The sequence below is a fragment of the Photinus pyralis genome, unplaced genomic scaffold (genome assembly GCF_008802855.1).
Source record: "Photinus pyralis isolate 1611_PpyrPB1 unplaced genomic scaffold, Ppyr1.3 Ppyr1.4_LG6, whole genome shotgun sequence".
Lineage (NCBI taxonomy): Eukaryota > Metazoa > Arthropoda > Insecta > Coleoptera > Lampyridae > Photinus > Photinus pyralis.
This window is the reverse complement of record NW_022170663.1, coordinates 25,874,507-25,946,595: the sequence shown is the minus strand read 5'-3', so window position 1 is coordinate 25,946,595 and position 72,089 is coordinate 25,874,507. Positions and strand designations below refer to the sequence as shown.

Below are 72,089 nucleotides of genomic sequence, written 5' to 3'. Positions count from 1 at the left end.
TATAGCTTCGGTCATATTGTACTTTGAACGTCGAGAAACCTTTGGAGTATGAACGGCGAGCAAACCTTGGACTTCGAACGTCGGCCAACCTTTGAACTTTGTGAACGGTGAGTAACCTTTCAACTTTACGCCAACCTTTGAACTTTGAACGACGAGCAAACTTTTGACTTTGACGAGGTCAACCTTTGAACTTTACTCTTTTGGACTTTGAACGACGACAAACCTTTGGACTTTGAACAGCGAGCAATTTTTGAACTTTACACTGTTTTAGTTTTGGATATGATCACATTGTTAACCTGTAGAGACCTACTTTTAGTTTTGAAGGAGCAGGAGGAGATAATTTGAACGGCATCCGAAATTAGGTTATGGAATTACACATGGAGTTGATTTAGGATATCCCTATATGGCCATCGCTTGCTTTGGTAAAAAGTGCTCAGCATACGCTATTTATGACAATATTATTCGATACGTTCGTTGGTAACTTTCCAAGGTCATTATTTGTAGAGAAAATATCGCACACATTTTTCGGGGTGAACGGTATTGGTCTACTTCTCACTTTCACATTTTTTTGTAGAAATGGTTTAGGGGTCTACGGTTAATCGAACAAGGCTTTGACTCATTTTCCGAAATCCCCAAGTGGCTGACCTTCAAAATAAAATATGACACCGTAAAAATTGAGGTCAACCTTAATCAGCTTGGAAATAAAATATGACACCAAAAAAAATAGGGCTTATCTCTGATGCGACCTTCAAAATGAAACAGGGCAACACAAAAAAGGGGTCATAGACCTCTGATGAGTTTGAAAGTAGAATATGATACTGAAATAGAGGTAATGGAACTTGGATAACCTTGAAAAATAAATATTTCTCCACAAAAAATGGAACCTAGCATTGACCTTGAAAATGAAATAAGATGCGACAAAACTGAGGTCTTTGAGTTTATGATCTTGAAAGCGAGTAGCTTTGAGCATCACCTTGATGCCAAGATCACAGTCACGTATCACGCAACGTTTACCTTGAGCTACTTTCCAAGGTCACAGCAAGGTGGACAGCGACCTTGAACTGGTTCAGATTCGTTATTGTATACTTACTCTAGACATTGCTCGACAACGATTTTGTCACATGCGATCCTAATTCGGTCCTGCAATTCATATCTCCAAAACGAAACAAGAGCGGAACTAAGTCCAAACACAGAGAATCCTATGAAAATTATTATTATTATTATTAAAAAAAAAGATAAAATACAGTGAAAAGGATGGGGGGTTCCAAATCAGGATGTGACAATAATAATTCAGATTTTCGATATATCGCACTCGGATATCCCCATTACTATACAGTACAAGTGGAATGAGTCATACATACGCTCAAGGGGTGCATGGAATCATCCTTTGTCCTACTTCCTGTCATTTGACACAATATTCTGTCTCAATATCGTGCCGAGGAGAGCACTGGGTTGTCCAAACGAAAGTTGTTGCAAATTATCAAACGCCTTAAATCGCTGCATTATGTTTTTTCTCTCGGTCATGATTGTGTGACCAAAAATACACGCCAATCAGGTCTTCGAATTAGTACACTTCCAAGAAGTTCTGTGATGACTATCACTCAGGGGAAAAAGATACTTATTAAATGATAGTGTTGTCAAAAATTAACAATCCGTAGAAATAACTCATGAATTTGAATAATTTACATCTGACTTTATATAATCTAATACAAAAGATATGTCCAAAAGTAGCGAGCTCAAATAGATTTAAAAGTAACTCCACTCCTTTCCCATTTGTGAAAAATAGCAACTCCGGTATTTACCTCTGCACGGACGAAGACAGTCAAAAAAGGCAGATTCATACACAAATAATTGACGTCGGTAATCAAACTAAATGAATTTCAACATAGAAGCATCATTAGGAACTGGTCAGTCTTAAACAAATCAAAATAAAGATAAAATTTAAAGTGAAACAAACAAATTCAAGAGTTACCTACCGCTAGTTACAAGTAGCTGAAGTACATAATAAAAGAAAGGATTACAATTAAAATTAAGTACATGACCTTTTGTTATTATTGTACAAAACTTGACAATTAAAGTTCGAACAAAATCAAATGCACTCTGACTGAACGCAGAAAGCAAACTGACGCTAAATTTTACTATGGATCTGTATGAACTTCAAAATGCAAAATCAGCAAAGCTACATCAAGACACTATACCTTACATATACCTACAGACTAACATTGTTTAAAAATTGCTGATATAACAATTGTGACGTTTGAAATTTTGAAATCAGATATCACAGAGTGGACGAAAATTATAAAGAGAAAAGAAAAAAAAAACGCTGAACAGCTAAGACATAAATTGGCTGAAATTGATCAATTCCCGAAGCCTTCACAAAGAATTAAACTTGAATGTAGCGGTATACTTATAATTGTTATGTTTTCTTTAGGTAATCGATTTCGGCCCTAGGCCATCGTCAGACCTAGCGTCATAAAATACATGTAAATACGCTTCACAAAGAGTTTTTGCAGCTAGCCCTGTCTAGTATAGTCGAATAACGTCAGAAGATCGAATGAGGGTGTAATCTTTGTTAAAGAATCCGAATCTTCTGGGGTGTATTTCTATTGAACTTTCATTAATATTTGTAAGATCGATGTCATTAGAAATCCAAGTGGTTAAATTAAGCGTAAGGGAAAGGGCCCCCAAATTTTGTTGAAGACGGTCCCCTAAAATTAAATTACGCCCCTGTGTACCAGTACAATTGTTCTGGGAAAGGAGTCAGGAGATCAGTCGTTCTAAACCGGACTAGGGTACATTATTGCGATCTTTGCATCATACAGTCACCCAATTGGTCTTGATGGAAGAATTTAACCTTATTGTCGATAGTATTTTAAGTACACAATTAGACAGGTTTGTGCCGTTAGGGGCGAGGGTGTTTATGACCGCGGCTACTGTATTATAATGAGACGAGGTCGGTGCCGGTTGCGGATATCGCACTGTCGTGCATCGTAGCACTCTTTCACGGAAAGTCACATGAATTATTTGGGAAAAATGTAAATGAAAGAGACGGGGGAACTTTTAACACGCGCTCCAAGTTATGACTCTGTTATTTGCATGATAAATAGTGTGCTATTTACCAAACGGAAATTTGTTACTGTCTTATATTTATTTTACAATTTCTTCGTTGAAGTTTCAAAATGGAGTTTCTACTGACTCTCTACCATTAATTAATTTGAGAAGCATATTTCGCGGATGCATGTCGTATTTACATTTTAGGTTGTCTTTTTAAATTTAATTAATTTCTGTGGATGTGTATATTTACATCTTTTAATTAGTACCGACTTGTTACCACCTTCCATAAGGTTAGGTACATTTTGTTATGCCGAAAATTTCTTTATTATCTTTCCAAATATATTCATTTCCCTCCATAGTTGGTTTTAGTAAATAGTTTATACACCAAGTTTTGTCCTGATTATTATTTTATTATTAGTTTATGGATTAAAGCTAGTAGTAAAGGGTAAAAGTTGTACTCAAACTGTTCAGAATTATTTTTTGTCTGATTTTGTTCAGTAGCACAGCAATTATTTTTATTATGTTTAATAAAATTTTGTTGCACAGCCATTTCCTGTTAACACAAATTCCACCCCGTATGAAAGGACGTTTACCATGTAGTTCTGAACTGCTGTTTATTGATCCCCTTTATCTGAAATTATGACCATTTTACAGTTAATATTTCATCACGAAATATTTCTAAAATGAACCACCGATCCCTACTCCCCCACCCCCATGACATCCATTCTTTGTGTCATCTTGATACTGTTACAATTGTTAAAAAAACTGTTACCTCTTGTGGAGATGTCTTACGTGAAATCCACTTAAATACTGCTTGATGACTCAATGAGTCCTTCACTGTTGCTTATCACCATCACTGTACATTAGATGAACATGACCTTTTTCATTGTTTAAATACTTTAAACAATGCCTTTTTTTATCTGTGCTTTCATTTGCTCGTCTTCTATTAGCATCCATGGTTTTGTTGATGCACCTTCATCCAAGGTGGCCCAGGTAATATTAAATTTCACATATGTGTCCAAAGTTACAGAACGGGCATTTTTTCAAAAGAATTGAATTTTGGGACCACTTGACTACTAGATAAACTTGCAACTTGTAACTGGTGCTCGTTAGCATGTTTTAATTTTTTTATTTTTTTATTATTTTTATGGATATTTTGATAATATAGTCTAGTGTATACCCTACGTTATATCCAAAAAAAGGTACTCTTTAATTATATGTGACGAAAACTAGCAGTTGCCATAAAAAATAGGCCCACCTTGACCATGCAGAAGTACGCCACTGACCACAATTTAAAGTATGTAGATTGATAGTAAACTTTTTGTAATTTTGACGCTTGTTCTAAAAAAATAATATTTTTAAGGTGTATTCAGTGCTCCAGACCAAATTTTATCCTGTGTACTTCACCGTGTAGGGACGGCTAGCACAATGAACCCATCGCAGAGGATTCTGCGTATCGTGCAAGGTGACTAAACAACGGGCAGGTCAGTGTTATGGGTGGTTCTATTAGATAGCTGGTATTCCAAAATTAGGGTTTAAATTCTTTAAGCCAATTTCCTAATGACTTAAGCGTTGTTTTATTTCTGTAAGTCGAAAGTTGCAGTAGGCATCTTGAAATTGCGTGATAGAAATTTACCTTTGCCAACTTGGCGTGCTATAAGCTTAGGTTCCTAGTGAATTCGGTACAGTACAGCTAAATCATATCCGGTCGTAGCTTGGAAAAATTGCAAATTTTGCTGAAGTGTAGAGGGGACTAGTTGGTTCAAAGAGAGCGGAAAATTAATTAATTCGGTGGGAGCCGTTGAAGAGAGTAATATTTTATTTATTTATTTATTTATTTATTTATTTATTTATTTATTTATTTATTTATTTATTTATTTATTTATTTATTTATTTAATTATTTATTTATTTATTTATTTATTTATTTATTTATTTATTTATTTATTTATTTATTTATTTATTTATTTATTTATTTATTTATTTATTTGTTTAACCAGACACCATACAGAATAAAAATTCCAATTACATGGCACTGGGGCTCTGAGCATACCTTACGGCTTAAGATCTATTTGATTACAGATATTACAACTTTACGAATTAGGAAAACTGCAGGAAAACCTAGTTCGGAATAGCCGGCAGAATGCTCGAAACTGATCTAAGGAAATTGTCATCTCTGCCACAGATAAAAAATTCTTACCTCAGCCCAGGTTCGAACACCCGACCTTGCGGCTATGTAGCCCAACGCTTTACCATTGCGACACATAGCCGGTTATAACAATGAATAAGTTGGCTTTAATCTGCGGTAGCCGCTCATTGCGTTCAAATCAAAGGAACCGTCCGTCAGTCCAATTTCGAAGGGCTGAAGCTAATCGAAAGTCGAAAAACCGCACGAAAATCATTAAAACGGATTTAATTACGAGAGGAGTATCTAACTCGGCAATCATATCGTGAAAACAAAACTTAGCAGCTGAATTACTCGCGTGTTTTAGGACCTAGTTCATAAGAGACTATCCTAAAATACATTCTATGTCATGAATACAGGGTGTTTTTTTGGGAGCTTTAGTTAAAAGTTTCTGGGAAAGTAAAATAGGTAGGATTTTGAAAATTTGTACTTAGGAGTTACTCTGAAGGCCGAATCGATGTAAAATATTTTCAAAATGGCCGCACTTCCGGAAACACCGGAAGTAGATAGTAACTTCGTTATTTTAAATGGCAACCCCTATTTTTTATTGCATTTTTGGATTCTACGTGAAATTTCAGTTCTTTTGATACCCATATGTCGATATCTGCCATTTATGGTTTTTAAGTTATTTTGACTTTAAGAAAAAAAAATGGCGGATGCAGATGGTACCTTGATAATTGATTACTTGAAAAAGGTTATAGTCATGGCAACCCATTTTTATCAGTGCATAGAGAATGAATAGGGCTTTCTTTTACTGTACTTAAAACAAAGTTAAGTTGCGTACAACCGCACCTATGGAGATCCAAATTTAAGAAACTTCAAAGTCTATAAACTCAGTTTTTTTAAATGGAATGACCATGTTCTTAATATTGCATGAGATAGAGAATCGAAATTGGCATATTTTGATATTACATGTTCCTATAGCTATCTTTAACAGTTTCTGATTTATTCCCATTTCATTGAATTGATCTCGGAATTGATGCCATTTTTTTTCGCATTTTCTTTTTAGTAGTTGGCCATGATTTTATAACAATCGAATTTTAAACAAATCAAGGAATGGATTCTTTAATACCACTGATTCTAGTTCTAGTCTAAATAATTCATTAATAAATAACTCATTTAATAAGGATATAGGACAGAAAATTTTTGAAAAATCTAAACAGAGTCGTTCAACTGAATTTCTTAAACAACGTATAAGTCTGGAAATTAAGAGAGGTAATGCGATATCTGTTCTAGCAACAATTCCATACCAAAAATGTTTCAACGAAGTTTTTTATATTTTGCATTGAATTTATTTTGTTAATCTTGCATTTGCAATTCAATTCATTTTCTTAAATATTCTCTTGTAGAGCTTTGTATCACTTGTGCTTCAACGGTTTGTAGTGCATTTAGGGGTACAAAATTTCAAAAATTCATACAATTTCGTTCTAGTTTTCGAATGAATGTACGGAAAGCACGCGCCGCGATTCTGCCCATTTCACCATAAATAACAATTAAATTCCAAAATAGGTGAAACCACTGCGAGTCATTTTTCGATTTTTGAAAAACTTATGTTAACCTATAACAGTGGGTGATGGATTAGTGTCACTAGATTTGTTTAAAATTCAATTGTTATAGAATCATGGCCGACTACTAAAAAGAAAATCCGAAAAAAATAGTGTCAATTCAATAAAATGGGAATAAGTCAGAAACTGTTAAAGATAGCTATAGGAACATGTATTGTCAAAATATGCCCATTTCGATTCTCTATCTCATGGAATAGTAAGAACATGGTCATTCCATTAAAAAAAACTGAGTTTTTAGTCTTTGAAGTTTCATAAATTTGGATATCCATAGGGGCGGTCGTACGCAACTTAACTTTTTTTTAAGTGCACTAAAAGAAAGCCCTATTCATTCTCTATGCACTGATAAAAATAGGTTGCCATGACTACAACCGTTTTCAAGTAATCAATTATCAAGGTACCATCTGCATCCGCCATTTTTTTTCTTAAAGTCAAAATAACTTAAAAACCATAAATGGCAGATATCGACATATGGGTATCAAAAGAACTGAAATTTCACGTAGAATCCAAAAAAGCAATAAAAAATAGGGGTTGCCATTTAAAATAACGAAGTTACTATCTACTTCCGGTGTTTCCGGAAGTGCGGCCATTTTGAAAATATTTTACATCGATTCGGCCTTCAGAGTAACTCCTAAGTACAAATTTTCAAAAACCTACCTATTTTACTTTCCCAGAAACTTTTAACTAAAGCTCCCAAAAAAACACCCTGTATATCACATGTCATGAATGAAAAGTGAAAAGGGTTCTTAACCCCTCTATTGTAACGCTGTTACCAACTGTAAAATGTGTGAGATGCTATCTGAAAAATAGCAAAATTAGTAATTTTTTTAAATTAAAAGATCAAAAACATTAGGAAATTAAAAAAAATTAAGACTTAGATTTGAAAAATTACTAAAAAAAATAAGGAATCCTGGTAATGACGAAATTACAATTTTGTCTAGGCTAGCCTAAAAGGCCCTGCAAAAGGTCACAGAATGTTTTGGGAAAATAACTGTCAAGCGTTGTGAAGAGACTAATGCTTTTTAGAGCCCAAAAATTTGTCAGCGCTCAAACAATGCTTAAAAACGACTTGAGTTAGAGATAAAAATGCTCTAGAATAGCGCAACAAGGTTCTTCAAAGCGCAAGTGAAGCTCCAATGACCTAAGCTGCTCTGAAATCCGCGTAAGAGGGACTTTTATTCCTTCTAGGGCATAGAGCTAGGCATAGAGATTCTATAGAGGCCTTAATATTCACATTCCAAGGAATCAAGAGCTGCGATAGTTTTCTGAGTTCTGGGAAGGGCTGCACTGAAAATGTATTAGAAGGCTTTTGAAAGCCAACGTAAACTTTTGATTTTTAGAGCTTTCGATTGGTGTAGAAGACCTATATGAGGTAAGAGGAAAATATAATACGCATTTCAAAGGCTAAAAGTATGGAAGCTATGGCGGGGGATGGGGATTTAGAAGGAGCCCAGAGGGATTTTTTACGAGATTTGGGAAACCTTTTATAGGTTCACTCGCTCGGCTATATAGCGAGGGGTGTGTGAGAATCCCTTCCATCAAGGTAAGGTATACCCACTAAAACCCATTTCTCTCACTACCCGAGCTGTGACACGACCGGGTATCCCCTCAAGGCACTTTTCTTCCGCCGTCGACTTCCCGGTGGCTGGTGTTCGCCACTTAGTTGTAAGCCTTTTGCAGTGACTTTTGAGTTATTCTCCCTCTCATCTAGGACAGTTGAAGAACGCATGCCATTTGTTCTTTCTTCCAGGTTCTATGTAGTGTAGGTGTTAACTATCACTGCGTAGAGGACCATGTTAGATCACTGATAATCTAGATAATGTCTTTGTCTTCCACACATGCGAGATGAGGGTTAAGCTTCTGTTCAATTCTACTCCGAGTATATGGATGTTCCGCCTTGTGTTGGCCCATTACCGTGATTTCCTTAAGCTTCAACCTTCTTCCAGTCATTAGTGATGGCTTAGTTTCCTTAGGCTCCATTGTCAGTAGCCTATACTCCATCCAAGTTTGAATCTTCGTGCATGCTTCTTCGATGTATCTTTGAGTACCTTCCTCAACCCATCCCGTTGCCACCAATGTAATGTCGTCGGCACTGACCCCCTGCGGTACACCAGCTGTGACTTTAAATTCATGTACTTCTCCGGTTTCAGTGTGAATGCCGTTCTATCCTGTAGATATCTATACATTATCGCTTTAAGGTACTGTGTTATATGCACACTGTCCATTACCTCCACTGTTGCCATGCTGCTGATTTAGTTGAAAGCATTTCGCACGTATAGACCAAGACTAGCACGCAAATCTTCCGATTCCTCTATTGGCGTCTTTTATTTGCCCGACTATTTCCCTCAATGCTCCTATTGTAGATCTACCCTTTCTGAAGTCATGTTGGTTATTACTCAGTTTATCAACTATACATTCATTGAATCTTTTTTTAATTATTTGTTCTAGCACTTTTCCAAATGCATCTATCACAAAAATTGGCCTGAACGCCATTTCAGCCGCTTTTGGCAGTAGGGCCACTCTTTCTTCCACAGTCGTGGGAAGATGCCCCAGTTCAGGTAGGAGTAGCTTCGTCTGTTATTTCTTCTATCGAAACGCTTTCCATCAATTCCCTTAGCTCTTGACTACGACAATTTAAACACCTTGCACTCCGGTCCATTCCTCTACACTGTACCCCCATATGGTTAGTAGCATTTGTAGCATTTTCTGGGTTTCGTGCCCGCACTCTGCACTCCACCCATCCGGGTCACATAGCGTCCCTGCGTTACCACCTGTGCGATTTGTTGGACAAAGTTTCCCCCTCAGGGTATCTTGACCTGATTGCATTCTCCATTTCTTTGCTTGTGGTTATCCCACCCAGATAATAATAATAATAATAACGTTTATTGACCTCATAAACACAAATACACTATGATCTTTTATATACTGTAGCGCAGGAATTAAAAGGTCAATAGGAGCAGGTTCAGTTATGGTGATAACACCAAACTGTTCTACCACCTGTTCCAACTCATAAAAACTTAATAGGAAGAAGGAGCCCTCACCTCGATCTGCATTGTGTCCTGGAGCACAATAACCTGTCTGTCTTTCATCGTTTCGGCTATTTTTTCCTTATTAATTCCACCTTTCCTTCCTCGTTCTCTGCTTTGATCATGATATCGTCGTTTCTTGTTTTAGTTACACCCTTAACTTTTACATCTGTGCTTTCCATGCTTAGTTCCCAGGGACACCTGGAAAAGCCCAACGAACCTTGCCTAAGAGGTTGGTGAAGGATCTTAGGCGCTCTGTAAGGGCCTCCTAGTGTGTTCCGAAGCCCCGTAATTGTTCAAGAGAGTTCTGGAAAGCACTGAAAAGGTCTGTACCACTACCATTGTTGTGTAGGTTTTTCATTATTGAGTTCCTACCGCTCCCTGAGAATTCCAGGTAGGATGCCTACAGATTTCTAACTTTTTCAGGGAGACTGATATGAATTTTACTCTTTCCAGAGCAAGGTAAATGCGACCGAGAGTCATGAAGAGCACCCAAAGTTTCTAAAGAACCCCTTTACCATTAGAATGAACATGATGGTACAGAGACTATCGTTTCGGGGGCATACACCGAGATGGAATGAAGCATACTAGCTTGTCTTAATATTAAAGCAAATTCAAAGTAAAGAAGGCTACGAAATGTCTGATAAACACTTAAATTTTCAAATAGACCTGTGAATTGCGAGCAAGACCTCTAAATGGGCGCAAAAATCTATAAACCGAAAATTGTTTCCAATGCCCAGATAAATTTTTTACACTTAAATCAGTAAATTACAAGAAAAATTCGTATGGCTCTTCTATGCTTCCGGAAAATCGTTGTGATTTGACATTCCATTGTTTTCACACATTCTTTGGAGGGGAGGGGGGGGTCGTGATATTTTCACTTCATTTGCCTCTAACATATAATTGTTCAATACATTACATTTAGTGTAGTTATCTTACAATAAGGTATTCAATAGAACCTATGTTCAGTAGTTACCTAAAGGTGTCAATTGTAGTAATTGATACGTACTTACCTATGTCACCGTCTGCCCGAATATTGATAAATCCCTAAGGGGATTGTATACGTATAGCCTAGCTATCCCTTCACAAATAGGTAAACCCGCTTGTCCAACATGTGTTATTAATGAATCCCTTTAATAAATAATAATGATTATCCAGCGACAAAGATGACAATGGGAGGCGAGCGCGGTTATTTTTTATTCCTCCACAAAACTTGGTAATTGTTGAAGTTTTGCGGGACTTTGATGATCCAATTACTAAATGGGCGTTTAAAGGTACTTGACAAGCAAAAAAAACTTTATTCAAACTTATAAACGACCAAATATAACTCTCCATTCAAGCGTACTTCCGCAAACAAACTTTTCACGACCTTTTTTTTCCTCTTCCCCCAGTCATTTTGATATGGCGTTGTGTTCACAAATACAGCGATTTACTAATATAGATGAGAATGTCAAAAGCGGGTAATGATGACTTATTATTACTTCGAAAAGTTCAATAAATTCGACATTTAAATGCTTTTTATACGGCGGAACTATTAGGAAACTTCTCGAACTTAACTTACCGCGGAACTTTTTCGAGAAAAAGCAAACTATCGATTCCCAATCAGTGTAACTTTATAAAGACTTTAAAATGGAAAGAGTTTTTCGCCATAAATAAGTGCTTCGGGATAATTTTAAAAGCGTAAAATTGGTTTTAATTGAATTAACATTCATTTCTGGTATTCCCGCTTTAATTCATAAGGTCTTTTCCACTTCGCTTTGCTAATTCGATTGTTCCTTCATTCTTTCTTGCACGATAATTATAAACCAACCCCCAATTGTAAATAAATAAAATACTACCGGATCGTTTGGAAGTAAGCCGGTTTTGATTTTGGTTAACTTTATTCAATTTTATTCATTCCAAGCAGGCGACTTTTGTAATGTTCGCCGTTCCCAATTTTCTTTGTTTTAAACAACTTCAAAAGCAGTGCGTGCAGAATTCTTGTCATTCTTCTCGTTAAAAACATTTTTAATTACAGCAGTAGGAGTGTCGTAAAGCTGTCACAAAGCTGTGTTTAGAGGACATGCTATCCATTTTAATGCAAAATACAAATACCGCTTTGCGTTTTTACGATCCAACTTCGCTTTAAACAAATTCCCCTTCGCCCCCAATCGATAGTATTTAACTTTTCCTCCCTTGGCGTTTATTTCAACGGAATAAATTTGAAAACGCGACTAACGAACGTTACGTCGGTCGCGACGCATTTGATAGTCAAGTAATAGGACGACGTAGTTCCTACTCTATACGAATCGAACTTTCGAAATTAAATTCAGTGCCGGTGCTCAAATGGAGCACCCTCTTGTGGTTTAGAGCTCTTATAAACTATAAAATTTAAGTTTAACGGCATAAACGTTTAAAATATCCCACACCTACAGCCGTAAAAGTATTGCAGCGACTTACGTGATGGATATTAAAGCTCATACATTTCCCAAAACAACGTTTCAATGATGCATGGCATTTTGTTGCAAGATTGTTCCTATTACATTGAACTTTTCATCGATGTTATACGAATACTAATAATAAACGAAATTTATACAGGGTGACTCACTCGGTTCTCTATATCTCCAAAAGTAGGCTTCGAAATGTGTTATCAATTTGACAGTATATACTAATCAATAAGAAGAATTCATCTAAAATACTTTCAATTTGGTTATAGCTGGATATACAAGAAGTTTATGTCACCTTGCTTCTTTTGAATAGAACACCCTATATATTATTATTTATTGTTTTTAAATTATACTCCTTTATATTATAAGTTCTGTATACATTTCGTGTATAATAATGTCTTATACCCAAGTTTTCATTTTTTAAGTTGACCTTTGCAGCCTTTGCGATTATGATCTATAATTGCTAATTTTTTCTATGTGAGAACAGATGGTTTCGTTCTTGATTATAATTTATGTAGATCAGATGGCACGCGAAGAGATTATTTTACTTAACTTGATAAGCGGTTTAAATTGTATAAAATGTTCAGGTGTGTCTTTGAGTTAAATTTTTGTTTATAATTTTGTGTTATGTTGTTGTATTCAATTCAAGAACACCTGATAACATTGTATTGACATTATAATACACATGCTTACTGACTGCTGACCACCATGTTCCGGAGGGCATTAAATCTGGCGGTCCCGGTAGTCATACCACTATTGTCATTAGGCACAAAGCCGGCTGTTGATGCGACCTGAAAACGTCTGTACCTAGGGAGTGCCACCCATACGATACATACACATATATACCTTTAAATCTTTAAAACGTCAATTATTTTAGGTTGAACCATTAAACTTATACACATGGTCTTTCATAATATATACGCAGGACTTCAGGGTGTGACAGCTCCAACAATTTGAAAAATAGTTTCTATAACCTAGGTACCCTCTAAAATGCAAAATTTTCGATACAGGGTGTTGAAATTGAAAAAAATTCTGCGAATATCTCCGGAACCGTTTATCGTACAGAAGACAGTTTTTGTATGCATTTTCTACTCATAAGAAGCTGTGTTTTGAGCGAAAAAATTAGTTTAAGGTCATAATTGGTGAAGATTTTGAAGGGGTAGTGAATACTGCCTTATTGTGCGAAATATAATACTAAACAACTTTATTATCGAAAAATGTTGTATGCAGTTGTTATTTACCGAGATAATACTATATTTCATACATAATGGACACCCTGTATATTGTTATGTTATGGTTTTCTAGATGTTCAAGTATTAAAGATCTTAGAATCCTTTCGTACCTCAATTTTGTGCTTATTTCTTACCACTCACCCATATTTTGTTCTATTAAAGTTGTTGAATTATGAGTCTGTTTGGTGTACGATCCCTTTTTTAAGCGTAAACCCGGTGTTCCTTAGTTTTGTGCGTTTTATCTGCTAATTTTTGTCTCAGAAATTACATTTGTGGTCTTATATACTCGTAAATATAGAAATATTTTGTGCATCACTGTTGGGTCGTCATTTCTTGCAGTACAATACATTTTTTTGCAATTGTATTCTACTTTTCCGCAAGGAAGGGGTTGGTTTACCACAAAAAATTTCATTTTCTTAGGATTTCTAGTAAAAAAAATGCACAAAAACTGGTTTAACAAAACACTGTTTCGTTGTCGTTCTCGTTTCCGTTCCTGTCGTTGCCGTTGCCGGTTCCCGTTCGCGTTGGCGTTGGATTTGTCGTTGTCGTTGTGGTTGTCGTTGTCGTTGTCGTTGCCGTTGTTGTTGTTGTTGCCGTTGTCGTTGTCTTTGTCGTTGTCGTTGCATGACTTCCTTGTTAGCACGATAGAGCGTCTGGTAAACGTATACGCTTAATTAAAAAATGAAAAAATTATTTTCTTATTTGTAAAGTGTTTTATTTTTAATTTCAGCAGTGACTCCTATTAAAGGTCGGTTCCTTACGAAAAACCGATCAAAAATCGAGTGGTTTACGCGCATGTGCTTTCTAATAAAAAGAAACTAATCGCTTTCAAACGTGGGGGGGGGGGGCAGAATTTCAAATGTGAATGTCTCGAAGGTAAGGGAACTTACACAGGGATAGATGTCCACGAGACGTATCTGTCGATGGGTCTAAAACTTCAATCTGAAAAATCTCCGGTGAGTCAGCAGTCCTTGAAGAATCATTTTGAAAACCTTTAGTACATATCTCTCAGTGATTTTTAAAGATAAACAAACACTCAATACATTTTATGAGATTTTTCTGATAGTTGTAGCTGAAAAATGTCCGGGTTCTTACAGAATTTTTAGAGAATCTCTGAAATGAACCTAAAAATCTTTCTTTCTTAAAAAAATATGTGTAGAACCCTAAGAAGTCTTTAAAAGGATTATGCAGGGTTTTCAATAAACTTAAAAAAAAAACTTCTGAACAGTCTCCCGAGAACTTCTCAAGTGTCTCCGAACGACCCACTAAAGCTCTTTGGAAGATTCTAGGCAATTTTTCTAACTTAAGAGGTTATGGGAAACCTGTACTGGAACTCGACGATAAAAAGGGAACTTTGTATCTCCATTAGGTTCAATGCTTAGTCCTTAATATTGAGGTTCTATCTCTAAGCTTATGTTAAAATTCCATTCCAAAAATTGAAATAAAGTATTTGACTTTATTTTTTGAGTGGGCGGTGTTTAACCAAGGCTGCTCTACCAACCCAAACCAACTATAAATTTACAAATATCCATGCCCGAACCCGGATTCGAACCAGGGACCCTTAGCACCAGAGTACAGTTTCAACTGAACTGCTTCACACGCGCCGGCCGGTAATCATCAGTGTCTTCCTATTTTGATAGCTGATTTCGATACGAAGTTACTGTGCTTTATCCAGAATCTAGCGCCTTCAGTTCCATAACGTGGCACCCTTCTTGTTGGTGAAAGGCGTTTTGTGGGAAAAGAACTGAGGATGTCCGTAACGGAACGATGGAGTAGCCACATACTCCTTTTTCAGTTTTTCATGTTCAGTTTTTTCGTGCCAATACGTTCTACTATTACTAAAATTGGTACCCTTGAAATAAAGTCGTTATAAACTTTGAAAAAGGTTTTTGGCTGATCAGACAAATGTGTTAAAGACCTTTGAAATGTTAAATGAACGATTCCTTTACGTACTTCTTCTGCTCATGGCAGGGGTTTGTCAGTCTATTTCTTCACCTATCTGTGCGAGGGACCAGACCTAATTCCTGGAGGGCCGTAGGAAGTGTGACTGGAGTCCTTGAATGGTTTTTTTCATCAAATTACAGTTAGGGTAACTCAGTTATTTAAGTGCTACTGCTAACTGTTAGGAAGGGTGTTTTTGTTCCAAAGTTTTTATTTTTTATTTGGTTACCGAATAAGCCGTGGCCGATTAATTGCATGCATGGTACTTTTAAACGTTGCAGGATTAGTTAAAGTGTATTTTACTCTTGTATTCAGTACGGGCCGTTTTCATTTAAGGATTTTGACCCGTTGAAATTTTGACGTTGCAACAGTAGAAATAACAATATTCGTGTATGAACTCAATTAGGAGAAGGCAATACGTTTTTCATTGAAATTTAATATTAAGTACCAGAAAACTTCTAAATGAGTCAAATATATAACTTTCTGGGTTTCAAGTTGTATGTATATGTATAAACAAGGCATATTTTTTGTTAATTAAGGGGGTTGTTTAACGTACTATAATCTAACCCCCCCTCCCTAAAATGTAAACCCCGTTGTTACAAAAGTTCGTTGTCGTGTGGTTTGGTGGCTATAATTTCCACATTAATGTAGACAAAAAGAATTTATGTAGGAAAAACGCGCGCCAGATACATGTCTGTTACCAATAAGAATTGGCATACACATTTATTTCCTTTGAAATTACCCGCTCAGAGATTTTATTGCCGTTTTGTCAAAAGGAATCGTCATCTCAAACTAATCAAATTCTTTTCGAATATTCCTTGAAAATTTATGTGTATTTCAATTAACATTTAATAAATATTATCATTTCGGTGTCGATTTCCGACGGTAATAAAATTAATCCTGTCACACTCGGAATGCTTTTGAAGTAGATTTTGTCATCATAATGCACGATTTCAGCACCTACTATGTTAAATTTAATATCCCAATCATAATAAATTTTTAATGACAAGTTTTGCTCGTTATTGCACAATTGAAACCGATTACGTGCGGAGTTACTGCTAAATTGAATAATGGATATTCGATTATGTATGTATTTACATTGCATTTTCAAACCCGAAATGGCAAACACTGTTTTGCGTAGGCTGTGCTCTTTTTTTGTTAATTTGTGTACACTAACATCATTACTGTGCAAGTTTAGCTTTATTTCGCGTGAAGTGGACAAAATTAGAATGGCAAAGGTGAGGCCTCACTATAACTTTAGACAACAATTGAATAAGTCAAACTTCGCTAGATATAGCTAAAGAACGCTTCTGCATGTATAATTAGCAAATTCAATCTAGCCTCCTTGAGATTTGCAGCTCGTTGCGTATGCAAAATAATTTCAAACCGAAACAGAAGACACATTGGGTGCCCCTGAAATTTGCAAGGTTAACAGAACTCTTTCCTCGTGTCTACTGTTACAATACAAAACTTTTCCTTTCTCTCACGGATCATAAACTTGTCGATTTAAATTTACAAAAATCATAAGTACAACAATTTTTTATAACAAACATTTCCTGGTCAATTTTTTCTTGATGTGGAAACCTGGACTTCTTACTGGTACCGTGGCTGGCTCAATACTCTGGGGTGGTTAACAGGTGACTTCTTGGACGAATTCTTAAACCCTACGATATGAAACACTCTCTAACAACAGCTCTTTTAAAATGACGTCTTTGATGACGATCGATTTTGAAATACAAATATCGGTTATTAATTTTCCTGGCCAGTACAAATTTGGGGTTGGCACTGGCATAAACAGAATTTTTAAGGGTTTTTTCTTGAAATTTAGATTAATGTTTTGGAAATCCCCCTAATAAACTTTTTTACTGATTTGCCCTGGCAGTCCAAAATGAACATGATATTTATTTAAAGTTACGAACAGTTTTCCTTATCGCAAATTCGCTTTACTCGGAAGATTAACTTTTTTTCTAAAATAAAATGTTTGTGGAATTTGCTGAATAGCACTCTGTTTACAAATACGGACATTGATTTTTATAACTGAATTACGATTGCGAATTTTTAAACTCCTACACGTTAATGTGTAAATGTTCCTTGAAGTAATTGTATATCACGTTAATCCTTTTTGAAAATGGTACCTCTTTTAACAAACTAATGTGCGCGATGACTACACACGGATTCCGCTAAGGGTAGCGAAATCTAAAACTCTCTTTTTTTATTATAATTCCAAATTGGAACTAACTTGAATTTTAAACACAACTTTTCCACTGGGGCAAAATGAGAAATTCCAAAATACTACTGGATATTATGGACACTAATTGTTGCTCTGAACTAGATTACTTCTTCTCTTTTAACTCGGTTATCCCCAACGCGAAATTTAAATACTTGGATCGCTATATGAAAACCCTCACTGACTAATCGCAAACATTCCTGGTTGAAACACCAGAATCTGTTGCTAGCGCTACGGCTGAAATGCGAATCTCTACTGGTTGACTCCCCAAACCAAAAAGAATAATTTCGTGCAAAGCTTATCTCCTCTCTCTATACTAAGCTGACTTAAAGCGCCGATTTCATGTTGGAAAGCAATGGCTGCGATACTGCTTAATCTCAATTGGTTTGTCAACTCTAGGGCTGATTTAACAGAATTTTACTTATCTCTTCCCAAGAAAGCTTAATTTGCAGTGTAGGAAATGTAACCTTATATGACATCTTTTTGGCGTGTAAAACGATACAATTTTCTGTCATTCGGCCTCCAAATACGATTTAAAATAAAGGCGTGATTGATAACAGATGACAGATAAGGCTCCCTGAACTACAATTCGCGAAATAAAAACTTGAATGTGACATAATGAATATGATAATGATATTCGTTTGGTGGAATGTTGCTGAAACCTTGACCGTCTTTAAACTTAAAAGCTCCTTCCGCATTTTTCAATGAAAAAGATCGAAAAAAATCCATAACAGCTTTCCACAAATTAATTGATACTCCGGACAAGAGGGGCCACATACAAGTAAAACATAACGTTCATGACCCGTTAACTCATTTCATAGCAAATGAACGCTCGTTATCAGCACGTGGAAGATATGTCGGGCGGTGAATTTAACCCAAGGTTACAAACTTGTACGTCGAACCAGTTTCGTATGTAATGTAACGTACCCCGAATTTAAACTGGTACTACAATATTAAAACTAAAATTAAAACTAAAACCCTAAAAGAAATCAAAGGTAACGCTCTTCATTGATGTCATAAAACGTACATACCTCTTAAATAAGAGGGCTATTTGTAGATGAAGCAACAATTGTCGATGGAAAATTGTAGTACCCAAATATCAGCGGAACCTAAAGAAAGGTACACTTTAATTACGCGAAATACAGATGGCGGTACATACAATAAGAAAGAAAAAAGCCATTAAAATCCTCATTATAGGAGTTATATAGGCGAATCCGTGCTGAATCCCTACTTAAAAATCCAGTCGCCAAGATGACAATATATTGATGGTGGCAATTAAAATTCCATGCGTTCTAACTAACGCTTCCAACTGTCTGAGTAAAACAAAGTGTAACTGGATACGGTTCTCGAGAGAAAGGAAGTGAAAATCGGCACGCACTGCGTGGTAAAATTACGTTGTTAAATTCCAACAATAGAGGGCGCCATCTATTCAAAAGTTACGAGGATCTTTCAACAAGTAATGATACCGTGCACAATAATAATACTTTATAATGGAGAAAATAAATCGTTACAGCACCCGCTCCGCACAATATCGGTCACTTACGCGTAGATTCTGTTAACTATACCCAAACGCATTTACTTTGTGATACTGGCCCCAATTGAAAATTAAAAATGGTGTAATTTATTTCCCATTAATTAAGTTATACTTTTGATTTATCATTAACTTCTGTAACAATAGTTAAACGACAAGCAACTCTGTTTCACCTCTGATTGCATACTACATTGTAACAAATATATCCAAGTGATTTCATTACCCATTATTGGAAATGCGTTACTTATATCTATCATTACGGTGAATATTTCATGTAGTTGATCGACCGAGAGTAAACATTCTCTAATGTGATTAGCAAATGTTTATTTCTTTTTCTGTGTTTCAGGTACGTGTGGAATACCCACTGTGCTTTGTAAGTATAAATAAATATTGTTTTTGAGTGGTTCACGCGATTTCGGTTGTGTATATAAGAGGGTACAACAAGATTGTTTGGTAATAATTTATATGTCGGATAACCATTTAACAATCCTCGGAAACGTTTAGCTTTGACGGTACAATAAAACTTTTTGATGCAATGCAAGAAATAAGTAGCGAATTGTATTAAATCTCTCTCACAATCTATTTTTAAGTAGGGCCTGAAAGTCTTTGCCGAGTACCTTGATTTATGAAAACAAAGAAAAGGTCGCTGAAGTATCCGTAGCGTATCAAAAACATTCACTGAATAATCTTTTAAAGAGTCCAAAGAAAATGCGTTATTTATAAATGCTACGCGCACTCTTTATAAGACTGCGATTTTCCTTTAATTTTCTACCTAATATGAAGGAAACCGTACTAAGCATAAAAATATTTATTTCTATACGTAACCGTAACCGTAGCTAACTCATATTCACACGCACCACCGTCACCTTTCTGAATAATAAGCGTCGTAATTTTAGATTGGAATTAAGAAAACACTTCTAAGTAAGTACCGTATCGACAGTATTCCCGACTTTTTCTTAACCTACCGATCACGGCCGAGTACGCTACAATCGTCACTTGATGCGACACCGGTGTCTTTTTTTGACCTTGCACAGAACTCGTAGCCCGTAAATCCGAAAACATAAACATTTCCAATGTTAAAATAGTACATTGAAATACAAGTGCAGAAACGGTATTATTGAAAAACGAGTATAAATGTAGGAACACGAGCGCCAGCGAGTGTTCCTATTATACGAGTTTTTCAATGACCGTTTCGGCATGCGTGTTTCATACTATTTTTTCTACGAAAGTGAAAAATTCTTCTCTAGAAATTAGAAATTTCAACTAGCCAAATAACGACAAAAAATCGTATAGTCTGATCGTAGTTGGATGTTTCAATTGTAAATGATCCAGTAAGCCGGTTGCCATGACAAAACATAATTGTTTGAAAAATCTACCCCAAAAGTCTAAGCAGCGTTTCGGAAAGGAGCGTTTTCATAAGAGAAAACAAATCGCTAAGTTTTTGAGAGAAGCGCCTGATGAAACATTTGTAATGATGAAGGTTTGTGAATTTCTTATTGTATTTTTAAATCATAAATAAGCATAATTTAATTACAGGTTGCTCTCGTCCTTGGAGTGGCTGGAGCTTGCCGTCGGAGCGAACGTTGTAAAATGACTGTAACGGATTTCACAGAACAAGATGCAATTTTATTGATACCTAACGATTCCTGACTCCAAGAATCATGTCCCAAGAACGTTTTCTGTAGCAGAAGGCAAAGAAAATTCTACCATTGCCTGTCTTATATAACGAAACTGTGAATAAAGCAATACAATTACAAAGAGTTACTTCGCATAATATGTTTATTAGCGTGTAGAAAATGCGTGCAGAAAATATTTTTGCCGCACTAGTGTTTCAAAGACCTGTTTTCACAATCAATTTACCTACAAAAACAATCGTGTTTCTACACTTTCGTAGAAAAAAACATTTGTTTGCGCTATTGCGCTTTTCAGATCCACACCAGAGACAAATTTAGAGGCCGTTTTAGGTGTTTGAACAAAAAGAAGTCACAATTTGTCGCATTCCGACCACCAAATTTAATCCCCTTTTGTTCACTAACACGGCACACACATTTGAGTCTTATCGTAACGAAAAGAAAAATCCCAGTGCGTATTTCACAATACAGTCCTACACAATAATTCCTTTTTTGGTAGCACAGTCACTTGATCTTTTTCTCAATATTAACTTTGTCAAAATGGCTTCTTATTAAAAAAGTTGTACATCTTTAATCAAATCCCCCCATACGATCAACACCACGCGGATGCTAAACTGACCTCATGCCAAATTCGCAATTGTTACCAAATACCCCTAAATGAATATGATCCAAATTCCCAACTTCTATTTTCCAGACATTCAGAATCCTTTAATACATCTACAGAAATTAAACGTCGGTCTTCATTTCCACTACGGCTTAATAATACAATCCCACTAGTCAAATAATTTATTGCAAAATCAGCCCTCTAAATTTCGAAAACTATGTGTTTTTCCTATGATATTCAATATCTAAACTACTCTAACCTCCAAATTTCAAAAATTAGATCTACTGTTACGCTATTTTTCTTTACCGAGGAACTTTATAAATCCGCGATGTTTTAAGTAAAATATAAAAATTTTGTTAAGCGTGCCTCGCGAATTCGTTCTACAAAATTGAGCGTACCTTTTGTTAAATGTAACAAGAAGCAGTTTATCCCAATTTAAGTCTTCTTATTTACAGTCATTAATTAAAAATTCTACCGTAGTCTTGGTAATCTGCTCATAAAGCACTTTAATTTACTAATGAGTTCGATTATTTTCGATTACATCTTGAAGTAGCATTTTATATTGGCGCGTTCGGCTTTTAAAATAGGAGGGAAGCGAATTCGAGTAGCCAGTTATTATTTTATATTATAAGGCTTGGCTGATGGTTTCATAAAGTTTGAAACTTAAAATTCGAACTGCAATTATCTGCGGGACACTGAAAGCGATCAGAATTTCCCAAAATTTGATGTGTAGATGCTTTAGATGTTTAAAAATAAAATTGTAGAACAAATTTAAATAGGACCCTTGAAGCGAAAGATATGCGCATCAGAAGATTGAAACTTGGGGCAAGGACCCGATAAAATGAATCTCAATTTTAAAAAAACTTAGGCCCTCTTTTTTTTAGAGAACCGACTTTGAGTAAAGGAATATTCATCCAAATATTAATTTCTGTAATTTATTTTAAATTTTTGAAAATGCCAGTATCTATCTGCACACATATGCCCTTTTTTTGATTTGAAGCGGCTATTTTTAAGATATTCTAATGTGACCTTTGAGTGTTGGAATGGAATGGAATGGGTAGTTACATCTTCAGGGCTGCAAATACCTAAGCGTACTATCAATTTGGGTTTTTAAATAATGTTAATTTCTCGCAGAAAATATGTCGACGGCTAGCTCGATATTATGAATTTTAGCACAAATATTTTCAAAGAAAATGGATCTTTCTGTATGACTTAAAACATTTAAACTCTTCGAGCATCTGCTCGAAACCACTTTATTGTAGATAATAAAAAAATTGAAATTTCAAAATATTAACATAATTATTGGTGTCTTACGTTGGGCGCCAAATAGATAATGCTGTGTGCAATGGTGTGCGATCAACTACACCAACCACAAAACATCTGTCCATCTAGCTCAAACAAATAAAAATTGCATGCTTCCGGCATCTGCTACAAAAAATAATCCCAATATTAACCTAAATTAATTTGTTGGGAGACTCAGCGGCCTCGATTTCCTTCCAAACATTCCACCTGAACTAAATCTTTGATACAAAAAGCGAAAACTGACATGAACACTATCCGGGTCGCACAATGGGTTCGTATAGACTAACAATTAATTGATTCATGGTGACAAAGATTTATTCCGAAGCACATTTTGGACAAATCGTTTAAAAAATCAATCAGTCTTGTGATTTATCAGAAATAACAGGTTATCTGCCAAAAAGATCTTTCATATGGCATTTCGCAATAATTTGCACATATTGAACTTTATTTAATATCATGTAACTGTACCTCAAATTTATAACTTTACGCCTTTGTTTGATGGTTTTGAAACCGGAAAATATCCCTTTTAGGGTCACTGAAATTAGCGTTACACGTTTAAGATTTTTCGTGCACTGTTACTAGTGATCGTAATCTCGCGCAATTTTTCTCTTGCGTTGAAAGTCACTAAACCAACTCGATCGTGCGCGAGTCAACACGAATAGTAAGGGATGGACAGGGTGATGGACTAACTGCTCACCGTTCAACGGCCTCGCATAAGATTACGGGTCATTGACTAAAATTTTGTTCACCGCTCAACGAGAATGGTATCTTGGCTTAACGCGCATTGTCCCATGATGAATCTGAACTGCCCTACGATTCTCTACAAACAACCAATCCCCACTACTTTATTTTTTAAACACGCGCGTAAATCATGCTATTATGGTGTACTAATCAGCTAACTCTTTGTCGACCAATGAGATCCCACATTTCCGAAACAGTAGAACCCACTCCACACAGTACCCTACTAGCAAGCGGATCTGGCATCAGCAGGATCGTTGCGCAATTCTAGTTCCTAGTTCCTAGTACCTTGAGCTTTCATATTCATTTAACTCGACGACTTATACCATTGAATAAAAACACTATAAGAAGCCTAACGCTTATGGAAGAAAGCGCGACAAATCTCACAAATCCCCTTGCACCCGCATTGGTTGTGACCACCGAACTCTCTTTGCGGTAAATAGGAGGAAAGCAAATTCTCATTCTTCTCAGTTCAAGAATCGACTCTATTGACAGTGTTCCCATTATATTCTCAGTTCAAACTCTGTCGCGCTTTATTTCCACGGGGTTAGGCTTCTTATAGTGTTTTTATTCAATGCTTATACTCAGTACCAATTCGCCCAGAAATAAAACAACAAAATTTCGAAAACATCTGCCCTATAAAGATACTGCTCTTGGTATTTTGCATAAAACAATTCTAGAAACCCACAAAAACATAAATTGGCTGATATCATCGCTAAAATCGCTTTAATTCCCAAAATCAAATTCAATTGTAACTCACACCCACCTCTCTTTTATCGGTGAAGGTAGCACGGTCATTAAAAGCACGACGGTACATGATCACATAGTTAGTGCTTCGTTAGAGCCTCTTAGAGTGCTTCACAACTTGCATCAGCATGACCGGCCGTTTCCGGGAAAATGATCCCCTCTTGTGCAGTGCTGACTCCCTACCCTCGTTGAAAGCACTAACGACCGGTCTAGTGCTAATCGTTAGTGTTTTCAACTATTCCAAATATACCTACAGGTTGTTAATGACTAAGTGCGGCAAACTTTACAAACTGCATAAAAAAATGACAGTTTGCTATACGGGGTGTCAATTTTAAAACTTGCAGTAGGCCAAACTAAAGAAGATATTGAAAATTGCGCAAAACCGTTTCGGTAGTATCAAGGGGGAACCAGAATGACGTTATGAGTGACAACCCCCCACCCCCCTTAACCCCCATCCCACCTCTTTAAAAATCCTAAATGGTAACCACACACTTGTGACACATCGTTGGAAAGCTACTGAAAAATGCTTTCCAGTGGTACCAATAAAGTCATCGTTGGAAAGCTACTGAAAAATGCTTTCCAGTGGTACCAATAAAGTCAATATTCATTAAGACAATTTAACAAAAATTTAATAATTAACAAAAAAACTAAATTTTGACATTGAGGGACTTCAACCTGGGCTACTTCATCTTGGTTGCTTTCTTTTTTATTGTAATAGATCCCGTTTCTTCGAATTTAGCGACCAAATAAACCACGTCATAAATGAACATTATTTCCACACATTCAGCTGTACTGTAAGTCAGTCAACAAAATAGCTTTCGGTCCACTTCCGCGAAGTAAAATAATTCTGTAAACTCTGTCTAACTTTCTTCTACACAATTTGATAATTAATCAAGACTAGCAGTTTAAAAAAAATTCGGTAACGGCGAAACCGACTGTTTTCCCACAAAAACCCTTCAATACGGCTACGTTTCAACGTCTACCAAACCAAAAAGCTCTAATTCACGTCTGCTTCGCTTACTTAAAGCATTCTTCTCTTTCCATATTCTTTTTTTCTTCTTTCCTTAATCGTCTGCGCGTCTTCGGGTAAATGAAACACCTGTGTTAAAACTTCGACGATAACACGTCCTTATCTTGAAATTTAGTTAGGTTTCGCAGCGATAAAGAAATTCTTATCGCAAGGACCGGATTTAAATGAGATAAATTTAGCAAAACACTGCGCATATATTTCCAGATGTATATAATCTTTTAACACATAATAAAATTGATCTAAACAACAAATAACAATGCTGATATGAATCAAAATTGACCACAAATTCAAAACATTTAATCTTTGATTTTAGTATAAAAATTAACAACATTTACATACAATTTAAAAAAACCTTAACAAAATATCGCCAAATACAAAGAAATATTCTTTGCAAAAAGAATTAGTTACTCCAGCCAAATTCGGGTTTGATTAAAATTTTGGAGAAAAGCGCCGCATCAAGAAAAGTTGACTATGACAAAAGTTTTCAGTTTTCTTTTATAAGTAGCATCTTCTGTTAAAATTTCAGAAAATCCAACTACAAAAAAACTTGACACTGTGCAAGGGTGTTCTTTCCCTTGGCGTGTGTTTTCAATTTGCTTTTTCAAGAAGCATATTCAGCTAAAATTTAAAATTTCAAAAGTAGTGGCCCATAAGTAAAAAAAATTAAACCTTACGCATGAGTAAGGCGTTCATTTTTCGGTTATTAGAAGCAGAATTGGCATTGCGCAATAAATTATTTGACGCGGAATTTCAGTTTGACCTTATAAGAAACATCTTACGATGACATTCCACAAACATTTGTTAACAAATAAAAAATGTAATTTGGACTATAATGTTTTATTGCTTTATTTTAGTCTGCGTATCTATGTAGAATCCATTTTAATGTTCATATAATTTGTTCTTTCTTTAATAATTTCAGAAAAACAAGATGTCAATAATTTATATTTGGTCTTTGAACATAACAGTAATACATACATAACATAACTGTAACGTTTACAAGGATTGCAACTTTTATATAGCGGTAGTACCAGAGGAGATCTTCTTCGCTATAGAAGTCGAAGCAGACTGAATTTTTAGACTGAATTTTTACGCCGATGTACACTCTTTCTTGTTGCTGTGGTTATGTCCTGCACGTGACTGGTACCGAGTGGCACACTTAGACCACATGCGGATAGCTATTACCCTTTTTCTTTCCATAATAGATAGGATACGGGGCACTGTGGTCATGGGTATGTGAATCTCAGCGGAAACTAAAGTCGTGTAAACACCACTCTATACTATGGCGCCATCACATCGCTATTAAGTCGATAAAGGATTAGTCACCGGCGATAAGGAATGAAAGCGAATGTGACGCATTCTTTCCGTGAAATATGATATGCTGACAAGAATTTCTAAAAGTTTCTTGTTCGCAATGTACGCAAATGAAATTGTGTTCAAGTTCAGTTACAATATCGATGCTAAAGTCATATATAGTGAAATTCGCGCACAGTTATAATTTCATTAGGTAATGATTAATTCACGTAATAAACAATTGCAATTCTCGAGTTATCCTGATGTTACCAGTTCCGGTCAAACAAATTCTGAATAAAATGTGTAATTTTAGTTTGCTCACTTTCAATTTAACCGGAAATTTAAAATGTCCTAGTTAATGGTAAGGCTTCTAAATAGTAATTTTGACACTACAAAAGATTGTGAAGGTGTATTAATTGTGCTTTCAATTAATAATTGGAGGAAAATTTCAAATCAGTGCTGCATACAGAACTACCATCACCCAGAAAGGGACATATCGACTGCTGGTGTGAGTAATAATACAAGTTGGTGAATCCCTGTTTTGTAGAAATGCCAAAATCTACAGCCAAATTAATCTTTGGGGGATAAAGTATACCGAACAAGAAAGCGAAAACCTTCGCGGTTGTTTAGAGATTTACACCGAACCGTATTTCTCATCTTTACACCTTTGGTCGAAAAATATCAAGAAACACACTTAATCCACTATGAATATTAGAAACATGATATTTTCGTGCAAAGTAAATGCAACTATTAAACTAAATACCGCATAGATTACGACAATATCACGAGGTGGGATCAAGAAGGCATTAAATGTGGAAAAAGGAGATTGTGAAAATTTATGGTACATGAACATTCGGTGTCAGGAACTAGTTGGCACTTTCCTCGTGGGAAATACGGTGTTGCGTTCGTTTAGATTCCCGGCAAGTAATAATAATAATAATAATATCGGGTGATAGACGCCGCCGTAAGTTCGTTATAAATATTTTGAACGCGACCGGCCGATTTCGCGTAATAAAATCTAAACGAGGGGTATTTTAACGACGTTGCGCGCCCGCGCCCGGGAACTGTTTTAGATTCCCAATTAATGCGTAAAGGACGCCCGTTTAACAACCAATTTATTTTCGAATAATAACCTCCGCGTGCTTCATGCGAGCACGTATGAGCGATAATTGAATTAGGGCCGCAAACGGTTGCCGTACAAAGAAAATTTATAGTTGTAAACCAGTCCTCAATGGCTTTGAGTTAACCAACTATTAGCATAAATATTGGAGAAATACCACACGTAGGTGTAGTAGAAGGGATAAATCCCGGAAAACAAATTTCAAAACTTAAATTAGTTTCTAGTTTGGTCACCGGGGACCGTCAGGTAGAATTGGTTCCAAGCCGGAAATCTATTAAAAAGAGAAAAATCATAACGACAATTCAATTCAGATACATAAACTAAGCTTTGCCTTGCCGCGCCGATTTAAGATTGTGTTTGTTTTCCGAGGGAATGGCATTGGAATTGTGTAGGAGTTTAGTATTCAAAATATACATTTCTGGAAGTACCATTTAGATGTTTGCTAAGACGTCGCAAAGTGATCATGAGCAGACCTCGCAGATGTTCTGTTCTGTCAATAAACACATTCCTTCCTTTTATTATAGACAAATTTCTCTGTGATAGTCATAAATGAGATAGATATTGATCTGCTCGAATCAATCACTCTTATTTTTAACATCGCGTATTTTGGAAATTTCATTTTTTTACGGGTTTATTAATTCTGATCCAAAGCAACTCAAGTCTTATTAGTCCAGGCTAAATAGCTCTAAAATAATTTATTTAAAAAAAAAATTAGTTACCAGGCGAAACCGGGTTTTTCAGGCTGGTGAAATGAATCGAAATTGGGAAAAAATAATTAAAACAACTTAATTTTTCCGCGGGTGAAATCCCGGGGGTTGAAAGGGGTGGAAAGTGGTGTTTTGGAAATTGTGGTAAAACTATTAATTTTAGACGAAAATGTTAAATAAAAGTTATACCTAGAGATTAAAAAAATGAGCAACTTTTGTATCAGCACTATTATTTCACATAACCTCCAATTTTCCTAGAAAAACCGGAAAAACTGTTTTTTTCGTGTTTTATTCCTATTTTTGCGAAAAACGTCGTAGGGGTTTGAAATTTGGAGGAAACATACCTTGTTTTATGATAAAAAAGAAGATAATTTTTGGGCCCATAAAGTTGAACCGTTTCGAAGATCTCACGATTTTTGAAAAAAAACCTCCTCTTTTTCAAGGTGAAGTTGGCACCGCCCATTGTAATTGTTCATATTAATATTATTTGTATGCACATCGTTTGTTCATCGGTTTTTTACGTTTGTTTAGCCAATTTTATTGTTTGTTTGCATTTCCGTATGCCTTTTTCAAAAATTCAAAATGGGCGAGCTAACTTCACGGTGGCTCGCCCAAAATCATAATTTTGTTTGTTTATCGATGCAGGTCGTTTGCTTATCGTTTGTTTACGTTTGTTTAACTATTTTCATCGTTTGTTTGCATTTCCGTTTGTCTTTTTTAAAAATTCAAAATGGGCGACCTAACTTCACGGTGGCAAAAAATAACAAAGATGTTAAACATAAGATAACAAAAGAGAATATTTAGGCAAACATTCAAAAGAAGCAAGAAGACAGATTTCGAGAAAATCTTTATTAACATCCAACATGTTGATTTATCATGTCGAAAACCGTATATATCTTAACACTGTTTTTCAAGTTTTCTCGAATTTTTGCTGTAGGAATAATATTTTTTTATTTTGTTTATTAAAATATAAGCCTTCCTGAAAATTTTGCTACCCCGCGCACCTCTGTACGATGAAAAAAAATATATTTTTCATCCCCTTGAAAAAGAGGTGGTTTTTTTCAGAAATCGTGAACCCTTGGAAACGGTTCAACTTTATGGGCCCAAAAATTATCTTCTTTTTTATCATAAAACAAGCTATGTTTCGTCTAAATTTAAAACCCCTACGGCATTTTTTCGCAAAAAAAAAGGAATAAAACACGAAAAAAACAGTTTTTCAGGTTTTTCTAGGAAAATTGGAGGTTATGTGAAATAATAGTGCAGATACAAAAGTTGCTCATTTTTTTAATCTCTATAACTTTTATATTTACCATTTTCGTCTAAAATTAATAGTTTTGCCACAATTTCTAAAACACCATTTTCCACCCCTTTCAACCCCCGGGATTTCACCTGCGGAAAAATTCATTTGTTTTAATTATTTTTTCCCAATTTCGATTCATTTCACCTGCCTGAAAAACCCGGTTTCGCCCGGTAACTAATTTTTTTATAAAAAAAATATTATATAGCCTGGACTATACATATGTATTATTATACGCATAGAAGCATATTTACGTATACTGTCGATATAAGCAATGATATTACAACACTTGGCAATAAAATGCTGCCATCTAGCATGGAAAATGTTATTTGTAAGGCCCCCCGTTGAGGGTCACTTATCAGTTAGGGATAAAAATTTATGATTTTAATTGCTATGGGCCGGTGGCTGATTCGGCTCCACTAAACATAGGAAATCACTACTCAAAATTTAAACTTTACTAAATGGATGAGTATATTAAATTTAAAAATATTGATTTCTATCATTTTCTACATACACCAAAATACTAACCCGCGTCTCATGATTAAGGATAATATAATAATCTAAAAAAAATCGTATCCCTCTCATATAATTTGAGACCTGAATTGGCTCTAAAACTGAAAATGTAAAAATATAACAAAAAATCCAACTAATTCAATAATTAACTTCCCCCAGATGAGTCTAGCTGGAAAAGGTTTTCCTGTTTCTTCTTGTACGTACCATCAAATTGTGTGCGTGTATTCCTTTTCACGTCCATATTTAGTCAATCACTCACAGTCTTTTTGGAACCGACAATTCAATATAGCACCGCCAGGCGTGGCAATACGTGGAAACATAAAAACAGCAACAAATGGAGCACGTGTGCACAGATTTCCGTTAGAAAACCGATATTCAGCTTTCCTTAGATCAAAGAAATCAACAAATAAACCATTGTGCGGTTGATTTGGTATTTAGCACTATAAAAAAACTATAACGGTACGAGCGGACTTTGCATATGAATAAATCAGAATCACCAAAAAATTAAAATTCGAACGCGACAAAAAACCAATTTGATCAGTTTTGGGTGAGAGACAATGAACTTGTTTGAATAACGTGTATTGCGGAAGCTTTTAAAACTGATTGAAAACATACGATGTAAATAAACAGTTCATTGCCCGATAAATTGCACAATAGGAGGTAATCATACGAAATTTCCAAAAGAGACTTCGACAGCAATCCTTCCGTAGATCCAGGGTTCGTTCTGTATGATCGAGATTTGGGGGACCATCTCTGTCAAAAAATACAGTACTGAATTGTACGATATGGCAAACATCGATTACAGAAAACGCTTTAAGAGAATTAAATTTTATGTGCAATTGATCAGACAAAAAAAAACCATAAAAGAATGGGGCACACTCAATTATTTCATTTTAAATTTGTATTTATTGTCTGTATTCAAATCAGCTCAAACAATAGTTCTATGTTTTCAAGTTTTTGGTTTAATAATTTAATGGTTTAAATAGAAGAGGAAGTGTTTTAACGGACTGTTCGCCTTTGGCCTTTTCGCCGCCACTGCCGCTACTACCCTGTGGCCGTTGGGTAGAGTCGAACCCATTTGCTGGAGCCGTGCTTCCGCCTTCTCGGTTTTTCGATGTACTACACATTATGTAATTATAAGTTAATTGAGGAAAATTAGAATTAAGGGTCTTAAGTACTTCATGTTAGGCATTCGGCTAGGGCTTATGTCTTAATTTACTATGACGGTCTTTTAGGTGTTAGACCCTGAGACAATTGTGGAGGAAAAAACTGACAGAACACACACAAATACAAAATCAGACATCTCAAACCATACAACAGTAATCGTGTCAAATGTGGTTGAACAAATTAGTCAAAAATTAGATTGAAGTGACATCATAACTACAAATGGAAAAGCACGATTAATCACTTTAGTATAAAACACATCAAACACATTTACGATTCAATTTTAAACAAAACAACTCGTAGAGTGATAAATTGCGTGTACCTAATGAACATCAAAATGGGCGTGGCTATGTTCTGACATCGCCCATCATTAATTTAACACAAAAAAGTGCAAGTGAGAATGCCATCAGTAGGTATTCAAGTGAAAGTAGACCGTTACACATACAATCACGCATTTTAAATTGAAGAAAAGCTGTTGATTAGATGACCCCTCTCTCGTATATGCCAAGACATAAGAGCTGTAGTCCGCTTGAGATGAAAAAGAAACATATACAGCTGAGAATCCAACGTCCACTGCAATAAATTAATTCAAACGTATAGGGCAACACCATACTAATAATCTACTCTCGCGTGAACACCTTAAAAAATTAGTAGTGGATATTATCATAAAATTTGCCGGCTTTGATACTCTTGGACACTGTTTTCGACTCTCAAAGGCATTAACATTCTTATCACAAAAGCTCAAAATAAAGTTCTTAGTGACAAGGATTGCTAAATTTTTAAAGGTAGCCACCAGTTTTTGGCAATCTAATAGAGACTTAACGAGACTCAAAGGTTGTTACAGAGTAAAAGTGTTTGGGAGACTTAAATACCCTTAATGGCAATAAAGAGTCTTGAAGATTCGTATATCCTAAAGACTATTAAAAGCTTTTACGGACTCCTAGTGGGTTCCAAAACCTATTAAACGCTTCTATGCTTTATAATCCAATAAAAGTATGTGAGGACTATTAAAAGTTCACGGAGAGAAAACAGTCTTAGAGCTTTTTAAAGAGTTTAGGTTCTGTTAAAAGATTTTTTTATCATACCTGAGTCACAATTCCCATTTTGATCACTCAAATGCGTGCGTAATCGGGCCTTTAGAAAACACAAATATTGGGGGAGCGCAGGTGATTTTAGGATTTACTCGAGAGCGTCAGGTTAAAATAAGGTGGGTTGACTACGTGTCGAAAGGTGTGGATTTCAATAATCTGACGATTCAAGCGTGACGTGGAGTGGGAAAGTCACAAACTTGCACAAGAAAACGTTACCTTGACATTCTCGAGCGCATTGGAATTTTTTTAACCGGTAATATAATCTGCCAATTTCCATATGCCAAAGTTATGAATTAGTCAATAAAGTGCAGTGAGTTCAGCAGTTGAAGCATGCCAGATGACTGAGATCATAGGCGGCCGTACCCTTCCGTACAGCTACCCTTACCACTCAAACCGGTAGATTAACATACCTCCATATCAGAATCACGTGGGGCATATGCACTATCAATATCTGACGGGTTCGAGTATGTTCATGTGACAATTTTTTTTTTGTACATGATTAAAAAAGTCTAGACGCGCCCTCCACCGGGAGAGTGAGTCCATTATTTAACTTTTTTCCTTTCTGCCATCTAATCTACAAAGTTCAATAGGGCCCTACGACGCTATTACGAAACTGTCATCTTGACCTGAAATACTCTCAGGTCAATTTCTGCAAATGCAAATATTTCTTCGACTTGTACCTATCCTTTGTTTTAAGCTTTCACAAACGCGTGTAATTTAGGGTGTGCTGCCAAATCTTTTTAAAGACACGATTTCGTGACATTTTCTGGGCTTAACTGCACTTAAGTGTAAACATACTCTTAAAACTGTAGCCTGAGTATTGAAGTTGAAGATGAAACCCAGAAATGTGAAATCTTTCAGCATGAAACCTAAAGGTACGAGGCTACAAAGTTTGAATCCTCTTAAGACCCATCCCATGTTTAGATTGCTGTGTAAGCAACGTCTTGTAGACGTTATTTCCGCGGAAACTTAAGAAATAATGACAGGACATCCTGAATATGAGAATACTTGGGGACGTTTGGCGCTTTCTGTCGTGATTGGCGATTTATTTCGAAATTCTTAAAGGAGGAGTTTTGATTTATGGTGGAAGTGGTGTTTCCTTAAATACTGGATACAAAGAGAAAACGTGGTTTTTTGTACACTTTTTTGTGACGGTTTGAGAGCGTTCACATTCTTTGACGCTAAAAGATTCGGGCGTTCAGTAATTTTCTTAAAAGATTGAAGTTATTACATCGCCAAGTGAAGTAGTAAAAATTCGTGGGAAGTTTTTTCAAAAGGTGCTGGCCGTTATCGGAAAAAGTACGTGTGTGAGTCGACCAAGTTGTTGCATAGTGATATAAGGTTCTCTCCCTATTAAAGGTTAACAGTTTCTACCGTCCGAACAGTCACCAATAATTGATCACCTTATTCATCAAGCATATTTTGTTTGTCTGATTCTGTGTTATACAACAAAGTTCAGGAGCTGTCACTATTTGTGTGTTAAATAAGTGAACCTAGTATCGCAAACCATTTACGACCAAAATATCGAATACTGATGCCTGAACCTTAAGGCGTAAATATTTCAGCCTGTGGACAATTACAAACCATATTTTCGTTTTACACAGCTTCGCTTTCTATTTAGTTCAGTTAACACCAAAATGCAAGCTGGGGTTGATCGAAGAACAAATGAGTAGCTAGAACGTTCATCACTATAGAATTTTAAAAAGTGTACAGTGGAATAATTGTTTCTATTATCTGCACTCTACACCCGCAGCTTCTCTCTGTCGTATTGCAGGGTAAAAATCCCTGGGAGACAATGGACTTAATTTTCGAACGGATTACGTGATATATAATGCATCGCTCTCATATTTGAAACGGGATTCTATTTCACGAATTGACGTATTATCTGTATAATTGTTCGGATAGTTGGTATTAAGGGCACGTTTCGGTGACCATAAGGCTACACTAATGCATTACCTAACATGATACAGAAACGTGATTGTATTTTGCTACAATGCCACCGGATGCCTTTATAAATCACACCGTATTGAAAGCTTTCCCGAAAGTAAGGTAAGGGCGTGTATAATGATTATTTATTAGAATTGAATGTTTTATCATTATAAAAGGACGACGATTTTCTTCGTCGGCGTTCTACAACTTTATGATTTCGTTTACATTCGCAATCAAAGGAGCAGTAAAAGGGAAATATATGAAAGCGAATATCCTGCGAAGCTAAATTTAATCCCCGAGGCAATCTAACAAAATACGTAAGATAATGAAAGGTAAGTCTCGTGTACAGCAGTGATGGAGGGAGAAAGAGTTAATAGCTTTGAAACGTGGTCCGAATAAGGAAACTTTAACGTTTTGCGAGATGATAGATTGTTCAGAGTTTTGAAACTGTATTATAATCCCATCTGTCTATAGAGAAAAATGGCAGTCTTAAATCTTGGATGGTGGGATTTGGAGGCACATGGACCTCAGATGTGTCTGTGAAGTCAGCATAATTATAAAGCGCTCGGATCGGTGTAAGAAGTACGTGACGCCACTACTCATGCATGCTTGCATTATAATCAGTTAACCCCCAATAAAAACTTCCAGAGCAATGCAAAAACAATTTTTTCTCGCGCGGGGAAATTGACTTTGTTGCATCCACCACCAACTTCTTCTCTGTTGTTGGAAAAGCCAATAATTCTATAAAAGCGTCCTTTTACAAATAGCCGCAGTTTAGGCTAGGACAAGATATTGACAGCGGTTGACCTGTCATGAAAGCTTCAGTGGACAACAAGGAAAACCATGAATACTAATGCGGTTCGTTTCCGTTAACCCCTCGTCATGTCTGCCAGCTCACAAATACATCCCACTTCCGATTTGTTACTTCCTAGATCTCTGACGTATTGTTACAGCGTGTTATATTACCTTACACGCCAACAAGGGAAGAAAAATCATTTTGCGTCACGTAGACGTATGGTCGTTCAAAACGGTTGTTCGATTTGTATTTCGAAATGTGTGGACAGATTTGACCTTCAAATACACATTAGCTTATGAAATTTTATTTTTTTTTATTATTATATCCTTATATTCATTATAATTAATTAATTTTCCTATAAAAGAAATTGCCTTAATGCATGACCGTATAAATTTGTTGTATCTAAATACAACATATAACGTACTATAATTTTATTATAATATATTCTTTCGTCAATGGCTCAATTTAATTGTTTTTTTTTCGCGAATTTTTTTATTACTAATGGATTTTTTTTGTTTTTTTCCTTTCGTTAAAGCAGTATCAGCTAAATTAGGATCAAAACTGGTTGATTAAATACACAGTTAATTAAATGAGCAAGACAAACATTTATTCCGCAAAACATAAAAGAAATGAAAACATCTTGGAAGAAATAAAAGCAGCCAAACCTTTTTTTACAAATACCACGTACGCAGACGTTTTACAGACAATTAAATAAAAAAAATGTTAATTACTTACAACTTTTCTTTAATAATCCAATAAATCTGGTCGTAAAAATTTTGCGATACTTAGAATTGATACAAACACTCTCTGACAGCTTCCAGAAACTTCATTTTTTTTCCATTATACTGGATTAAATGACTCGAACTGGCTTGTAGAATTCGATTTTGTAGGATTTTGGACGGTATAACACTTGTTTTTTTTAATAAATGACAAACCTTGTCGAAAGGCTTCACTATCAACAATAATTGCATGGTTGACTCAATACTCGTACTTTTTCTGAATACGCATAAACCGTTTCAAACACTTTCCACGAACATTCACTACTTCATCGCGCGATGGAATCTTTTATTAAGGTTGTTTAACTTTTTTCATACTTTGTTACAACTTTGACGAATTACGTACAGGCTGACTGTCCAAAAATTTAGCGTAAAGAAAAGTTCACGCCCTTAAACCGTCGCCCCCTCTTTTCATTGCTTCTAGTATTAAAGGAAACTCCCACCAGAAAATAGTCTTCTTCCTTAGTTTAAAATTTTTGCAACACCTGCACTCTTTTATCAGTGAATAAACACGTGCTTTGATTAAATTTCACCTAACAATGGAACTTCTTATCGCATCGACCAGATGTGCCTGCCTCACTTCTAACACCTTATCTGAATAAAAAAATTTATAAATGCAATAAAATTAAAACGAAAACGAAACTACACAAGTATTCGCGGAATAATGAATTTTATTTACAAGAAAAATAAATAAATTTAGAAATTATAGTCACTAAGTCATGCGAGTGGACGAAAGTAGTGGCAGGCGGCGGCAACTTGGGTGTACTGTCGACGGAATGGACGGACGGGCGAACAGCCTTGTCTCTGGTCAATGTCGGCGGTAACAGCGGTTTGTTGGATCGGTCTCGGAAGCTTCGAGCAAACTCAAATGGAGTAACGGCAGCTCCAGGAATTCTAAAGGGCAAGGGACGGTCGGCTACTGGTGAATTCTAAAACAAAAGCGCACAGTAATTACCCTAAGCAAGAGCAGTACATAATCGGATTTGATAGCGGTATCTATAGGAAATCAAATGCAAGAAAGCGAAACAAGAAGCCTACCTTGCAATTAAACGGAGCGGTAGAAATTACTTTGCAAGAAAAAGTTACAGCGCAGTAAACTTAACGTAAAAAAATTATACGGCACGAATGGAAAATTTACGGAATAGTTTAAAATTATGGTACTTACAAAACGTAAGTTGCGAAAGAGCAAAAGGTAGAAAGATCTTACTTTTGAGTTACAACACCAACTATTCCGTTAAACGCCAAAAGCAAAAAAATCAATTAAATTTATGGTAGATTTCAAAAATTTTGGTACTTACGAACGTAACTTGAGAAAATGTAAAACGCAAAAGGATTTTACTTTTCGGTTACAACATCCAAAAACTAAAACCCCTTTAATTAATTGTGCGGCTTGCTGACGTCCCAAAAATCTGTAATTGGTCTTAAAGTTAAAATTAATTAAGAGCGCTTTTTTTGATACCCCGCACGAAAATTTGGAATGACGTGTACTGCAACACATTTATTTAGCTACTGTTAATTTCACTTACTGAATTGGCCGGATTGAAATTTCTTAAAACCAGTAGTCCAATTAACAGCCATTATTGGAAATTCTCAAAGATCGCTCATAAACCTGCATGAGAATGTAGTTTTTATGCTTGTTTTAAGTTAACATAGAAAAAAAACTTGCTAACAATGGCTTAACGGTTGCAAACGGCGAATTATTTGCAGCTATATTTACGGTAGCGGGGGCTGTAACACAAAACTTTAGAAATTAAATCAATCACCTTTAGCTTCTATCTTCAACTCTGAACTTAGGAAAATAGAAAGTAAACCGCATAAAGCCAGTATGGGGTCGTTCACTATGTGTGGGTAGTTAACATTTTTTCAATGATATTTCCGTCTAATGGTAGATCTGGACCAGGTTCTAGCTGAATTTTATTGTACTACTGCACATAGTACTGGAAACTTTTATATGGCCTTATAATACCCAAAAAATATCCCTAGCGATCTCAGAACGATTTTATCGCTGCAACCCACGTGGTTACCCTTTCACCTTAATCCACCAAAAAAACCTCCCCATTAACGCTCCCGTGGCCCAAAACCGAATTTCCGAAAAAAATTCTCTCTAACTTAATCCCTACCTATCTTGAGCCTTAATGAACACTCCTTTCAAATGCCATCCAGGAATTAAATTAACTATATTTCTGTTAGAGTCAATCGGAATCGCTTTACCTCCCGAAATGCTCAATTATTCCTTTAAAAACCACGCCCGCCATTTTTTTGCAAAATTGCATTATCGCACTGCAGGATATGCCCTAATCTTGATTCTGCGGTATGCACCACAAAAAAGTAACTAAGATAGACATTATCTATTGTCCGCGACAGTTTGGAGGCAGCGATTTCCGGAACTCATTATAAGATCAACAGGCTATAGAATTGAAATACTCAGAGAGAAAACATGATCGGTAACTTTAAATGTAAACTACGACTTCCACATAAATCTGAATTTACTAAAATAAATATTTTGTTCATTCTTTGTACAAGGTGAAACATTTTATTTATTAAAAACATGGCATAGTTTTTAATTAAAGAAGTTTAATGGGGAGGCCGTAAACAAATCCCAAACGAGACAGGAAAATAAGCCTACATTATAGACGTAGGTACACCGAAAAAGGTTTAAATTTTAATGTTTGTAGACGTAGGTTGTGAAGCTGCCAGGTAGTGCTCGATTCAAATTGAATTTTAATGTCATCGCGCGCAGGAAATGGATAATTAATAACGGTTGTTCGTTATTGAATCGTCACGTGTATGTTATCTGACCAAAAAGTGTTCCTCTTTATTTCAGGAAATTCTCTTATGGTCTTGTTTTCAATGTCCGGTCGTGCCAAGCTAATTTATATGCAATCCACAGCGTTATCGATTCGAAGAGATTTTGTTTATGTATTTTCGCCGACGGCTTCATTTATAGAGAGGCGCAGTTTTCATAATTTAATTCGCGCGGTAAGCGTGGAAGACCAAACTACCGCTAATATGAGAAAATGTTCAGTTAGACATGGACTAATATGGAATGCATCCAGGCGAGCGTTACGAAAAGCTAAATTGAAGCGAAGCTGAAACTTTTGCATAATTTACACTTAATTATTGAGTTTAACGGGAACTCAATAGTGCACCAGGCAAAGTTGGTAATATCCGTCGGACCTACGGGAAGTTTTTTTAAAGCAACTCCAAAACTAAGGATTGAGATTGTGGATTGCCGAATATCCAATACATATCGCATGAGGATAACGTATTCAATTGCTTTTCGTGCAAAATAAAATTGGGTTGGCCCGTAAATACCTGAGAAATAATTATAAGCAAAGTTGGAAGATCTGCCGCAGCACCCCGTTACATTACCACGTTGGCAATTACATCGTTTAATCATTCCGATAATTGTATCGAGAGGCATTTTTTAAGTAATTCCTTTTATGTTAACGCTCTTTATTCGTGCTCTGCAAAACAGAGAACCAATTATAACGGCCATCCATAACGTAGCCAATAAAACTGTTCGCGCGAAAGATACAGCTGGAAATATTACATTTGCACTTACAGTAGTGGGTCGTATATCTCAGTTACATGTGTTAGTACGTTATTTCACGCCCAGCTGCACATATAACTAATAGCAGAACAAATTATGACCATGATTTCGGAGGTTTTGTAAAAATGTGACCGGATTGTAATGTTCCATAATTACTTCTTCAACAAAGAGCGCGTGAATCACCAACAACGCACACAGAACGTATTTACATAGAAATCTATAGCCACATTCGAGCGGGTGTTACATGAAATGTGAAATATTCATCGTGCCGTTTTCGTATCTCACATTACCAAAAACTATTTGTTAGGGAAAACGCAAATACACATTTTTTTATTACAACAAAGTTGGACACGACAATTATTCGAATTGAAGTGATCGAATTGGATAAGTAAAATTATGTTATTGGTGGAAACGGTTTGCGACGCAGAATGGGCGCTAATCAAAAACCATATCAGTGGGAGGTTGGTTGTTCTAATGAAGAACCGTCAAGGAGTTCCCGGTAATACAAGACTAGAGTGAAGGTCAATTAGTTCAGGGAATTTTATTTTGTGTTATTCGAACCGCGACCGAAGTTAATTCAACCACCTGTAAATTACCGTGCGGTGTGCTTTATTTTAAAAAAGAGAGTCCGCGCCTAAAAGTGAGATAAGGTTCACTACCTTTAAATTCACGCAAGGTAGGTTTTATATATTCGGTGTGGACACCCTTCGTAACAACAACGTGTATGATTTTGCAAAGAAATTTCGTGGGTAACGTAGCGAAGTTAACTACAGGACGTAAAACAAATGCGTTTCAACCTCGAAAGTAACAGCTTTTTGATGAGCGCATTTAAAAAGGATAGTTTACGACTAAAAAGCTATTACGGTAAATACGGACAATAGCCGGAAGTTTTAAACGCCAAAATCAAAATTTCTGATAAATTATTAGTGTGAATTAGAGGATATTGTTTCAAACACGCGACAACAGCGTAAGAATCAGGAGATCGAAAATTAAATCTTGTCATTTAATTTATTCAAGGTGAAGTAACCGCAACTTGAACTCATTCCCCAGTTCAAGAACGTCGTAACAGTATTTACCTCTCTTTGTTTTTAAGTAATTTGTAAGTAGTGGCCGAGATTTTTTATGTATAGATACGGTCAACCTGTTGTTCTCGAAGAATAGCGACCATGGCGTGCAAAGGAGTCATCCATTTTTTTTAACGTCTGGGCTCGAGTACGGATCTCTCCTTCTAATCGATAATCGTTATAAGGATAAAATTGGTCGTAGAAGGCTTTTAAGGACTCGTCCTAGGTGGTAAATCGGTCGCGGGAATTTCTGTTCCACAACAAAAATAATGGCTAACGTTGGTAACAAACAGGCATAATTTTTCCATACCCCATTCTCAGTTCCCCCAATATTTCGATAAATAATACCGGATGGTCTTTTCCATCGAAACGTAGGACCCATTTTGCGGTATCGTTACTTGGTGGCAGTTCCGTTACTGCAACAGATAACTGGAGACGGGGTGATCTTGGTTGGCAACTTGGCCTTCCCCAATTTTCAAAAAAGTAACGATTCGTTTTGTAGCAATTCTGGAACATTTCCTTCGGTTACTAACTCAAATCTATTGGCCTCAGTCTGTAGTTGCTCCTTTTTCAACGTAAACAACCAATTAAGCATAATGTCTATTTCTGGAGGTACAAGAGGATTCTCTTTCGATTTCAGGCATCTTCCTTTTAGATTTTTTTGGTGTGGTGGGTTCTCGAGCTGTAACCAAATAGAAGATTTTACCGAGGAAAGCGGGACAGAAAACATTAACCTTAAAAGCTGTACAGAAAATGACAAGAAAAGAAATAATTCTGGAACGGTATTTAATGGAAAACATATACACAAGGTAGTTCTCTGGAAAACAAAAGTACAATCTATACCTTTCCGGGTGCAGGCTCGGAGCCCCTACTCGAGCGCCAAACTAAGAAATATTTTAGATGAAATCCTCGTATCGACATTAGTGTATTGTCAAATGTTCTAAATATCCGGAGGTATGTTATTCCACGCCCAGATAGCCGACCTTCGTCGTGGGGCACCCTGTATGCATAAATGTAATTGAACTGTACGTACTGCCCAACCGGCACTGCAATGATAACTTACCCCCTATACTTACAGTTGGTAACTCTGAGGAAAAACTACGAGCAGTGCCACCTAACTTTCAAGTTGAAACCGCGGACACTTTTGAGCCTCGGTAGCAGTCGGCTCGATATGAACGGCACGAATAAATACGTTGTGTATTCGGTTCTGCTGTCACACAATCGGGAAAGGAATTGAATGAAATGCGGAACTTTGTGCGTAAGAAAAGACTATCAAGGCGATACCTGAAAAACCTTTTATGGACAAAAAACCCGACAATACCCACACAAATGCACGAAACAAATCAACTACGACAACAAAATGCAAACAAGAAATACACATAATCAAACATCTCAAATTATACAATAAAAATCGGGTCAAATGCAGTTAAACATATTCAAAACAAACACAAGAAACATCATAAATGCAAGAGGAAAACGCGATATATCAGATCAAGTACAAAACTCACCTACGGTTAAATTTACTACAGTCTTGGTTACCATAATTTAACACGAAAAGCACACGTGAGAGTACCAGTGGTGAATATTCATGTTAAAGTGTGTATTCTTGCACCAGCAAACTGCATTAATGTTAATTAGAGGATCCCCTTCTCGTATTGCTAAGATGAAACAGGTGCGGTCCGCACGAGACGAGCAAACAACAGATACTATACGATATAAGCTACTTACTCCACGGTGTAGTTAAACTGAGAGCAGAGCAACATCACACTGAAAATAAACTCCCTCGTGAATGCATAAATAGTATATTAAGATACAAGTGTATAATCAAGTCTTTAAAGCACGCGCAACGAGTTTAAGGGCACGACGCAAAGCGGAGTGCCTTTAACGTTGCAAGTGCTTTAAAGACCAATTATACACGTGTATCTTATAGTATTTTTTATTATACCTGCAGTATAATTTAAAAATAGGAAATTCAATGAAATCATATTGACGTTATTATTACTCGAATACATGTCTAATTAAGTGGGCTGGGTGTTCGTAATTTCACGATTGCCATGGAAATGTCACTTGACGTTTGCTTATAAAAATCGTCGTCTTTGTGAATAAAACGATTTCAGTTGAAAAAGATAATACACCGTCCATTAAATCGCTTGTTGTAAAATCTAAACAAACGTCGGTAAGTGTAAAATCTCAATCCAGTAAAGCCTATTATCAAGCATATGAAATGTTGTTTCCATGGATGAATAGGAAGTTACTTACGAATAAAGTCTTAAATGCATCGATAATGCTGGCATATATGAAGGAAATGTCAAAGGTATTTAAATATTCTATCCTTTGGTGCATTCATTCAAAACTTCACTTATTGCTGGGACTAAAAAGTGGAACAGATTTGGAAGCATACCCTAAATTACGCGCGTTTGTAAAAGCTTCAACCAAAAGATAGGTACAAGCCAAAGAAATGTTCTGCATTTACAGAAAGCGACTTAGGAAGATTTTTTATTTCACCCAGATGACAGTTTCAAAAGTCATACTTGAAGTATCGTTACTTAGCAACTTTAAAGCACGTGTGTTTTAAAGGCCGTTTTTCGCACGCATTTTAATGTTTAAAACGGAGATTGTGATTCAAAAAAAAAAAAAACGTAATAATCAAATATCGGGCGATCAAAAATGATTGGCTGTCGAGTCGCCTTTGGAAGTTCAAGTTAAATACGATTTCCCATGTAAACAAAAATTCCAAAGGCGACTAGACTGCCAATCATTTTTGATCGCATTGTATAAAGGCATAATCACCAGTACAGTATACCAAACATGATTCAGATAACTGATGATGAGCTGATATGAGAGACCTTGAGCACAACCCGAGAGATACAAAGGAAATTAAAAAATACTTGAGGGGGAGCATAAAGGGAATTGAAGAACTTGCGATGGAAATCATAACGAGAGTGGGTCAGGCGATTGACGCAATAACGTACAACTTTCCATTACCGCAATTTAACGATTTATCAGCATAAAACGATGGTAATCGTATTGATTGTGGTTTCAGTTCGCTTTGAGAATCGAATAACATGTAAAAGTAAAGCTAGAACCTTATTCTATACTTTGTGTACTGTTTTCTGTAGATACCTCAGATAGGTACTTGCCTATACACAAAAAATTCTATGCATTTTCATCGATTTCACTGGAAATATATTTTTAATTTAAACTCCATTCCTGCTCCCATGTTTAACAACCTTATCCACATTTATGAGAATATTTTTTTTAAATCGCAGCAAAGTTAAAATACCGGAAATATGAATGTAGGTATAACATTTGGAAAAAAAAGAGATATTCAAGCTGTGGCGGATAGTATTTAACGCGGTGTACTAAATACGCTTATAGCTCCCTATCACAAACTGTATGCAGATTTGGGGTGAATACATTATATTTAAAATTTATTGCTCTGTTTTTAAGCGTAATATAAAATTTTAAGGATGTTTGTGTAGCGTATAGCAAGAAGATAAAGGCACGGATGTTGACTGTAATATAAATTATTAGTGTTTATGTTCAATCGAAAGTTTTTGTTCTTGTACGTAATTACGTAATTACGTACGTTTGCCGACAGTTCCCGAACATGACAAAATAATAAATTTCAGAAATTCGTAATCAACAGGTAATTGGAATCCAACGACTCCTTCACTCGAATCTTTTCGGGTTGCTGTAATCAGCGTTTGACAAATTTCTAAAATTGAAACTAATTATAAATATTTACTAGAAAATTCAAATTTACTGAAATCGTTTTGGAGTTTCTTCGTTTTTTGAGCTTCTTCTTCAATAGAAGAAGAAAACGAAAAAAATGACACCAAATAGAACTCCTTACGATAAATTTTCATTTGAAAAAAAAAGTGTTTGCCGAAAAAAGCGAATATTTCGGCAACCTCTCAATTTTGTATATAGAAAAAATTGTAGTATTTATTTATTTATTTATTTATTTATTTATTTATTTATTTATTTATTTATCTATTTATTTATTTTGCCTTTACTTTTTGAGTACGCTGGGTTTCAGCCAAGGCTTCTCTACCAACCCTACCCACTATACATTTACAAATATCCGTGCCCGAACCCGGATTCGAACAGGGACCCTTAGCACCACAGTCCAGCTTCAACTGAACTGCGCCACACGGGCCGGTATGAGCTATAACGACCCACTACCACTGGATAAAAGTGAGTACAGCTGTACGAGAGTGCGTTCAGAAACTGTTGGGTGTGCACCGCCACTAAACGAGGGCCGATACCGTCCGACCACGTCAACCGAATCACCTGCGGGAAATAATATCCGCGGATGGAACCGTACACCACCACTAACACCAAAGCCAGATTCATCTCCGTTGTGACAATCACCACCGACGTCGTGGTCAACAGGTTGAAAGCCGAAGTATTTTCAAGCCATAGTGTCGATCAAGGGACCGCAGTTTACTTCTGTCACTTGACACTTATGTAGCACTCGCCTACTGGGGATGACCTCACTGAATAACCGCTCCTATCTTCCGCCCGCAGGACAACCCGGTGGAAAGACGGAATCAGGACCAACAACACCGTTACTGATCAAGATTCGCTAACCACAGGGAAGTAGGCCTGGCGATCAGGTTCTCGTAATTAAACGTGTTGGTACAAACAGAAACGTCGTTCTTCAACTCGTAAGCCCAAAAATCTTGTTCTGAGTTTGACGTCTCCGAAATTTCGACTCCGAACCGTTGAGTGGGTCAAAATCCAAGGCTATGACCTTGAGAAAACCCTATGTCAAGTCAAGGTGATGCGAATACTGCGAGACTAAAGTCCAAGACCATGACCTTGAGGAAAACCCGAGACCACGACCGCGATTCAGGTCTCAAACCCACGAGCTTGAGACGTGTTCGGGGAAATCCCAAGGTCGTGACCTTGTAACGTCACAAAAATACGTGCAGAGCGTCAGGGCTAAAGTAAATGAGACTTTCACCCCACTATTTGTCACCGAAAATCACAAACTCGGCTTGCCCAAATTACGCATGACTCTAAATTTACCGAGTACGTAAACACATGTCAGAAAATTGAAAATCAGTTACAAACAAATTCAATCTAAACAAAGCTTTTCCAAAATACTACCTTGTTGAATTCAAATGCTATGTTGTTAACTGCTGGTTCTGGTCTTCTTTTCCTAATTTTCATAAAATAGTATAGGGGAACCTTCAATTTGATTGCGGGAGCTTGTGCCGTGGAACTTTGATACCGGTGTAACTCACACATCCTTTTGAAATTCACAAAACTTCGCCGCTGTACATTGCTTTAAAAAAATGCTGTATACGATAATAGAAACTCCACGTCCACAAGCGCAACGGAACGTCCTAGAGCATAACGCAGTGTCTAATTTAAAGGAGATCTCGCCCTTTTTCAACATTGCCTTGTTTTAAAGGCGCGCAAATTTTAGTCGTATTTTAATACACTGGTTCTTTCGAATTAACAAAGGACCTACTATCAACTACTATCTTAATCAGAGCCCTTTTTTAAAACACAGATGTCTCTTTTACACGAATATAGAGCTTTTTAAAGATAAGAACACTTATGTATATATACAAATAGAAAAACACCTGTTTCATTATCATTTTACAATGTTTTACCAATTTAAATAAAATCAATAATTTGGCTTATCGAATAATAGGCTTAAATTCACTTTAAATACAAAGACGAACCATCCATATCGTAATTAACCTTTTTGATTAAAACTCAAATAATTTCGCGTGGAAACATTGCCGGAGGACACCGACGAAAATTTTGGTTTGTCGAGGTACACTGTCGTATCGTGATCGGACGGTCGGACAAGTGTAAATTATGCATAATGCGACGTACTCTGGTGATCCAAAACCGAATACCCTCCCGCTATCTTTCCTGGACGCGTCCTTACTTTTTTTAAACCGCCCACAAAATGGTGCTAATAGGCTAAAGGCGTATAAGCGCTAAACAGTCTGTAAGTCGGCACTATTGCTAATTTTTAAGACGATTAAATTACCAAAATTGTGTATTTCTGTCTACTGAATCTAAATGTGTGATTAAAAAAACAAAACAGCTTCGCATTTTTCGGATAATAGCAAAAATGCGCCCTTTTATATAGAGCAACTTGTATATTATTACATGACAGCCTATTAAATCATCTACAACTATTTTTGATGCTTCATAGTTTGGCTATGATGCAAGTATTTTGAATATTTCAAATAACCAGGATTTTAAAATTATTTTTTTCTATTTCGATTTTTAAATGTTCTTATTAACGCACTGTTTTCCGCTCAAAACAGTGCGTTAATGAGACCTATTAACGCACCGTTTTTAAGTTGGTATTAAAGAGGAAAACCTAAATTCACTACCCTATTTGACATTCGATTGTATTTATTTAGAAATTAGGGTTATGTCTTGATATACAGAAAGACAAGATTCCTTTCTATTTGATTAAAAGCGAGACATGTAAGGCTGATAAAGTGTTAATCAAATTACAAGAAGAACAATATGAAAAACCACTTAATTACTTTCTCCCAAAACTCAAAAGGGAATTAAATATTACGGTATGTAGCGTAAAAACCGAGATATCAACAATGTGGGGCTTTGAGGTAAATTTTTACATTAATGATTAATGCTTCTTTTTGTAGCACGTTCAACATCTACGTACAATTTGTGACCAATGATTACTAGTACGAATAGTGTACCTATCTTCCAAAAAAGACCTACAGGTTATAAAGGAGATTTCGAATGGGGAAAAGATGACAACGAGGATACCTTCGGAACACATTAAACAATATTTTAAAGAAGAAGCTTATTGCTTTTAGCACTTGTTCTGCGTTATTAATATCGTGAGCCTGATTTGTGTAGTATCGTTAGGCTCCTAAGAGGAAGTGACAATCCGAAGCCGAACCCGTCCTAATGAGTGACACCTCATCACGTAACAACAACTCACTAAGGACCGATCCGTTACTGACCGTTAATGGCAAATCGCGAAAAGAAACCTTTGTTCTTCTTTTTATGTCAGTCACCAATATAAGTAGGAGCAATGTCATATGGGCGAAATCTGTTAGCTGTTAGCTTTGTCGTTAATCGACAGTGACACGACTGAATTTCACATAACTTATATAAAAGGACGAAGGACTGTATTTTGCCTTTATGAATTGTTCCACAGTTAATGTACTAATTTCTGAAGTTTATTAATTAAAACAAAATTGATGAGACTGCATTTAAATAAGAGAAATATTTGGGACGTCGTACTGCCAACTTAATACAACCTGCACTAATACAACTTCTATATCAAAATTCCCTAGTTACAAAAAGTTACTATAACATCATTTTGATAAAAATTTCTAGAAAATATCTTCTCAATAGAAAAAATAGTATAAGAAACTTGTTTCATAAGACGCCCCATCGCACTCGTTCATTAGAAAACTCGCCGCAAGCAGCTCGTTTTCTAAACTTGAACTCATGCGTTAAATGCGCCACTTATGAAACTTGTTTCTTAATATACTATAATGTCGTTCTACATGAAAATGGTAAAAATACGTAATAGGTATTTAAACCTATAACTGGAACAAGGACTTATTATAGTAGGCTGTTAAGAAAACAAGAATAACAGGTGAAATAAGTAATAAATAAAAAAATAAATATATAAAAATACTTTATATAATAAGTTCCAATAGATATCTACCTACCTATATTAATGGAAGGTGTTCAAAAACGTTTCCATTTTCTTCAGTATACGGCGGATCCTGGGGCAGATAAAACCATATTTTCTAGGACATAAACATAAACAGCACTGTGTAATAACGTTCAAAGTTAGCTGTCAGAGACTTTACAACCAACAACGCCATTTTATCATTTTTATGGATAACTAGATCAAAATTTAAATAATCGAAAAACCTAGCGAAAAACTTTCGTTATTTGCAGTAGTCCGGTTATGGTGCATTAAGACCTCTTGTAGATCATTTTATAAACTGCCATATGATGCAATACAGGGCGTTCCACATAAAAACATCGTATTTTTGTTACCTGAAAAATATGATGTTCTTTTGTTTTTTTAATGACTAGAATTAGTAGACAATACTGCCCCATTTTGGTTTTTATATCAAAACCCACCAGATTTTAAGATCGCTTAGTTTTCGTTCCTCACGATGCGCCATGAGTAATCCTGATTTAGCTGTTTCGGTCACGTAAAAGACATTAAGATTGTGTTATCGCCCGTTAGACTGGCACCGATTACCTTTCTCAGGAAATTAACCGGTCGCATCCAAAAACCAATGACCCACAAAATATAGATGGAAAATTTTATTAAGGTTTGGTTTTAAAGTTTACAAATAATATAATTTGTCTCTCTAGGAAACACCCAGTATATCTCTTAACAGCTACAACTGTAGTACCCTAACGAAATTAAAAAAAAAACATTCAAGGGCTCCCGTTACACAGCATACGTTTCAGAGGATGATAACGGACTCCATAATTTTATCAGGAAAGGTTCTGTATAGTATAACAATTACTTACGTAATAATGGAACAGTAAGGATAAAGAATGGACAGATAATCAAAAGGTGTCCTTCACGTGACCTTTATCTGATGGCTAAGTATGTTAAACATTTCGAAAAGCTTGTGTCAGGTGCTTATAAGAAGCACAGCCGTCTATAATTACAAGCCATGCTGAGAAGTTTGGCAACGTTGTTAGAAAGCCAATCGGTGGGCCGATGTAAGTTTTAATGGCGTCTTGTTGCCCTTGAAAAATGGCATTTTCCTCTCTCCTGTGTTTCGCCTTGGCGGTTTTAATATAGAAGAAAGATACTTAGGCAGCTTACAATTGTGCATATATATTATTTATTTACAAAAATGGATAACATTTTTATTTGACTTTAAAATTCGGAACGCTGTAAATTGGTAACTGCATCATAATGGGTTTTCTATCGAGATCTCCGAAATTGGTGAACTTGTCGAAAGAGGTCGCGGTGAAGCACACGCTTGGGCACTTAATTTCGGTAAAAGGACAGTAAATCGCTGCGCATCAGCGAGGTTATATCAACGACCAGGTGTGGTTCGGAATGGCAGACTTTAAGCCAGTCGCTACTCCAGTGGGTCTAGGTGCGAAGCTTTTAAAGAGGGGAGCCCCGTAGACTTCAAATTCCCGTACCATGAACTCTTGGGAATAAGTTGAAAGGTTCCTTCAGAAAATCGATTTGACATCTCCGTGCTAGAATACCTGAAATACAAACTAATGGTATTTTTTTCACGATAAACACTTACCGTACTTACGTACCAGCTTAGTGTAAAGTTACACTATGGTACCAGGTACTGTGTAGGTCATATTTGAGCTTCTTACAGGTACTTTGAACAAATAAAAGTGCTTGTAAAAGGTCCAGTAAGGAGTAGCCTGCTTTAGAGGTTATGACAACAAATCGATATATTTAGTTTAGCAACTTAAGTGCGATTTACATTATATCACTTTTGATGTACATCCAAAGTGAATCACTCAGAGTGAAATCATCCAGGATGATCATCCTCGTTTACATATTTTCATCCAGTTTGCTGGTTTCACAGTGTCAGTGAAAAGTGAAAGGCTAGTGTAGGGGCGATGTCTCGTGCTCGTTCAAGAAGGAATCAAAAAAAATTACGCAGAGGCATTGCGTTAATTTCACATGGACTGCTACATGAAGTTAACGCAATGTTATCGACACGTAAACGTGCTCAAAGACGTTGGTGGGTGAAGCCATGGGTTTCAAGGAGAACAAAGCTTCGTCAACCCTGTTAAGAGAATGGGCAGAGGAAAATCCTGAGGTGTATAGAAATCACTTAAGAATGACCGAGGAGCAATTCGCATATCTTCTAGACAAAGTAACTCCGTTTATAAGCAAAAAAGATACTTGGTTCCGAGAAGCTTTAAGCCCTAAAATAAAACTACAAATGACACTACGATATCTAGCGACTGGAGATAATATAGGTACCTTAAGTGCACTGTACAGAATTCCAAGAAGCACATTTTCACGGTTTTTACCTGAGGTATGCAAGGCTATATACAACGCTTTGGCAGATTTTATAATGGTAAGTAGAAATTTAACATCTTGTAGTTTAATTAATTCATAGGTTAACAGAATAAAAAGTTTATAGTATAAAAAGTTTAAAATAGTTAAGTTATTTTGAAAATATTTTTTATTTCTATAAAATAACGTAATTTATTATAAAGGCATTAATTCATCACCAACTATTAATCCCGCTGAAGAAAGGGCATCGGACAAAACATCACTGGTATATTGAGTGCTTTCATAATCGTCATCTTTTTCGGTAGATTGGTAGTAATGGTTTTGTGACTGCCGTGAATGTGTGCTGCTTTGCCCTGATGACATCGCAGAGTACCGGCCTGAAGTTGGTATGGACTGTTGATAATCAGCAGGTGACATGGATGAGTGAGACTGAGGGTTTGATGTGAGTTGGAAGGGTCGTTCTTGCGTCATCACTTTCTGTAGATGTTCTTGACAGATAAGAGCCCTATTTAAAGGCATTTTTTTCAACTGTATAGCAAGGCTCTCACAAAACACGTCGAATTCGTTCAGATCCTCCTTATTTTCTTCCGATAGTGTCTTCAATTGTTTTATTGCGTCCTGAACCCCCGAAATAGTAGTATTGAGGGAACGTTTACGCCCCTTTGTGTTTTTTGGAGTATTCGTGATTACCGCCGAAGACGTTGCAATCGTATTTGGAGATGTTGCCTCAGTGTCCTGAATGTGTGCTGTTTGCTCAGTTTGCTGTTCAGTGTCCTGAATGTGTGCCGTTTGCTCAGTTTGCTGTTCACGTTCTTCCAAATGTTGGCTATCATCGGTTGCTTTTCCAGAAATGCCCTTTCTCGTCGATTCTAACTCCTGAAACAAAGTACATGAAATTACATGAAATCAGTCATTCCAGAAAGCAATTGAAAGTTGATACAGATACAAAGCTCTAAAAATAGAATAATGTACACTGTCTAATAATTATTGCTTGATACAGGTCCCTAACACAGTTGAAAGCTGGGAAAATGTGATGCGAGACTACGAAACTTTGTGGAATTTCCCAAATGTGTGTGGGGCTATGGACGGTAAGCACGTTACCATCAGGTGTCCTCCAAACACTGGTTCACAGTATTTTAATTACAAGAAAGACTTCAGTACGATACTATTCGCAATTGTTGATGCCAATTATAATTTCATATACATCGATGTGGGAACCAATGGAAGAGTAAATGACGCTGCAGTATTTGCGAAATCAACTTTTAATGAGGCCTTGCAAAATAATTCACTGAAAATACCGGAACAAGGAATTTTCGTCGCTGACGATGCCTTCCCATTGAGAACCAATATTTTAAAACCATATTCCAGATGTGGTCCGCTAACGGAAAAACAAAAAATATTCAATTACAGACTTTCAAGAGCTCGTCGCGTTGTGGAAAACACATTCGGCATACTTGTGTCGAAATTTAGAATCTTTGAGAAACCTATTCCACTATCCATACAAACAACGGAACAAGTGGTGAAGACTACATGCGCTCTTCACAACTGGTTGCGAAAGACTTCAACTCCCATACACCCATACATCCCGAGAGATATGCTGGATGTTGAAAACTGGGAAGAAGGAAGGGTTCAACCAGGTACCGCTACCCAACATCCACATAGTGGTCTTGAGGAAATATCCCACGGTGCATTAAATAACTACAGCAGGGCAGCAAGAGACGTACGAAATTATTATGCTGAACGTTTTGTTACAACAGACATTGTACCATGGCAATTGAAAATGATTTAGTAATCAACAAATTAAAAAAAAAATAAATAAATATCTTGTTTTTGGCTTTGAAATTGATATTTCATTTGGTTTGTGAATTATTATTAGCAAAAATTAATCATACATCATTTTGTGAAAAAGAAATAATTACGTAAGTATATGTATGTACCTATTTCTATTTGAGAGTACTCACCTTCAAGTTTGATGAACTTTCTTTTGGAGTGCATATGCTGCGGAGAAACACGTCTGCAAGTTTAAACCAGAATAGTCTGGGCTCATAAACGTCATCAGCACTAGCTCCACTTCTTTCTGAATTTTTTATCTTGCAAAGTTCTGCCCCATAACGTGTTCTAATAGTTTTTATTTTTGCCTTGATGTCGGGTACAGTTAATCCAGGCAAATTTAAATCGGCCAGCATTGATAAGTACGCTTTTTCCCGTACGTTTGATTTGCTGTAATCACTGCATTTATTATTCCACAAGCACTCATACCGCTGATAACTTTCTAGAAATAGTTCCATGTGTTTATCTTGCCACCTGAATGACATTGCCACGACAATAGGTATGCACAAAACTCCTACAATAATTTAAATCAAGTAAAACTACCTACTTAAAACTACGCGAATACCAAAACCCAAAACAATCAACTAGTGTTTGTGAAGTGAACGTGCGTCGACAGTTTACATTTGTCACTGGGCATTCACTCTCGATGAATCATCGCTTCGATGAACGACTCTTTCATCAAAAGTTGGTCGGGGGTCGATATCTTTCATCCTTCATCTTTAGTGTACACTTTGGATGAAATCACAATGAAAGGCAATTTATACTTGTCATTTTGGATGATTCCTCCAAGATGATCATCAAAAGTGACAAATGTAATTGGGCCTTTACCTGAATAATAATTTCTGTTCATTCCGTAGGGAGTAACACAAATTGTCGCAATTTCGCTCTGTTAAAACAGGTAAATTGGCATATTACACCCAAAACACATATAAAATACACTCAACATCTGTCAAGTTGAATTAGGAAATCGGCCTACCATGCAGTGTTGCCATAATTCTCAGCACGGCTTGTAATGGGGTCATCCCGCCTTCATTTTTTATTTCTGATCCACAAAGTACATTAAAAATAAAAAGACCCGTGTGTCCTCAATTTTTATTTCCGAGTAAAATAAACCCAAAATAAATTATTGAAAAGCTGTGTTTTTAGTCCGAATTTGAAACGCTTCAGACTAAATACGTCACAAACCTACAACCAATCACGTAGAAGTGAGCCGGCAACCTTGTGCGAGGGTCTGACGTTTGTCAAATTTGACGTTTTAAGAGGCATGTTTAACTGCATCTCACAGCCGTCTATAATTACAAGCCATGCTGAGAAGTTTGGCAACGTTGTTCGAAAGTCAATCGGTGGGCCGATTAAGTTTTAATGGCGTCTTGTTCTCTTGAAAAATGGCATTTTTCCTCTCTCCTGTGTTTCGCCTTGGTGGTTTTAATACAGAAGAAAGATACTTAGGCAGCTTATAATTGTACATATATTTTATTTATTTACAAAAATGGATAATAACATTTTTATTTGACTTTAAAATTCGGAACGCTGTAAATTTGGTAACTGCATCATAATGTGTTTTCCATCGAGATCTCCGAAAATGGTGAACTTCTCTCGAAAGAGGTGAAGCACACGCTTGAGCACTTAATTTCGGCAAAAGGACAGTAAATCGCTGTGCATCAGCGAGGTTTTATCAACGACCAGGTGCGATTCGGAATGGCAAATTTTAACCGAGTCGCTACTCCAGTGGGTCTAGGTACGAAGCTTTTAAAGAGGGGAGCCCCGTAGACTTCAAATTCCCGTACCGTGAACTCCTGGGAATAAGTCGAAAGGTTCCTTCAGAAAATCGACTTGACATGTCCGTGCTAGAATACCTGAAATACAAACTAATTGTATTTTTTCACGATAAACACTTACCGTACTTACGTACCACGTAGTGTGTAGGTCATATTTGAGCTTGTACATATACTTTGAACAAATACAAGTGCTTGTAAAGGGTCCAATAATGAGTAGCCTGCTTTAAAGGTTATGACAACAAATCGATATATTTCGTTTAGCAACTTACCTGAATAATAATTTCTGTTCATTCCATACGGGGTAACACAAATTGTTACAATCTCGCTCTGTTAAAACAGGGAAATAGGAATATTACACCCAAAACACTTATAAAATACACCTGAAACTGCCAAGTTGAATTAGGAAATCGGCCTACCATGCAGTGTTGCCATAATTCTCAGCACGGCTTGTAATTATAGACGGCTGTGACTGCATCTAGCACGAAAGTGACAAGCGCCTGTGACAGATGACGCAAGTTATAAATGCCATTCTCCTGCAATATTGCCAAGTCGTTATGTCATCTGAATGGTTCTAGGAGCTGATTGGTCGGGCTTATTACGTCACGAGCCCGCCACATTCATATCGTTTTGAATAAACCTTTAAAACCGTTCATGTTCATTATTTTTTTGCTAATCAGCCTCTATTTTTAAATAAACTTTTACTGTCCAAAAAAATGTTTTATGGTTTCAGGTACACGCTTACTATTAAATTAGAACTACGGAATTCAACTAGATATACTGTAAACACCTATTGTACTAAAAGGGTAAAGATAGTACACGCGTAACTAGGATATGGTTATAGCATGCGATATTTTCATTCGAAATATATCACGTTCGAATTTTATCGGGTGTACTCGAGCATACGATCCCAGGTACCTATGTTTCTAGAATTGCCGTCGAACATGATAAGATAATCCTTCGCTAACGATCTTTTTTAAATTGTATTATACCTACAGTATATTCCAATAGTGTGTCTACCTAATGAAATTTCAGTCAGCAACTTCCCAAGCCAACACCTCCAATCAAAACATCAATTTCCTGTCTTCCTTACCAAAGCGATTTGCACCAACATATTTTGATTGCGCACCCAATTTGTGTTGTGTGTTGTAGAAACTTACTGCAAATTGTGTCATTTCTAGGGCTCATACTGGCACCTTAAACGTAAGTGACCCTGCAATAGTTTAGCGTACGTTTTGGATGCTTCCATTCCTTTACTCCATTTCCCATCCTCCGTTTTACAAAATCAGCGACACATTTTTTAACTTTTCAGTAGCAAAACTCCCAATCCACTAAGAATATTAAATGGTTGCAGCAAGGATGTCAGTAAAAATGGAAATGTAACGTTGTAAAGACATGGTAAAAGCTTAAAGAAGATTTACGCTGTTGTGCGACCTCGTTAATACACTCGATATTTACACTGTTGAAGCTGTTATCACATAAATGACGAGATCAGGGTCCCTTGAGGTCACACTCACAGCCGAATAAGTGTGTTGCTTTCTCAAGTTTTTCAAATTTGTTTAGATATTCCGCACGAAACCATGTGGATTAGCGCCAGATTTAGTTTTTGCACGATCCTAAAATAAAGGATTAATTAAATAAGTGCAATTTTCAACCTGGATTTTATCAACGAAGTGAGTCAACCAAAAATTGTTGGCGAGATAAGTGCAATTAATCCGACTTTTTTTGGTTCAAAATCAAAATTAGACCTAAATATCTAGCGCCAAAGTTTGCACTTTATAGGACTATAGCAGAAACATTCCAAGCCATACAAAATATTGATCCATCCAGGATGAATCTCTATCTGCTACCCCAGGTGATAAGTAGAGTAAGAACAATGAAGACGTTATTAATATTATCTTTGTCGAACAGTTCCTTTCGTCTATTACAGTATTATCGTTTTGTTTCCTGATTGGCATGCAATTCGGATTTTTGACCATTTTGATTCCTTACTTTTCTAAAAATAACAACACGCAAGTTGAGGAATCGTTCACTATGTCTGACAATGAATTATCGTGGTTGTGTAAGTATCGATTTACAGCTGATACGGGGTGGTCTTAAGTGCATCTTCAATTTTTAGTAAGCGGCTTTACACTTGTAAAGCCGATCAGCAGCGTTCTTGCAGGATTAGTTATGGACCACTTCGGGAGATTGAACACACTGAGACTTGGAATATTGCCATGGTCTATTGGATGGATATTAATCGCAAATGCGTCAAACTTCCCAATGCTGATGACAGGATTCCTAACTGCCTTCGTTCCATGCTGTAATGATCAATTTCACTTTACCTTTTTCACCTGGACATTTTAGCGTGGTTTGTGATCACTTCGCTCGCGTATGTTAGCGAAATTAGTTCTCCTAATATGAGAGGTGTACTGCTTAATTTTAAATCGATCTTCTGGGGATTAGGTAAGCTCATCCTTTTGGAAATAACATAATATTTGTCCCAGGAAGCATAGTGCCTTTTCTACTTGGCGCTTTTCTACATTGGCGAATGTTGGCTTGGGTTAACTGCATATTATTCCTTATTCCTGGAATTGCCACCCTTTTCCTTAAGGAAAGTATGATGTGGCTAGTAACTAAGGGACGCATTGATGACGCAAAAGAGTCGCTGATATACTTTAACCGATATCGAAAAACGGATGAAAACGTATGTAAGTTTTTGTACCTCAACCACATCACGTTTCGTTTTTAGTTAGAAAGTGATATTGAACGCAAGCTACTCTCGATCCAAGCACTCCACGAACGATATCATTCAGCTAACCAAAGTATACTTAAAAAAATGAGGTTCTTCCTTCAACCCTCCGGCTATAAGAGAATACTCATGATTGCGGGTTTGCAGTGTTTTAATGAAGCTACAGGATCAAACGTACTGCTTAATAATATCATTGTTTTCTTTACCGTAGGGAGGTTATATTTAAAAATAGTGAAATTGTACGTATTCTTTTAGGAATTCGGAACGACAGTAAATCCATACGCAATTGGAATTTACATAGGAATAACTAAGTTAGCTACGTCGTTATTCACTGGCTGGTTACTGAAAACTTGTAAATTTAAATCGATCTTGATCGCAAACTATTTAACTATCTGTGGGTGTATACTAGCTTTTGGACTATACCTTGACTACAACACTAAAGGTTTGCTTCATGTTTGAAAAGGTCGGAGCAAGTTTTTTTTAATTTTTAGGTACCACCATTTACCAATGGATTCCATTGTGCACAATGGTATTGTACACTTTTTCACTATCATCGGGTGTATATTCTGTACCAGTTGTCATTACGCCATTAATTTTCCCTACGCACCTACGTGGAACTGGTCAGTCGGTCGCGACGCTTTTCCAAAGTCTTATGGAGTTTTCGGCAACACAAACTTATTATCTCGTAAAAAAATTAGTTCAACATTCTCATATCCTGTACGTCATGGCACTTTCTTCGGTAATAGGATGCGCGTACATTTACAAATGTGTTGTGGAGACACATAAAAAGTCGTTTTCTGAAATTGAAGATTATTTTAGCAAAAAAGTTAATTGCAGCAAGAACAATTCGCCATCTGGAGAGGAATTAAAGTCGTTCAATGAAAAATAAACCAATACGTATCATGTTGTAACTTAATTACCTGCACTTTATCTCCACTTATAATCTGAAAATTAAAATCTGATGCTGTAGCTTGATCACTCCCAAAAAAATGCTCTGGACTTGTTTGAATATATTATTGAAAATAATCTCGTTCCAACTCAAGTTCACATTTTTTTGTGATTTAAAATGTAACTAAGCACCTAGTTTCCGTCTTGAAGTGACCAGTTTTAGTGATCACTCGGTAGATGAACACCCGGTACATACAAGCGCTTCGTTACGAAAAGTGTCGTGCGGTTTGTGTTGGTTCAAATAAGTTGTGCCCGTATACAGAAGCTGTAATTAATTCTAGGTTTGCAACCGTTTCCGTCAAGATATTTGCAGTGTTCCAAAAGCTCTTGTGATTTAGAAGACGAGGCGAATTAATATTTTAAAATTTCAGCACGTCAAGTAATTATTTTGATTCCGTTCAGTTTAGGTGTTTATTAGCTTGATATCGCCGACCCCTTCACATTCCAATTAACCAAAGGTGTTAGTTGGATTAGCAAATTTTGGAATCTAATGTCGACAAATTAAGGAATAATTAGCGGTAAGTGATATAATGAGATGCAGTTAACAGCATCCGATTAAGTCGTGAGGGGTCTCTAAAGAAGCGCTCTTAATTAATTTAAATGTTAAGATCAACTTGTAGGACCTCCGCAGGCTGCACAATTGATTAAAGAAGTTTTTATTTTGGATGTAGACCGAATACGTTGTGTCGACTGGAAAATCAGTTGATCCCTCTGTGAAATAGCCGAATTATATAAAAGTTTAAGCGTTGTTTAAAGGGGATTTTTTGCCTTTTTGCATCTTCGCATGTTACGTTCCGTAAGTACCGTTATTAGGATTCATACCGTTTAATTTTTGCTTTTAGATTAAGTTTACCGCAACGTATCTACAGCTTTTGGCTTTTTCTTGCACAGTAACTTCTATCGCTACGTTTTATTGCAAAGTAAACTGTTTGCTCGGCGGTTCCATTAAATATTGGAGGGGAGGGGATATTGTTTATCTTTCCTGCATTTACTTTACCGTACACACCGCTAATTAATTCATTCATTTCTACTAGTTTTAGTTTTCCGAAGTGTTTCCGCCATTTGCTGGACTCGTTCGATTTCTACAATTGCCGTTTACTCCGCAAACTGCTGCTACCGCCGACCTTGACCATGGACAAGGTCGTAACCCTTGCCCGCGTCCTTCCATCCGTCTGCACGCCCGTCCGTTCCGCCGACAGCACACTACGTTGCCACCGACTGCCACTGCTTTCGTCCGCTCACAAACTTTGCTTACTATAATTTATAAATTTCTTTATTTTTCTTGTAAATTAAATTATAGTCACTATTCCGCGAAAGCTTATTTTATTTTTCATGCCATTTGTGCGCGGAGTTACTACCGAAGTTCATGTAACTAATACAAAATAAGGTTTAAATTCCTATATCGTGATCACATTTCCCATTTAATTACCTAGATTTTTTAATATTCGTGATTAATGCCTGGTACCAAATTCTATTCAACGTAAATTTACACGTATCTGGATGCTAAATAAAATTTAACCCACACAAATGAATGGTATTTGTTAACTTATTCAACTTCATAACTAATGAGGTAAAAGAATTTACCAATATCTTGCGTTTGGGTTCACTTATCATTCATTAAAAAAAATACAAAGTCATTCACGGGAATTCCCGTGGGTCGACCTCTTCGGGAATGTTAGAATGACTATAAACATACATCTTTTATACAAAATCCGTCAACAAAATTAACCTCTTATGGTTATACAAAATAACTTGCATTTATCGATGAGACTGAATGGATAAAGTACCCACGACAATAAATTCGTGGAAAATTTTTAATTTAAAATTATTAGAATTCCTCGCATCAGCTAAGGAAAACAACGCATCCGGTGTAAAATTGTCAGTAGAATCGAAAAATGTAAAAATAGACAGGGTGTACCATTTCAATTTTGAAATATATAGCGACTTCCCGTTAAACCCGAAATGACAAAAATTAAGTTTTCAATAATATCAACCCCTCCCCCAAATATATTATATATTCTGAAACACAAACTAACGATTATGCCGCAAACGAAGTCAATCCGTTGTGGGAAAAACGGGAAAACTAGTAAATGGGTCTTCAAGAATAAAGGTGACGGTCCATATAAAGCAAGATTCATCATAAAAGGATGTGCACAACGTTGTGGAATTAATTACACCGACACATCCCTGTGATAAATGGTGCTTTATTACGAATAATTCAAGCTTTCTCTGCAAGTGACAACATAAACATTGTACAATTTGACATAAATGCTGCTCTTTTGCATCTGAAATCGCCGAAAAGGGGTTTTAAACAATTAACTACGGACAAACGAGAGATGATTTATTTATAGCATTATATTATGTGGATGGACTAATCGTGGGTCAAAATTTAAACGAAATAAAGGAACACGGTTTTGGTTTTTCCAGGAACGGGGTTGAGATATATCGTTTACAGCATACTGTAATTTTAACGAGTTATTTTTCATTTCCGTATACCCATACCGTCGATCTCGCAAAAATTACCAATGTACGTACATACAAACGGAAATAAATGTATTCTTTAAAGGTTGCTTAAAATGATCCAAAACGGTGACATTCGATCAAATTTGACATGTCCAAAAAACGTAGTTAAAAAACGAGTTAAAGGAAGTTTAGTGACTCATAAGGGCTGTTTTAGAAATTTTTTTATAATACAGTTTTCTGGTTGCAATTTAATAAAGAACAAAAGAAATTGCCAACAAATTATTTGCAGGGGAATACCGATGCAGAATGACACTCAATAGTGGGGCTGTGTAGGGTCCGTTGCAAGGATAAACAGCAAACTTGAAGATCAGTTTGTTTCTGGTTTGAGTAGTCAACCGGCGATACAAAAGGTTCAATTGTATTGCACAAGGCGTTTTACCATCCAATTTTCCGCATTGCTGCTACCTTTCAAAAGAAGAAAATCGATTGTAAATTGGAAAACAATTTGACGCATCGATTAACGTGAGTTATTTGAAGTTTGCATTGTGTATAAATTTAGGAGTCGTTGGTTTTTGGGGATTTTGTGTTAAAGCATTTATGCTCAAAGTCAATTTAAGATTTCTGAAGAGGTCGACCCACGGAAGTTTATTTTTTCGATCGAATAAATTTCGGGATATACACGGAGAAAGTTTGGAAATGTTTCAGTGATGAACTAAATGATAAAGTATGCTATACACAATAACTGATTATACGTCATGTCATCTTAACTTTCCCAAATACCGAACCTTTATCACCGATACGGGTTAAACCCTGTCATGCGACCCCGCAGTATACAATCGATATTTTAGATAATGCAGAAGTGAAACTGTTATCTCCAAAACAACAAGATCAGAGTCCCTTGAAGTCATAAATAAACCAGTACTTAAACTCTATTAGTACATATAACCCAAAAATAGTTAGTGAATTTTATAATGAAAGTATTTTTACGGGTTGTTGAAGGAACTTAGGTAAGCCAATTGAAATTTCCCTTTTTTTGTTATATACGTTCTAAATTACAGATAAACAAACTGAATGTATCTAGTAGGTACGAATTTTCCATCCCGAACTGTTACGAAATCGGAAATATTGAATCTTCCAGGATGAACCTTTATTTGCTACCACAGGTAACAATAAACACAGAATAAGAATATTAATAAAGTATATCTTTTTCAAATAGTTTGTTTCGTCTAGTATAGTTGGGACGTTTTGTTTCCTAATTGGCATACAGCTCGGCTATTTATCCATTTTAATCCCTTATTTTATTAAGAATGACAACATGCCGGTTCAGGAATCTTTCACTTTGTCCGACAATGAAGTATCGTGGTTGTGTAAGTACCTATCGACTTTAGTAATGTGCAATACTTGAGTGTTCTTAAATGAGCTACCTAGCAAAAATAATTCTAGAGCAGAAAATAAAACAATTGAACGCACTTAGTTCAGGAGTTCCAACGCCCTACAATGCCATTCTTCAGGTTTATAACGGGTAGATTTCTTGTAGATGCGTCACAATACCCCTCCCCCCCTTTCTTATCTTCGATGTAGCCAATCTTGAACAGCAAGAAGCTTGTTCACATCTTCTGCGTCTTCCTTTCCAAACATCTCAGGTATTTCACTTCTCCCTGAGAGAAGTTTCATTTCTTCACACCAAATCTTCATCCTAAAGTAGGCCGAACACGTTTTCCACGGCAAACATCTTCATTCCATCCGCCTTCCGATAATTTCAGGAATCTTACATAAAACTTTACGCAGCAAATAATTTAAAAACCGTTAAAAAATGGGCGCGAACGGAAGAAAATTAAGTAATCTACTGGTTAGACCAATTTTATCGATGCTATTTCATAGTTTCTTCCACTAGAGGTTACCTGAATGTACCTTTCTGTACAGTGACCGTATAAAGACGACCATAATGTTCCATTTCGGCCATGTTTTTTCCAATTTATCATTGAGCTCATTTGTTTAACCGAATTAGTAGATTTTGCTATCGTTACAATAATGCTGTCACAATTGTGTTCAGCAAGATGGTTTCCTGGTAAATTTCTACTAATTCGGTGTATTTCGTCAATACATGGCGAATCGCCCAACTACCGATAGAGAATAACACCACCATAGACCACACTGTATCTATAGAGTCACCGTACCTTTCTGTATTTTTCCCCCTCGCTTCATGTTCATTAATTTTCGACGTACGCGTTGCTGTTACTTGAAGGTTCTCTGACAGTGGATGCGTTCCTTGATAATCTCCAGGAACTGCTTAATTGGAACGTTTTAAGAAACGTGGGCCATATCTGTAGCAGTGCCGCTACCTTGCCTCTGCACTCTCTCGGGCTTTTTTGTGATAGTGTGTAGTAACTCATACTTACAGTTCTTTGTGTTTACGCCTAATATATGACGAAAAAGCAGAAACTGCTCCGCCAAAGGTTTTCTTCTCATTTGTCATAACTTTTCGTATCATCCACTATAAAAGAGGTCTGCTCTTGAACAATTTGTCGCGCAAAAATACCATTCTGTTCGTGAGGAAAATTCACTGGTTCCTTTGTTTTGTGTTTTTATCTGATTGCAGATTATTGGTAGAAAGCGCCCTTCTGAATTCAGACGGTCGTGATCAGTGTTTAAAGATAATATTTTAAATTCGTCGAAACTCCGTGAAATTAACGTATGTGTATAAAGGCCTTCAATACAGCCGAATAATTATAATTAATATATTTTTTATTATACCTGAATCACAATCTCCGTTTTAAACACTCAAATGCGTGCGAAAAAAGGCCTTTAAAACACACGTGCTTTAAAGTTGCTAAGTAACGATACTTCAAGTATGACTTTTGAAACTGTCATCTGGGGCTGAAATAAAAGATCCTCTTAGGTCGCTGTCTGTAAATGCAGAACATTTCTTTGGCTTGTACCTATCCTTTGGTTGAAGGTTTCACAAACGCGCAAATTTAGGGTATGCTTCCAAATCTGTTCCACTTTTAATCGCAGCATTGTTTGAAGTTTTGAGTTAATGCACCAAAAGATAGGAGATTTAAATACCTTTGGCATTTCATTCATATATCCCAGCATTATCGATGCATTTAAGACTTTATTCGTAAGTAACTTCCTTTTCATCCATGGAAACAACTTTTCATATTCTTTATAATAGGCTTTACTGGATTTGGATTTTACACCTACCAACGTTTGTTTAGATTTTACAACAAGCGATTTAATGGACGGTGTATTATCTTTTTCAACGGAAATCGTTTAATTCACAAAGACGATGATTTTTATAAGCAAACGTCAAGTGACATTTCCATGGCAATCGTGAAATTACGAACACCCAGCCCACTTAATTAGACATGTATTCGAGTATAACGTCAATATGATTTCATTGTATTTCCTATTTTTAAATTATACTGCAGGTATAATAAAAAATACTATAAGATACACGTGTATAATTGGTCTTTAAAGCACTTGCAACGTTAAAGGCACTCCGCTTTGCGTCGTGCCCTTAAACTCGTTGCGCGTGCTTTAAAGACTTGATTATACACTTGTATCTTAATATACTATTTTATGTGATAGTCATCTAACGTATTTTAATTCCGTTATCCCTGCGCAAGGATGTTTCGATCATTAATTTCTGACTGTGAGTTGTTCCCTTTCGAATTAGATTTTGATTTTGAGTAAAACATATATTTGACCTTCTATTTGTAGCATTTGGAAACCATTTGCTAATTTAGATTAAGCGATCAATGATATAGTCAGGGATTCTTTAAGTACGGTACGCTCAGAAAAGGTAGACTCGTAGTTTATCTTATCTGAGATCTCTAGCCACAGCCTCACTGATCTTAGAAGGGCTGTTGCCATAATCTGCAATCAGATACAAACACAAAAACAAAAAGACAGGAATATTGACCGCGCGGCATAAAAGATGTGCGAGACCAAAATTAACGTTTGACACAAATCGGAGAACTCGAATACTAAAAATCGTGGATAACATTCTCCGAAAACATAATAATTCAAATGACATTAAAGATCAAAAGCAAAATACTCGTTGCCGATACAAAACGCCAATGTGCAAGAAAAAACGTAATGTAATTTCAAGGAAAAATTCACACAATCCAAAAGTAACTAAAGACCCCCGTTCAGCAAATGTAAGCTAAAGGTTTTGAAACCTAGTTACCCTAGCACGAATGAATAATTCTTCGGAACGACAAAAATTAATTTACAAAAAATCGGAAATGCGGTGTGGAAACAATTCAACAATTAACATAATCTCCAAACGGAAAATCTATCATACCGTAACAATAAATAAGTTTTACGGTATAATAATTTCTAGATACATTCACTGTATACGTCAAATTGTGGGTTCATGTATTATGTTAGCCACTCCGGTTTAATCATCGAAATCTGGAAATGGACTATGCGCGGATACTGCAGGTAAGAGAGAAGCAAGCTTTCTCCATCGCGTTTCTGTTTGTCCCATTCAAATTAACTTGAAAGAAGCAATCAGATCCGTAACGGTAATCGAGAGAGCTTACCGTTTAGTTTTCCCTTCTCTCTCACTTGCAGTATCCTCGCTTAGTATTAACACGCGCAGTCCATTTCTATATGTCGACAGGTTTAATATGAAAAACATTTGATTCACTTAGATATTTTATAAAGAGTGTTGATATCGATTGTGCTATTCGTAATATTCGCGTAAATAAGAAGGGAGTAACATGAAGAAACGACAGGTATGACGGAAATCGTCAAAGTAAAAATATAGCATCATTATGTGACAAGTCGACAACAGCAGCTCTATAGTTTCTCTAACAGCATCAGTTTTTCGCAAGCGAAAGAACAAAGATGGGAAAATCGATCAATATTATTGATGAACTTTGCGTGATCTCTAGTAGCATAATAATGAACTACGAGTGAAATATGAATATACAGAAAAAATATACCGATAGCGCAAGGAAAGTTTTAAATGAATGTTTAAATGGCGAAAATGTGGAATTCACCTGAAAGCAGAAAAAAAGACTGTAAATGATGAGTAACGGGGAAAGCAGCTACTAATTAGCGAAAACCCGGAGTCAATCTCTGACCTTTCCTATTACTTTTCCAATTACAAGAGTGGGCATAAATAGGCCTTACTGCACGACTGATGGCCCGTCCCTGCTTTATCGATCTATTTCCTTCAGTTTTTTTTTATTATCTAATCACGTTTGGAGTAGGAAGAAGGAACTTTGGACCAAGGTAGATTTCTTTTTTTTTAGTCGGTACCATCCTTGCTACCTCTATTAATTAAGAACACTCTGTATAAATAACGAGCTAAACATTTAAATTTCAGTAAGTATGGCTGCCCTTGTAAAACCGGTCAGCGGCCTCCTAGCGGGATTAGTCATGGATCACTTCGGAAGACTAAACACACTGAGACTTGGGATAATACCATGGTCGATTGGATGGATAATAATCGCAGAGGCGTCGAATTTCCCGATGCTGATGGCCGGATACATAATTTCACTTTTGCCACACTGTAATCATCCACTCCATCTTCCGGTTTTCTTTTTTACCTGGACATTTCAGCGTGGTTTGTGATCTCCCTACTTGCGTACATTAGCGAAATTAGTTCTCCTAGCGTAAGAAGTGTACTGCTTAACTTTAAGTCGGTCTTCTGGGGACTAGGTAAGTTCCCTATTTTTTAAGATGACATAATATCTGAGTTTAATTCCGCCAGGAAGTATGGCGCCTTTTCTGCTTGGCGCTCTTCTGCATTGGAGGACGGTAGCTTGGATTAACTGCTTGTTACCAGTTATACCTGGAGTTGCCACACTGTTTCTTAAAGAAAGTGTGTTGTGGCTTGTAACAAAAGGGCGCGTTAACGACGCAAAGAAATCACTTGCATACTTTAACAGATACCGAAAATTATCAAAAGATGAAGACGTAAGCCAGATTTTGTACATTTACAATTTAACCCTGATTTTCCAGTTAGAAGGTGTAATTGAACGTAAGCTACTTTCGGTCCAAACACTTCACGAGGAATATCGATCATCTAACCGGAGTCTACTTCATAAAATGAAATTTTTCTTTCAACCCTCGGGGTATATAAGAATATTTATGCTGGCGGGTTTAGAATGTTTCAACGAGGTTACAGGATCAAGTGTAGTGTTTGCTAACATCATAGTTTTCTTTACAGTAGGAAGGTTACGTTTTCAAAGAGTGAAATTATTTATTACCTTCCATTTTAGGAATTCGGTACCACAATAAATCCGTACGGAATTGGAATTTACATAGGGGTAACTAAGTTAGCTACGTCATTTTTCAATGCCTGGTTATTGAAAACCTTCAAATTTCGATCGATTTTGATGGCAAACTATGTAACAGTCTCTGGATGTTTGCTAGCTTGGGGACTATACCTTGAATACAACACAAAAGGTTTGCTGATTGTTTGGGAAAGTTACAGCAGGCAAGGTCTTTTACTTTTAGGTACCACAATTTATCAATGGATTCCGTTGTGCACAATGATATTGTACACTTTCTCACTATCAGCAGGTGTATATTCTGTACCAGTTGTCATTGCGCCGTTAATTTTCCCCACTCACGTACGTGGAACGGGCCAGGCGATCACAACGCTGATCCAAAGCCTTCTGGAATTTTCAGCAATACAATCCTATTATGCGATGAAAAAAATTGTGAAGCACTCTCATATCCTGTATTTTATGGCACTTTTTTCGCTATTAGCATGCGCATACATTTACAAATATGTTGTAGAAACTCATGAAAAATCGTTTTCTGAAATAGAAAACTATTTCAGTAAAAAAGACAATTGTAATAAACGAAATTCGCTGCCTGGGGAGGAATTAGAATCTTTCCATGAAAAATAAACCATTACGTCTTATATTGTTACTTATGAAAGAATTACTGCGCGCTTGGTGACTTTCGTCTACGAAAGTTATTTTAGACGCAGATTTAGGCCAGACCCTCGTTATTACTAATAAGCGTAACAACCCTTTTCTGTGTAAACCAGTTTTTTTTTACAAAAACGATTGTGAATTCAAAGTAATATATGGGACTAAAGCAATAAGGGTGAAAAGTGTACGTTTCTAGCACGCCTAATTGTTTTATGTTGTTCTAATAGAATGGATATTTAGCTTGTAAAGAAAGCACTCGGACGGTCAATTAAAAACTTATCATTGTACAGTAACGAAGTAACTTACTTAGTAAAAAGAGGTGCAATTTTCCGGAAATTAAAATTAACACTTACAACGCAAATTTGGAAATATTTTTCACTCTTGGTAAAAATTCGCTTCGGTAACAGAAATAGCGCCTATAAAATACTTTCGAAAGCAAAAACTCCTCTCATTTAAATAACTTTTTTGTAACTAAGTAGTCGCCGCGGAATTGATTTCCGAAACTTAAATAGTACGAGTGCACGAAGAGGTTGGAGTGGAATAGAATAGGTCTCTAAATCCTTACGTGAAGGTGCAAAACGGGAAACATTATATCTTCGTAACCAAAGCGAATGGACCATGAGCACAGTGCGAAATGGCCGTAGAGTTAATCGTACAGGAATTGCCAAAGAGTTAATTTTTCACGTGTTGCGCGAAGTACTTGTTTTTTCTATGTGTTAAAATGAATGTTCAATTTATCCAGAAAGATTGATTTAAATTGCTTTGAAGTTCCTACCTGTTAACCGCGAACGTACGTTAATGTTGTTTGAAGTTGTTATTTCCAATTCCATTTCTGTAAATGAACTTGATCTGTTTATTGCTGTAACTAAATGTAAAGATACCTACCAAGTATTTATTCCACACGCTAAACGTGCAGAATCAGTAACGTGATCGCGGATACAAAACTAGGATCACAGAATAATGCTTGCAGAAATTAATTTGGTTCTATTTGCTCTAGAGGGTATAAACTTGTTGGTATTACTGTAATTACTCTTGTGTATTTTAAAAGATATTTGTAGATTAAAATTAGAAATATGCCTGTTCACCGTTTTTAATACAGAGATGTATCTCAAGTCATATTGAATAATGTAACTATTTGTAATTTTTTAATTAGTTAACATTCAAGCTGAAATTACTTTTCGCACTAGTCCCAAAAATAGCTACCTTTTGTATAGTTACCATGGTCATACCGATTACTCCCGAAATAGGCCTTTTTACGTAGGTATCTACAAGTTTGACAAAATAGCGTCTTATTCAGGTGGTTAGAGTCAAGAAAATATTTCTTGAAATGTTCTTAATAAAGAAACAAACAAAGAAAATAATGTAATCATATACACAAATCACTTTAACTTTCTCCTGGAACAAATGGTTCCAGAAGGGGTTTGGATTTTGGTTAGTTTGTGATGTTTTCCTTTGGATTTTAACGCATTTTCCAACTCATGTTGGAAAACCGTATTATGGCCACTTTCTCAGTCCGTCCGTCCGAGGACGACTCCTACAGTTTTCAAGATATTTTTCTTTCTTTTGGTATTCGGTAGCTTATAGCTCCGACACTTCAACCAATTCAACCGATTAATCTGCGCAATGTCAACTTTCTTACTTATGGAAAACTTCGAATGCGAAGAAGAAAAACGTTTTCAGCCAGTACAAAGCGATGACGGATAAGGGCAACACGAATTCAAACACGTCACTGACATGCTGTGGATGTATTGGATCCGGCCATATTGCTCAAAACTGCCCTGATTGAAACATATCATGCTTTAAAGAAGACCGAAAAATTCTGGTTACTTCCGAAGGTATGCCAGAAAACCCGAAATTTGCCGACTTCGTTTTTATTTTTTTTTTCTGGCGTAATTTGAGCAGAATAGCATTTTTTATTACGAATACAACGATATACGGCACATAAAAAAAACAAGAGTTCGAAACTGTTTGTTTCAACAGAATGGTGCACCCGCGCACATCACCCTAATCGTGGAAGAATACCTGTTGGAGCGTTGTGAGCGGGTGAACCATCCTGTTGAAACCAACAGTTTGCAACTTTTGTTTTTTTTTTGTATGCCGTATATCGTTGCATTAGTAAAATGCTACTCCACGCAGTATGCACTTTTTTACTGGTCATATAACAGAATTGATTTGATGATGATTTCTCCGAAACGAAACGTTGTATCTTAACGCTATCTTGTAGAGCTCAAAAAGTGGCAATGAGAAAGGGTTTTTTATTTGTATCTATCCAAATAACATCACAATAAAAAACAAATCGGCAAATCTCGGTTTTTGTAGCATACCTTCGGAAGTAATCGGAATTTCCTGTTTTTTGTTTAAAGCATGATAATAACTCATTTTGCATCTTTTCCCTAATTTGACCATCGTCGTATCTTGTATGGTTTCGGAGATCCCCATGATAGACATCCTTATCTTGGACACAGTGTATATTATTGGAACAAAAATGTACTCGTAACTTATTAAATGAATAAAGGCAAAAATATGAATCTAGAGCACTGAATCTCCACATCCCACCCCATCGCCTATCTATTACCAGTAAATCGCCACTAGTGCGGAGTATAAAACGGCTTATACTGTTATAGAAATCCAGTTCACAAAAAAATAATGCAAATGCTTAGAAAAATGAGGGTATGGTTCTGTAGAGCTTTAATGTGTTTAATGTTCAATGCTGCTCTATCATTTTTATTATCTTTGTTTATATGTATTGTAGTGAATATTCTAGAAATTTCGATAGACATCGAGGCGCCATAAAATATTAATAATCGGCGTTAAGCGGTTGTGACCCCTTTGGTCCGGGAAATATGACGTGTTTGTTCGAGAACATTCTAGAATATTCGGGAGCGTTCGAGAAGAGTGTGGGTAAAATCCTGACCCGTACCCGGACTTAGTGGGTAAAACCCGGACCCGGATTCTGACTTGGTGGATTCTTTCTTTTATATTTTCGTGCATCGTAACATCAAAGGCATAATGACGGGCCTGGTATAATTTCAAGCATTACTATTTTCGGTTGGATTGAACCCTTTCTGTGCGTCAAATGCGTTTGGCCCATATTTTGAAAATGCACGAAGAAAGTACAAATTTGTTTCTTCTGTCATTATTCCTTGTTGTAGTGGCTGTATTAAGTTTTATTTTAGGCGAACGTTATACCCAGGGTTATACCGGAAGCGGGGTTTATTTTAGCTCATCCGTACACGATGTTTGTACGCGATTTAACTTTAGAAGGAATTATTACAGTACGAGGTTGAAATTGTCATAGTATGTTCCAGATCACAAAATAAAGCTTGGGATTGTTAACCATCCGTATCCCTCCACAAATTCAAAATAGCGCCAGGTATTTGGGTTGGTACATCTCGGTAGCCGTGTGACATAGTAAACATTTAAATAGGGGAATTTGTACCTAGATTACCTACGGCGCAACAATAATCGTCTATTAAAGAGTTTGCTTTGGAAGCTTTCCGGAAAACTATAAAAAATGAAAAATAAAGGAAACTGTCACAAAATGCATGCACATATCCTATTTCCTTTAAACCTTTAAAGCGATTTTTCTAAAAATTTTAATATGGATCCTTCAAATCTGATCTGCGCATGCGCACGTCCAACTTTCTTATTTGTAAAGGAATTCGTCTGAAGCGGCAAATAAAAAATTTTAATGACAGATGCTTCTAACAAAGACAAGCATATCTCATGTTGCTGCGCAATGTCAATTTCCTTACATGTAGAGATATGTATTTGAAATTTTAACCAATGCTTCTTCTACTACAGGAAACATATCGCATATTTTAAACATCAGGTGTGAGCTTGCGGAGGCTGCGCAATGTTAAGTTTCTTATTTATAAGAAAACATATTTTCCTGTACACATAAATAGTCCGTTATATGAGTTTTAGGCAAGTACTGATCATTTATGGAAAAGTAAAGGTAACTCCCCTTAAGGCGAAAACCTCTTTTTCATTTTTATTTTTATTAAAACATAGTATCTAGGTACCCTGCACCTAACCCTATTTAATAATATTAATTGATAGTTGCTTTACGTTTTAATCATACAGGGTGATCCACGTAGTCCGTTCGTTAGAAGTTTTTAAACTTGCAGTTGAAATAGAGACTTGAAATTTGGTTTACAGCACACAATATAAAATAATTTCAAGATGGCGCTCCTTCTATAAATACCGGAAGTAGTGCCATCTTTGTGTTTTTTAATAGAAACATACCATTTTCTATTTTTTTTCTATATGCGTTAGTTTATTCTGGAATTATCCTCCTCAGACACTCAGTTCTACAGATAGTTGCACGGAAGGTTTTGACATCACCAGTTTTTATACCTGGCACTGACGTTCCACTTTCCCTTTATGGGTACCTACCCTCTTTGAGAAGGGGTGCGATAGAAGAGCGTTAGGTAGTTGGTAGAAAACAGTTCCTTTTGGTACCACTAAAGGCATGCGTATGCACAATATAACACCAATTGATTGCTACATCACTACATGTAAAAGTTATGCACGTTTTACTTTTAAAAACAACATCTCGGGAAATAATGGGGGGGGGGGGGGTGAGAGACAGGGAAATTTGATGGCCTTCTGACCCACCTTCCTCAGGTATATGTTATTTATTGCAAAAAATTCCAGGACTTTAGGACAATTCGCCTAAAAGTAGATCAAAACCGCCCAAATGGGTCCGGACAGATTGACGGACGGCCAAAACACAAACAATAACAAATTTTTTTTATTCTTAAAAATGGGCTAAAAATAGAGAATGGCATGTGTTTCTATTTAAAAAGCCAAGATGCACCACTTCCGTTATTTAAAGCGGCGCCATCTTGAAATTATTGTACTTGTATTTCAATTCACAATGGTCGGTTATATGGGT

At 36.3% G+C, this 72,089-nt stretch overlaps 3 protein-coding genes across 6 annotated transcripts; 2 read left to right on the top strand and 1 right to left on the bottom strand.

Annotated features, from left to right (window-relative positions):
- Window positions 1-50,732: 50,732 nt before the first annotated feature.
- On the bottom strand, window positions 50,733-52,979 carry LOC116174562. Its single transcript, XM_031492500.1, has 3 exons — window positions 52,933-52,979; window positions 52,499-52,881; window positions 50,733-51,413 (listed from the first exon to the last, which is right to left on the bottom strand). Exons 2-3 carry the CDS (start codon window positions 52,850-52,852, stop codon window positions 50,733-50,735), a joined length of 1,035 nt encoding a protein of 344 aa, XP_031348360.1. The 5' UTR covers window positions 52,853-52,881; window positions 52,933-52,979.
- A 2,972-nt stretch (window positions 52,980-55,951) lies between these two features.
- On the top strand, window positions 55,952-59,130 carry LOC116173289 (facilitated trehalose transporter Tret1-like). Of its 2 annotated transcripts, XR_004145897.1 has the most exons (9): window positions 55,952-55,997; window positions 56,054-56,204; window positions 56,262-56,447; window positions 56,492-56,590; window positions 56,632-56,831; window positions 56,877-57,083; window positions 57,132-57,318; window positions 57,368-58,620; window positions 58,667-59,130. XR_004145897.1 is itself a non-coding variant. In XM_031490664.1 (8 exons), exons 1-8 carry the CDS (start codon window positions 55,974-55,976, stop codon window positions 57,763-57,765), a joined length of 1,452 nt encoding a protein of 483 aa, XP_031346524.1. In that variant the 5' UTR covers window positions 55,952-55,973; the 3' UTR covers window positions 57,766-59,130. The 2 variants fall into 2 exon arrangements, 1 of the variants encoding a protein (XP_031346524.1); XM_031490664.1 differs by having other exon boundaries at window positions 57,368-59,130.
- Window positions 59,131-60,469: 1,339 nt separating this feature from the next.
- Window positions 60,470-68,135, top strand: LOC116173288 (facilitated trehalose transporter Tret1-like). 3 transcript variants are annotated; one of them, XM_031490660.1, is made up of 10 exons: window positions 60,470-60,809; window positions 61,136-61,294; window positions 61,346-61,450; window positions 61,504-61,654; window positions 65,629-65,814; window positions 65,865-65,963; window positions 66,016-66,221; window positions 66,267-66,473; window positions 66,527-66,713; window positions 66,765-68,135. In XM_031490660.1, the coding sequence occupies exons 3-10, from the start codon at window positions 61,427-61,429 to the stop codon at window positions 67,160-67,162; spliced, it is 1,458 nt and encodes a 485-aa protein (XP_031346520.1). In that variant the 5' UTR covers window positions 60,470-60,809; window positions 61,136-61,294; window positions 61,346-61,426; the 3' UTR covers window positions 67,163-68,135. The 3 variants fall into 3 exon arrangements, with proteins under 3 accessions (XP_031346520.1, XP_031346522.1, XP_031346521.1); XM_031490662.1 differs by lacking the exon at window positions 61,504-61,654; XM_031490661.1 differs by lacking the exon at window positions 60,470-60,809 and having other exon boundaries at window positions 60,858-61,294.
- Window positions 68,136-72,089: the final 3,954 nt, after the last annotated feature.

Coding starts and splice junctions, on each gene's coding strand:
- LOC116173288 (XM_031490660.1), top strand. CDS start 61,427: ATGAACCTTTATTTGCTACCACAG. Junction 65,815..65,864: donor AATTTCACTTTTGCCACACT/GTAATCATCCAC, acceptor TGGACATTTCAG/CGTGGTTTGTGATCTCCCTA. Junction 65,964..66,015: donor GTCGGTCTTCTGGGGACTAG/GTAAGTTCCCTA, acceptor TAATTCCGCCAG/GAAGTATGGCGCCTTTTCTG.
- LOC116174562 (XM_031492500.1), bottom strand. CDS start 52,852: ATGTCATTCAGGTGGCAAGATAAACACATGGAACTATTTCTAGAAAGT. Junction 51,414..52,498: donor AAAGTTCATCAAACTTGAAG/GTGAGTACTCTC, acceptor ACTTTGTTTCAG/GAGTTAGAATCGACGAGAAA.
- LOC116173289 (XM_031490664.1), top strand. CDS start 55,974: ATGAATCTCTATCTGCTACCCCAG. Junction 56,205..56,261: donor CAATGAATTATCGTGGTTGT/GTAAGTATCGAT, acceptor TTCAATTTTTAG/TAAGCGGCTTTACACTTGTA. Junction 57,319..57,367: donor CCTTGACTACAACACTAAAG/GTTTGCTTCATG, acceptor TTTAATTTTTAG/GTACCACCATTTACCAATGG.